The sequence below is a fragment of the Lycium barbarum genome, chromosome 10, assembly GCF_019175385.1.
Source record: "Lycium barbarum isolate Lr01 chromosome 10, ASM1917538v2, whole genome shotgun sequence".
Lineage (NCBI taxonomy): Eukaryota > Viridiplantae > Streptophyta > Magnoliopsida > Solanales > Solanaceae > Lycium > Lycium barbarum.
Window position 1 is genome coordinate 44,164,482 of NC_083346.1, and position 72,089 is coordinate 44,236,570.

Consider the following 72,089-nt stretch of genomic DNA (forward strand, 5'->3'; position numbering starts at 1 on the left):
GTGAAATTGAAGTAGAAACCCTAGAATGTCAATAAATCTTCTAAACTTGATGGGTTATGGTTATTATCGCTTAGTTATCATTTAAATGTGTTGGTTAGTTGCCATTTAAATGTGTTGGTTGTCATAAATTAAACATTTAGAATCATAAACTAAGTGATTGGAGACCTAGGGTTCTATAAAATTGTGTCTTTACCCTAAAAACTATTTGTAATGGGAATATTTGATAGAATGTTGTTATGAATTAATGATTAATGAGTACTAGGGGCCTTGATAGGTTGTGTATCACCTAGAAAATCATCCACCCCTTGGAATGGGGTAAGGGAAGGGTATTCTTGCTTTGGTACTTGTAAATTGAGCAATGTGACTCATTAAGCCTTCTATTTCTAGACCGTGAATGTACTGAGGCGCTAAGGAAAGAAAAGGCTGTAGCAGAGTGACTTACGTTGTCCCAGCTCTACATTGAGGTAGGTTACGTTCTACTTGAGTTAGACTTTGGTTAGTTTATTGCATGTTTTGTGATTTGCTTAGGAGAAAGCATGTCGAGTTTTCATGCATGATATTGTATGGCAAAACTCCTATGTGAATGTGATTGAGTGATTGTGTAAGCTTCATGCCATTATTCCTGTGTGATTGAATCTGCAGTGAATGTGTTGTGATGAGAAACTAATAATATCTTCTCGAGGGTATTGTGACATGAAATGATGAGTTGAGTATTGATATTGAGAAGGTAAGAAAGATTGTTCTGTAAGAGGTATGGGAAAGCACTCATATGACCCAGATTATGGGCTCGTAGTCCGAGGATAGTTTTAAAAATGAGAGGTACATTGATATGTCCCGTGTTCGAGGTTCGTTCCGGAGCGGAGGTTTGTGCTCGGTTCCGAGGAGTGAATCCAAAACGAGTGGTACATGGAGACCATGGGTCCCCTGCAGGTCATGACTACTGAGCTATGACATCAGATAGCATGTGTGTACAGCGAGTGAGGTTATTATGGTAAATATATTTTTGTTGTGGCTTACGTGATTGTGATGCTTGACATCTTGGTGATTGATTGTGATTGTCCTTGGTTGACTTACTATGATTTATTGATATTGATGTCTGTTGACTGGCTTGTTTTATTCTATTGATTTTGTGAAATATGCATGATACTAATCTTAGTCGGCCTATGATATCTACCGGTACATAGTGTTTGTACTGATACTACCTTGCTGCATTCTTTGAGTGCAGATTGTGATATAGAGATCGCTACTCGCCCTCACATCTAGCGTGGAGGACATTTGCTGACAGATTTTTGGGTGAGCTTCTTCCATGCCAGGCCGCCCGAAGAGCTTCCTGCTATGATGTCTTTTCGTACTCTGGACATTATGGTTATTTAATTGTTAGACTTCAGTTTCTTAGACAAGTTTTAGATTAGAGTCCTGTACGATGACTTTCGGATTTTGAGGTTGTAATAGTTAGACTTCCGCACTTATTTCAGTATTCTATGGCATGACTTGTTTTGTTCATTGAATGTTTAAATGAGTAATAACTGTTTAGCTTGGTTAATATAAAATCGGATTGAATGGATAGGTATCTGGCATGTCGGTTCGCCCACTAGGATTTAGATGGGTGCCAGTTATGGCATGTTGGATCGTGACACGAACCTAAACACACCTAACCATTCAAGCGACTATACCATCAGCTCAACCAGATAACAATACCGACAAATAACAAAACTCACCGAAGCCACACAACAATTACAGAGGCTCTCAGCCTCAATCCGATACTGGACATAACTCCTAACAGTTCATTGGTTACTTGAATCTCACTCTCGCAACAGTTATAAACACATTCTCATAAGCACGCCAGATACAAATTATGTCCTTCCTAGTGTCCAAGAATTTTCGATCCAAATCTTTTTTATCGTGACTCAATTCCATGTACACAACAAATACCAATACCAATCCTGTCATGACCCAACTGGAGGGCCGTGACGGGTACCCGGTGCTAACCCACCCGAGCACCGCTTATCGTACATTCATGTTAACATCTAGGTGAGCCACATAGCCTACTCCTGATTTCTACACATCAATAATAAAAATCGCATTGGGCAATGACACATTTATATCATCATCAAACACTATGCCCATATCCATATACACAAGCCAACGAGGCTAGCAAAATGATACACAAAATATAAGCCGACAAGGCTAAAAGACATCTACGATACATGACTGTCTAGGAGCCTCTAAGAAGAGTATGAACCATTATCATAAGGACGGGACAGGACCCCACCATGCCCATATATACACAAAAGAATAGTACCCAAGCTGCAGCTCCAGATCAAAGGGAGCTTCTCTAAGCAATCTCTGGAGTAGGCAGCCTAAGGATCAAGTCTATCTCCCTGTCCACCTGCGGGCATGACGCAATGTCCACAAACCGAAGGACGTCAGTACGAATAATGTACTGAGTATGTAAGCATAATCAACATCATAATAGAAACATAGGAATGACATAAGATAGAGAAGTCATGAGATAGTGAAGCCATCTATACCTCTAGCGTTGTTCATCGTATTTACTTACCCTCTTTCTAATGGGAACCTTCCATTTCATACATTTATACTTGTCGTAGTATCATACTCGGCCGTAGAGGTTCGGTGTCTTACATGCCCGACCATGATAAGGTTCGGTGTTATACGTACCTGGCCCTACCAAGGCTCAGTGTTATCCGTACCCAACTGCAGTGGTGTGCGCGTGATAGATATCGTACCCGGCCATATAAGCTCGGTGTTCTTAGTAGTCATACTTTAAGATATAAATATCTATATACATAGGAATACAAACATGTCCTCAACATCGTCATCATCACCATCATTTTCATTATATCCTTCCTTAGAGGATCAACTATCATAGGATGGGACCAATGGTATCGTGAGAATATCAAGATCATGAGCTTTAGTGATTCTAGGAATGAAATCGTCATGGAAGATACTATGGATTTCACATGAAGGTATACATCAATGAGATCATGCCTTAGAAAGAAAGGTTAGCCTTACATTCCTCGTTGTCTTCTTAACTATTCAACGTTCACCGTCGAAGCTTGGAAAATCTACATTTAAAAGGATTCATACCTTGGTTAAGCCTTAAAGATACTCTTAAATTCAAACTAGAACAATTCATGAGTTAATGAAAATTGGGCAGCATTTCCCCTATTTCATCGACTTCCACCATATTACAAAACAACCCCCAACAAAACCATAACGACATCTATAATATCATAATCAAGTGATCACATTCCATCGAGTCTTCCATATTCATTCTCACATTCAACTTACACTAACACCCTCACACCAACCCTTTGCACATTTTTCATAGAACGCTTCCTTATCATCATTATTACCTTCTATGACAAGATTATATCCATATCATACTAATAATCATGATTCAAGTTAGCTCACTACTCAGAAACATCATGAAAACTACATTTAGACATAATCTTCTACCTTCTCCTTCTACCAAAGTTGTTCAAAAACTAAAAGTTCTTGATAACATGAAATTGACATGAAAACTAACCTCTTTATCTCATCAGAATGAGCGTTGGAGCAATTATCAACTTATGTGAAAATTCTAGCTTCAATACTCAAGAATTCCTTATAGTTTACTAACCCTAACAAGACTTCTATCAAATGGATATCTTGATTCTTTCCTCTTGATCCTTGTTAACTCTTGGATTTGAGTGGAATATGTTTGGAGAAGGGTTTGGAGCTCTCAAGACTTGGATAGAAGGTGGGAAATGAAATAATGAACAAAGGGGCCATATATAACAAAAATGAAATTTTGGTCTGACCCAGATATACGACCCGTATAATTTATACGGTCTGTATAATTGGACCGTATAATCCCTCCAAGAAATCACCTCGCTCTGGAAGCTTTCTACAGACCATCATACAGGCCATATAACTTATACGGTCCGTACAATGGGCCGTACAAACGGGAAATTTCCGAACTTCACTCTTGACAATTCGTTCAAACTCTAATCCTTGTGGAACCTTCTTGGCATTTATATAACACTTCATTAACTATAAAATAGGCCCTATAGCCGCCCCTCAAGGCATCTCTAAATACATATAAAATCAAATATCGCGAAAACTCTTCCAAACATGACTTACATTCACTTCCTTTAACAAACTTAGTCTCACACATCCATATGACTTCGAAATCTCATGGTATGCACTTTAAGCTATCTAATACTCTCCTTTATCTCGTAAGTACTTCATGTTAAGCTTAATCTCACATTAATCTATTCAGAAGAGAACAAATTTAGAATTTTTGAGATATGATATTCTTCTCCCCTTAGGAACATTCGTCCTCGAATGTTAGGTTCTTGGGGATTCTATAAAAATTTCGTCAGAGTTTTCCATGTAATATGGCACTCCCAACCTGTCACAGCAACCCAAAATATATCGTCTCACAGGGCTACAACAACAACATCAATAACCATGGCCACACACGACTAGGAAAACATCAAGAAAAAGCATTACATACCTGAGGACGTTGGCGTCTCTGCCCGAGTCGCTTCTAGTGGTGGAAATAAATGTGGGTACCTGAACTTCATGTCTTTTTCTGCCTCCCAGGTCATTTCCTCTCTATTATTATTTTTCCATAAAACTTTAACTGAAGCTACATCTTTGGTTTTGAGTCTCCGTACTTGCCTATCTAGAATGGCAATAGGGACTTCCTCGTAAGATAATTATTTAGTGACTTGAACATCATCTACTGGTACAATCCTGAAAGGATCTCCAATGCACTTACAAAGCATCGATACATGGAAAACTGAGTGAACTGACTCCAAATCAGGGGGTAGATCTAATTCGTAAGCCACCTGGCCTATCTTGCGTACAATCTCATAAGGCCCAATATACCGGGGACTAAGCATCCCCCTTTTTCCAAATCTCATAACGCCCTTCATTGGCGACACCTTCAGAAATACCCAGTCTTTCAAATGAAAATCTAAATCTCGTCGACGATTATCTGCACAAGATTTCTGGCGACTCTGAGCTGTTAATAGTCGATCCTGTATGAGCTTGACCTTTTCTGGAGCTTGTTGGACCAAGTCTGTTCCTATCAATTTAGCCTCTCCTACTTCGAACCAACCAATTGGCGATCTGCACTTTCGCCCATATAAAGCCTCGTACGGGTCCATTTGGATACTAGAATGAAAACTGTTGTTATAAGAAAATTCAATAAGCGGTAAGTGATCATCCCAACTACCTCCGAAATCTAATACACATACCCGTAGCATATCCTCAAGAGTCTGGATGGTACGCTCAGCTTGCCCATCAGTCTGTGGATGAAAGGCCGTGCTAAGGCTCACCTGAGGCCCCAAACCTTCTTGAAAATATTTTCAAAAATTGGCTGTAAATTGAGTCCCTTTATCGGATATAATAGATACTGGAACACTATGGAGTCGTACTATTTCTCTGACATAAAACTTTGCATAATCTTCCGCCACATATGTAGTTCTGACTGGCAAGAAATGAGCTGACTTTGTGAGCCTATCCACAATCACCCATATAGAATCATATTTGTGCTTAGAACAAGGTAAGCCTGTAATGAAATCCATATTAATTACTTCGCATTTCCAGGTCGGAATTTCTATAGCTTGTAATAATCCGCCGAGCTTTTGGCGCTCAATTTTGACTTGCTGATAGCTAGGACATTGAGCTACGAATTCCACTATGTCCTTCTTCATTCCATTCCACCAATATATAGATTGAAGATCGTGATACATTTTCGTTGCTCCGAGGTGGACAGAATAACAGGAACAATAGGCTTCTCTCAATACTTGGTGGCGTAATCCTGTAACATCAGGGACACACAACCTGCCGCGGCATTGGAGAACTCCATCTCCAGAAATCTCAAAGGATGACTTCTTCTTCTGAGGGAGTGTATTTCTGTTACACCTCGGAAATTTCTCCGTGAATGTACAATGAATGGACCAACGAAGAGTATAAGTGTACGGTGATTTACTAAGAAAGGGATGACTACTTATGAGTTTTGAAAATGCGAAAGTTGCATATTTGCACTTCGGCCCAGTTGGTCGTAAAATAGAATACGGCCCGTAAAGTGGTTTACGGACCGTAAACTGCTATCGTCTTTCAACATTCAAAAACTTCAACTTTCTGCCAAATGTCTAAATGGTTAAATACGACTCAGAATACGGACTGTAAATCGAAATACGGCCCGTAAACTGTGACCGTAAACAACCATGAACTCCAGCAAACCTTTCTGGTTCTTTTATGCTTAAATACGGTCGTGAAAGACGGACCGTAAATCAGAATACGGCCCATAAACTGGGTTTACGGCCACTGTGCACTTCGACTACTGTTCATAAAAAAAATCAGATTTTAAGTTAAGTATAAGGGACCCTTTTTCATTCCATTCATTTCATTTTCACTCCACACTTCAAGAAACATCTAGAATACTCTCTTATATTCATCCACAAGAGAAGCAAAGGAAAATCAAGATCAACAACACTAAGTCCATGAAATCAAGAGTGTGAAACTCATCAAAGTTCATCTACACCAAGAAATTGCAAAGGAAGTGAAGTAGGGTTTTTGGTATAGAAGAGTATTGCTACTCAAGACTCGTTCCTACCATATCTAAGGTAAGTTTTATGACTTTCTCATGATGATTGAAGTATTTATACGTTGAAACACTTGGATTATAGAAGAGTGTAGTAAATGGGTCATAAAATGTGAATAGTGCCATAGTTGAATGATAGTTGGATTGAATTATGAATGTTGATGAGTTGGGAGTATAAATATGTTATAAATGACGTGTAGACCATAAAATAGGTGTGATGAATGAGAAAATGCGATGATGAGCTAAAACCCATAAATGTGGAGAAATTGGAGAAAAATGGGGGAATGTGGTAAATGTAGATAAATGACGATGGTTGATACGATATTGTGAGTGTGGTTGTGAATGTTTGGTAGTTGAAATGAAACATGGGAAACGTAGTAGAAACAAAGGAAATGCTGCCCAATTTTCCCTAGAAATAGTAGCGCGTTCTTCTCGTCGATTGACTAACGATGGTACGAATTCTCTCTTGAAGGTAGAGACGTGACATCAAAGGAAATCAAGCAAACGACAGCATAGTTAAACGACAAAGGTATGTGAGGCTTATCTTTTCTTTCAATAGTCATGAACCCTTCAAGTCTTATATAATACTTCTACAAAACGAAGCTTATGAGTCCTTCAATATATTGAATTACATATGAATATGATGGTGATGATAATGAGCTAGAGTATAGCGATTCAAGAAATTGTGGCATGATGTTCCTATAAGGTTAATGATGTTATCTTTGTTAACACTCGCCTTATGCTCTATTTCCTTTAAGGCGAGGCACGATACTCATAAACGTTCATACTATAATCGGGGGTTCACGACCTTACGTCACCCCGACATAGTGTGGTTGCCCTTAAAGCTTAACGTATGCTCTTAATGCTAATATATGATATGTCTATAAGATGATTAACAATGCTAGTTTGTAATACGATGATGATATGCATAAGATACCAAGAAATGATAAGATGATGCTATGTTATGAGATGTGTAATAGTGATGTGTTATGATTGATTTTGTGATGATAAGATTCCACCGTGCCTAATTGGTCGGACATGTCACTGCTAATGCGGGCTGCGTATGATTCCACCGCGCCTATATGGCCGGGCATGTCACCGCTAATGCGGGCTGCTATGTTTACACCGAGCCTAGAGGGCCGGGCATGATCACCACTAGTGGGCGGCATATGAGGATTACCCGGACGCGGGTAATGATGCGGAGTACGATGTGACGATGTAAGTGATGAAGTATGTGATGATGTATGTGATGATGAATGTGATGATATATGGGATACGACAAAACATATACTATGATGATGTAAAATATGTTATATAGAAAAGAGTATGTTGCTTATAACACGCAAGCAGGTTCTATCTTTTCTTATGATTCATGATGCTTCTATGACATTGTTCATTTCATTCCTGCCTTACATACTCAGTACAATGTTCGTACTGACGTCCGTTTTCTTTGGACGCTGTGTTCATGCCCACAGGTAGACAGGGAGGAGACTGTCACGACCCAACTCCGTAGGCCGCGACTAGTGTCCGTGCTGGACACTCAAACGTACCCAATAACCCAAATTAGCAAATGACAGAATATTTTTAAATATAGAAGTCGCTTAGCGTTAATAATAACCATAAATGAACCGACACCGTACATGGAAGCCGATGAGGCTGTCACAGATCATATCATCCCCAAACATATACAGAACCCACACAAGTATGTCTACAGACCTCTACAGATCATAACAAAATCTTAAGACGGGACAGGGCCCCGTCCCGTCATACCCCTGAATAGCATACATATATATAATAGCGACGGACTATACCAACATATAGGCTCTGGACAAAAGAGCGCTCCCATCATAGCAGAATAGATGTCCTAGGCAGGCGGTCAGCAAATCTGTCTTCTGTACCTGCGCGGCATGAAAACGCAGCCCCCGAAGAAAGGGGGTCAGTACGAAATATGTACTGAGTATGTAAAGCACAGAACGTAGTAAACAAAGTCATAATCAGAACAGAAGGTACAGAAAATGGACAGAATATCCAGATTAGCAAAATACTGATCATAAAGCATAAATAGCATTTGTTGAAAACCTATGTCGTACCTGGACCTATTGCGGAACAAGATTTTAACCGAAACAGAACTTACAGAGAAGTGAGTGTGACATCCGAAGTATCAAATGCATATTTTCAAAACATGAGGAGTGTGTACAGAAACATATATCACATCATATCCGGCCCCTGCCATGGGCTCAGCAAACAGAACGTGGCCACCCCGCGACGCTGGTGCCACCATACATAAGGAACAGAGTAGGGGATAACCCCGTCACACAACATATCATATCAGATGGCCATATCAGATCATATCATATCAGAATGTGTCTACATGGCACAGCATACTCCAAAACCCATGTACATATATACCTGCCCCCTCACATCGAGGCACGGCGAACAATGCAGTGGAATACGCTTGACAACATATCCTGGCCCGGGCTCAGTGTGGGAAACATTGAGGCATCCACGAATGGAGTAGTGAGAAACTAAGTGCAATAAAAATATCATCGATTTTCAGAGACTCAATGAGGCATATCGAATGACAAATCAAATCAATGAAGTCGGACGGAATCATAGTAAGTGTATGTCATATGTCATAATAAGTTGCGGAAGAATAATCCTCCTGAAATCATTTTCATATTCCAAAATAGCTTACCAAACTCGAGGGAATCACTAAAACAATTTTCTTTAGTAGTTGAAAGGATAGTTAAAACGTTTCATTTTATATTATTCGAAAATAAGGCAATAGTACAAATAGAAGCTAAGCGAGAATAGTGGGAGACTAAATGCAACCCAACATATCGTAATTTTACATAGACTCAATAAAGTATTTAAGATAAGTATCATTAGTAGTTGGAAAAGTAGTTAGGACGTTTCCTTGAAAATCGCTTGAAATCAGGTCACAAATTACCATAAGGGTAAAATCGAAAATAGTGGGCCCACCTCGGGACAAACAAAGCGGGGGGCTCAGATTACGTATCTTAAGCTTATGGGGTCACCTACAGAGGACTTAGGGGGATTCCATAGCTTTCTAGGCAGTTTGGAGAAGCTTGCATAATTTTTCAATAAAGCATGCTTAAGGGGTTCAATTCTATTGAACGAAAAAGGAGTATCTTCAAATGCGGATTCAGATGGGCAGAATGTCTTCCGAGGTGCAAATCAAACCCTAGTACACCTAGGACATGCCAAAAGAAGAATCGGGGTAGCTTTACATACCTTTTATGCACTTTACGCCTTTCCAAGTTCACTTCCCGTTTCGTCCAAAATCTGCAAATGGTCACATTTACCAATTGTGAGTTATAGATTCTACGAATTCAACCTAAGTTCATATTTGTCTACCGAAATTTCGGCAGCACCTCCCCTATACATATAGCACCCCCGAGAATTCAACTCGGCCAAAACCATCAACAACAACCCAACAACAACAACAATTACCATAAAACACAATATAACATAACTAGGCATCCTTCCAACATAATGTCATAACCTTCATTCCGACTTCGTATTTTCAATTCAACATTGACATTCTTGTATTAGTTACTAATCAAGATCATTACCACACAATTCGGGAGCATTTCATATCATTTCCATAAGATATTCATAAGATATACCAAATATACAAACTTTCTACCAAAGTCACATTTCATCCGAAGCTTCTAATCTTCAACACACATATTCCTAACATATTTCCATCTTTCACCTTCATCAACAACAATCATAATTCACATTTATAATCTTACTTTCATAATTATATATATATAAAAAAAAAATATATAAAAGTCACATAATTTCCCCCAACAACCTACAACCATTTTCATTACCAACTTGCTTCATTAAACCCTTATTTACCTCATAAACACCACAACAACACAACTAACAAGCTAAATGGAATTTAATTCACCTCCCCTTCATTACACTCTACCACACGGCTATGCACACACTTGCACACACACACGGCTCACACTATGCACATCACAATTCCATAATTCTCATTCAATTCTTATCATCATAACATATATAGTCATTCCATAACACAAAAGGATAGAAATCTTACCTTTTTCTTCAAACTTCCACTTGCCAACACAAGCACTTTCTTGCCTTAAAAATTATACCATGTTGAAGAGCATCCTTTAATTAGCAATATTGCTAGAAAAGTATGATTTTTGGATCAAAATCCATGGACTTGGAAAAATTTTCTTTTGTCTTGAAGGGGGCCGAACCCCCCTCTTACTCTTTCTTTCATTCTCTTGTTTTGCTTTGTTTCTTGAACATTCTAAGAGATGATGACTACTTATATTCATTTTTTTTGCACATGGAAAATATTCATTAAGTGGGTGGGCTTGGGCCAAGTGATGGCCGGCCACCCCTTACACAATTGGGCCTAAATTTTTTATTTATTTATTTGAGCCCAATGACTTATGGATCACATTTTGCAATTCCCGAAACTAATTTCCAAAAATCCAATTTTGCCCTTGGCCTTCCTCCGTGTTTCCACACCAATATTTTTCATGAACAACACACACATACAGTAATCCAAATCAACATATGGCCTTATTCCTTACAAATCATAATTATTCCGAATTTTCCCGAATACGCGAAAATACGGGATATAACATCGACCTTGCTCCGGACTCTTAGAAGTTGTTAGCTGACTGAAAGCACTCCTTTGTTCCGAAGGTTCTCATGATGAATCTTTTGTGTACAGTTGTATGTGTAATCCAATAGAGGCTCGTAGATACTCAATGTGGGTTATGTGGTTTCACGATGTGGATATTGTGTAAATATATTGGTATATGTTATTGTATAAAAGCATTATGTTTTGTAATGAAAAACAGTTTCTTTTGTAAAATGAGCATGAAATCGAAAAATAATTGTTGAATGAGGCTAAGAAGTAATAGCACGAGCGGTGCTTGGTGGTTACCCCCGGGCACCCGTCGCGACCCCTAGCTGGGTCGTGACAATTTCGTATTGAGCCAGCATGGGTTCCTCATACTGGCGCTCTTTCACTTCAACTACTAGTGACGAGACCGCTGAATTCTGAACGGTAGCTCCACACTGCCTGAGTCCACTACCCGAACTCCTAGGCTGGCTAACTGCTGGAGCTCGCGATTTAACTCTCTTTTCTCTGGCTGAACATCACATAAACTTTCCATAGATCTACGGCTGAGAGCATCAGCCACAACGTTCGCCTTCCCGGGATGGTATAGGATATTGACATCGTAATCCTTCAACAAGTCCAACCATTGCCGTTGTCGTAGATTCAACTCTCTCTGCTTGAAAATATATTGAAGGCACTTGTGATCCGTGTAGATATCCACATGGACACTATACAAATAATGTATCTACATTTTCAGTGCATAGATCACCGTAGCTAACTCGAGATCGTGAGTTGGGTAATTTTTCTCATGTTTTCGCAACTGTCTTGAAGCATAAGCAATCACCTTACCATGCTGCATCAACACACATCCTAGCCCAACGCCTGAAGCATTACAATAGACAATATATCCTCCCAATCCCTCTGGAAGTGTTAGGACCGGGGTTGAAGTTAATCTATTCTTTAACTCTTGAAAACTACATTCACAAGCATCCGTCCATTGAAATTTAGCTGATTTCTGAGTTAGCTTTGTCAATGATGCAGTGATAGAAGAAAAGCCTTCTACAAATCTTCTGTAGTAACTTGCCAAGCCTAGAAAACTACGAACCTCCGTAGGTGTCGTGGGCCTTGGCCAAGTCTTCACGGCCTTAATCTTCTGGGTATCTACCCGAATACCATCGGCTGAAGTAACATGCCCAAGAAAGGTCACTGAGTTCAACCAAAATTCACATTTTGAAAATTTTGCAAATAGCTCTCGAGTTGGAGAAGCTTAAGAACAGTACGTAAATGATCCGCATGCTTTGCCTCGGGCCAAGAAAATACCAGGATATCGTCAATAAACACGATCACAAATATATCTAGAAAAGGCCTAAACACATTGTTCATCAAATCCATGAATACTGCAGGTGCGTTAGTTAGCCCAAATGACATTACCCAGAATTTGAAATGGCCATATCTTGTTCTGAAGGCCGTTTTAGGAATATCTTTCTCCCTAACTCTCACCTGATGATACCCGTATCTCAAATCTATTCTTGAAAACCACTTGGCACCCTGCAATTGATCAAATAAATCATCAATCCTTGGGAGAGGATATTTATTCGTGATCGTCACCTTATTCAGTTGTCTGTAGTCGATACACATCCGTAAGGAGTCGTCTTTCTTCCTTACAAACAACACGGGTGCTCCTCATAGGGAGGAACTAGGCCTGATGAAGCCCTTCTCAAGCAAGTCCTTCATTTGCTCCTTCAACTTTCTCAACTCTGCGGGAGCCATTCTACAAGGAGGAATATATATGGGTTTTGTATCCGGTAGCACGTCAATAGCAAAATCAATCTCCCACTTTGGGGGAAGGCCTGGAAGCTCATTCGGAAATACATCCGGAAACTCATTCACTACCGAGACAGACTGAAGAGTTGGCGATTCGGCTTCAACATCTTGAACTCGGACTAAATGGTAAATACAACCTTTTGCAATCATTTTCCTTGCCTGGAGATAGAAAATAAACCTACCTCTCGGAGACGCTGTATTTTCTTTCCATTCCAAAATCGATTCTCCCGAAAACTGGAAACGAACCATTTTTGTTCTACATTCGACATTAGCATAGCAAGAAGCCAACCAATCCATGCCCATAATGACATCAAAGTCCACCATTTTTAGCTCATGTAAATCAGCCATAGTACGATGATTACAAATCACAACTACACAATTTCTATATACTAGGCTAGCTATTACCGGCTCACCAACGGGTGTAGATTCCTCAAAAGGTTTGATTGACTCCGGTTTCAACCCAAATCGACCAGCAATATAAGGAGTAACATATGACAATGTGGAGCCCGGATCTATCAAAGCATATACATCATGAGAAAATACCGATAGTATACCTGTGACGACATCAGGGGAAGACTCCAGATCTTATCGCCCAGCCAATGCATAAATACAGTGCCGAGGACCACTAGAACCGGGAGCTCCTCCTCTACCTCTACCGCGACTAACTGGAGTCTGAAAGCCTTGCCCCAGAGGGCGTATAGATGAAGAAGACCCGGCTGCCGACCCAGAAGATTGGATCCTACCCCTACCTCCACTCGAGGGGCAGTCACGCATGATATGGCCTGGCCGGCAGCACTCGTTGAAAACATCTGAGCCTAATTGACACTGAACCCAATGTAGCTTCTCGCACTGAGAACATCGTGGCATGGGTGGCCTTGCCTGACCCGAGTCGCCTCTGTAATGAGAACCTGAAGCTCTAAAACTCTGACTCGGCCCGGAGTGAGTAGATCTATCAAATATCTGGCTTGTAAACCGCGGAGGCGCACTAGTCATGGGATGGCCTGAATGCCTAGAGAACTGTTGTCTTTGCCCGCCTCTGTTATGCTCACTTCTTTGCTGTTGTTGGCTTTCCTCTAAATTCTGGGCATGAGCTTGAATGCGTGAAATAGGACACTACTGGACACGACTCATAGACATACCCTAGGACAGAACTGCTCTGATACAACTTTTGTCATGACCCAACCGAAGGGTCGTTACGGGTACCCGGTGATAACCCACCCGAGCACCTCTTATCGTATATTCACGTTAACATCTAGGTGAGCCACATGGCCTACTCATGATTTCTACACATCAATAATACAAATCTCATTGTGCAACGACACATTTATATCATCATCAACAACTATGCCCATATCTATATACATAAGCCGACGAGGCTAGCAAAATGATACACAAAATATAAGCTGACAAGGCTAAAAGACATCTACTATACATGACTATTTAGGAGCCTCTAAGAAAAGTATGAACCATTATCATAAGGATGGGATAGGACCCCGCCATGCCCATATATAAACAAAAGAATAGTACCCAAGCTACATCTTCGGATCAAATGGAGCTCCTCTAAGCAATCTCTAGAGTAGGCAGCCTAAGGATCAAGTCTATCTCCCTGTCCACCTGCAGGCATGACACAGCGTCCACAAACAAAAGAACGTCAATACGAATAATGTACTGAGTATGTAAGCATAATCAACATCATAATAGAAACATAGGAAATGACATAAGATAGAGTAGTCATGAGATAGTGAAGCCATCCATACCTCTAGCGTTGTTCATCTCATTTACTTACCCTCTTTCTAATGGAACCTTCCATTTCATACATTTATACATGTAGTAGTATCATACCCGACCGTAGAGGTTCGGTGTCTTATATACCCGACTATGATAAGGTTCGGTGTTATACATACCTGGCCCTACCAAGGCTCAGTGTTATTCGTACCCAACTGCAGTGGTGTGCGCGCGGTAGATATCGTACCCGGCCATATAAGCTCGGTGTTCTTAGTAGTCATACTTTAATTTATAAATATCTATATACATTGGAATACATATATGTCCTCAACATCGTCATCATCACCATCATTTTCATTATATCCTTCCTTAGAGGATAAACTATCATAGGATGGGACCAATGGTATCGTGAGAATATCAAGATCATGAGCTTTATGATTCTAGGAATGAAATCGTCATGGAAGATACTATGGATTTCACATGAAGGTATACATCAATGGGATCATGCCTTAAGAAAGAAGGGTTAGCCTTACATACCTCGTTGTCTTCTTAACTATTTAACGTTCACCGTCGAAGCTTGGAAAATCTGCATTTAAAAGGATTCATACCTTGGTTAAGCCTTAAAGATACTCTTAAATTCAAACTAGAACAATTCATGAGTTTATGAAAATTGGGCAACATTTCCCCTGTTTCATCGACTTCCACCATATTACAAAACAACCCCCAACAACCATAACGACATCTATAATATCATAATCAAGAGATCACATTCCATCGAGTCTTCCATATTCATTCTCACATTCAACTTACACTAACACCCTCACACCAACCCTTTGCACATTTTTCATAGAACGCTTCCTTATCATCACTATTACCTTCTATGACAAGATTATATCCATATCATACTAATAATCATGATTCAACTTAGCTCACTACTCAAAAACATCATGAAAACTACATTTAGACATAATCTTCTACCTTCTCCTTCTACCCAAGTTGTTCAACAACTAAACATTCTTGATAACATGAAATAGACATAAAAACTAACCTCTTTATCTCATAAGAATGAGCTTTGGAGCAACTATCAACTTATGTGAAAACCCTAGCTTCAATACTCAAGAATTTCTTGTAGTCTACTAACCCTAGCAAGACTTCTATCAAATGGATATCTTGATTCTTGCCTTTTGATCCTTGTTAACTCTTGGATTTGAGTGGAATATGTTTGTAGAAGGGTTTGGAGCTCTCAAGACTTGGAGAGAAGGTGGGAAATGAAATAATGAACAAGGGGACCATATATAACAAAAATGAAATTTTGGCCCGACCCGGATATACGACCAATTATACGGCCCGTATAATTTATACGGTCCATATAATTGTACCATGTAATCCCTTCAAGAAATCACCCCTCTCTAGAAGCTTTCTACGGACCATTATACGGGCCGTATAATTTATACGGTCCATACAATGGGCCGTACAAACTGGAAATTTTGGAACTTCACTCTCGACAGTTTGTTCAACCTCTAATACTTGTGGAACCTTCTTAGCACTTATATAAAACTTCATTAACCATACAATAGGCCCTATAGCAGCCCCTCAAGGCATCGCTAAATACATATCAAATCAACTATCACGAAAACTCTTCCAAACATGACTTACATTCACTTCCTTCAACAAACTTAGTCTCACATATCCATATGACTTCGAAATCTCATGGTACGCACTTTAAGCTATCTAATACTCTTCTTAATCTTGTAAGGACTTCATGTCCATCTTAAGCTCACATTAGTCTATTCACTAGACAACAAATCCAGAATTTCCGAGATGTAACAATCCCCTTAAGAATTTGGATTCTCTATGCTCTCTCACAATGTCATCATGTTAGTACTTCGTCTCAACTTCTCTTATCTACCACATGAAATCACCATACTCGTCGAATCTGGTAATCCCTAGTGAACTCACTCTCGTCCTCGCATATCAATACTGAAAACTTAACCATTGGGAAATCATTGTTTGCCCTAAGTTCACCTGTGCCATGTATACTATCACAAACCTTATTGAAGTTAAAACCTTTTTCCCAAGCTAGAACTGAACTAGGTCACACATTTAAACCGAGATGAAATCTCTCATACCATACCACCATATAATGTACAAGATTAAACGCATGAGAACGAGTGTTCGCCGTTTGAGGAAGGATGAAACCAGGATACACATATACCAATTGGAATTGCCTAGATACCAATTGGACCCACCGAGATACCAATTTGACCGAAGTAGCACGAATAGAAAGAAGGAAGGGAGTTTTTCCTAAGATGCCTCATAGCCTCTCGCAGATGGGTACGTACGTCTCCATACCATTCCGGAGACTCTACTACACATTCGCTCTTGTACCTAGTAGATCGGTAACCTAGGCTCTGATACCAACTTGTCACGGCCCAATTTGGGGTCGCGCGGGAACCTACCTTTCCCACCTCGTTGGGCGAAACCTCTATCGAATAACATACAATTGAACAATGATAATCATTCTCACTAAAAGATAATCGACAGTAGCAGCGGAACATCATAATAGATATTTAATAAACTGTCACAACCTAATTTGGGCTCGTGCGGGCACCTACCTTCCTACCTTGGTAGGCGAACCTTCTCATTTATATAACAACTCAATCACACAACATTCCATTTAAAGCATTTGGTAATTAAGAAATAAAGCAGAATTCCATTTATAAATATTCGATAAACACAAGGTTTAAATGTTTACAACAATACCAATTTACAGACTCGATCCGACTTCCCATGACCGGGTCTAGACTAGTACAAGAGCGACCATTGACTCAGATTACTACTACATTCTACGACTCAACCTCCATCCCAGAATGAAACGGGAGGAGGCCTTCCTGATAGGCATCACACGCTCCGCTTCATATCAATCAAATACCTAAAACAATCTACACCCCAAAAAGAGTGTAGCAAGTGCAATATCAGTACAATCCACGCGTACTGAGTAAGTATCATAGGCCGACAATGGTTAGTAACACGTATTGGTAAAAGAATTCACGAATAACGATGATAATCACTACATCAAATCACACATCCATAGAACGTACATCACAACATCAATATGCCTTAGGCCACAACTTCTCTCTAATGGATTATAAGTCAAACATCGCCAACTCAAATTTTCAATAGATAATTCCCAGGTCGTTCATTTTAATTTAGGGGTAAGCTCATCGTTATAACGCCTTTATCCTACCTCACTTAGAAACAATTCACAGCTAGTTTTAGGGTAATTCAACAAGCACAAGTCAACAATGTAAATCACATATAATCGAGTCCAATTACACGTCATCACTTAAGTAAAGCCTCTAATCCGCAACTTGCCAAGTTTGAATACATCCACTCCAATCCATTCAATCACGAATACAACACCAAGCATCTCAAGATCAAGACATAATACAATGAAATGCGATAATGGTATGAATGCAATGCAATGCTGTGTAAATGCGGTGTACACATGTACTCCGGACGGAAATATCGACGTCTCGGTAGCATAACCCAGCGTGACTCACGAAGTCTAAGTGCCACCCGTCCCGAATCTTTGACCAACAGACAGAAGGGACCCTGGGTAATTGCTCACATGGGGAGTCTCACCGGCACCACCTTGGGGGACCCGTGGAGTTCATGCACTAACAACGATTCCTGGATATCATCGGAGTCGGCCATGCAACAACGATGCCGGAATAGATCATCGGACATCGGCCATCTCACAATCATTCAAGTAAAAGAGTCTATCAAATATCAGTTTTTCACAATCAACGATTCCACAATTGAACCTCGGACATCGGCCTTTTCATAGTCACTCAAGTAAAAGAGTTTATCAAATATCATCGTTATACAGTCAATGATTCCGGAATGGATCTTGGCCTTTTCACAGTCACTCAAGTAAAATTTTTTATCAAATATCAATTTTATACAACCAACGATATCGGATCATCTCCGGGTATCGGTATGCATCATGAATGTGAAATAATGCGTGTAATGCATATGTCAATCATCAATAATCAAGTTCAATATCACAAGTACCAACAATGGGGTACGCCAACAATGTATCATATCACAATACCAATAATGTATCATATCACAATACCAACAATGGTATGCCAACAACATATCAATTTCACAAGTACCGACAACGGGTACGCCAACAATGTGTCATAGTTCAAATACCAACAACGGTATGTCAATTCTATCTCAAATCAAGACGATAACACAAATTCTAATTTACGCCAACTACTCACGACATCAAACCATCACAATGGAGCAATCAAAGTACACATAACGGGATGGCTAGTCCCAACACCCAGCAGATCAATCAATTGATATACAGTATTACCGTTTCCCTAAATTGGCCTATTAGTTTCGGACAAAAATCTCACCCTACACTCGAATCCTTCGTCACCATTTAACTAGACTCAATCACAACCATGGTACATTTTATTCTCTCATTTAGCAGCTAAATGTTACCACGAGTAATCCCATATTACAGGAAGTTTTCATCATTATGCCCAAAATAGATTTCATCTGTTACACCCAAGTCACATAAATCCACCGATAATCAAGAAAAACCACATCAACACCTAAGGAATCTACTCAATTAATTCTCAAAATCATCATTATTATGAAAACCTCCAAATTTGGGTCTAAGAATCCTAACTTTAATCCCGAAATTTTACCTCTAAAAATGGAAGAAACATGTTTATATAGTTTATAATCATCAAATTCATACTTAATGAAGCTAACCCAACCAATGATCCAAGATTTCAAAGTCAAGAGCCCATTAGGAAGAAAACCCATAAAACCTTTCTTTTAATCTTAAGCTTTTATGGAAAATTATGAATCTAACTAATCCATTCACAACGTTTTCAAGCATAGTCAACATTAATATTACTATTTATGAAGACTCTAGGAAGCCAAATTGATTTTAGAACTCAACTCAAGAAACCCATTTAAAGATCTATTAGATTCTAGGTGATTCTAAGGATTAAGAGAGGTTAAAGAACCAATAACAAGTTATAGGAGTTACCTTCATGAAGAATTCTCTTGGAAACCCTAAAATTTGCCTCTACAAAGCTCTCCAACGAAAATAGAATATTGAATAGGGTTTTTGGGTCTCAAACTTATAAAGTAGGGTCAGTCTCAGTCAACACCACTACAGTGGTCAAATGGCTGCCCCAGCGGTGCCGCCCCTGCAGTTGTGCAGACCGCTACGGCGGTCCTGGCTAAAATACACACTATCGCTGCATCGGCTATCCCACCGCTGCAACAGTGCTGGTGCCGCCCCAGCGGACTCCAGACACCAGAATCCCAAGAACCAAGTTTCATGATTTTGTTTCGAAATTTGACAATCATCCGAGGCCCCATAGAGATATCCAAGATAGGCAAATATACATAAAAACTTTCTATGAACACACTCATGGCCTCAGAATTTCCATCGGTGGATTCGTTAACCTTGTCAACCCCTGATGGCCTAATTATCAACTTTCCAACCCGAGTCCCAAAACGCAACCGGGTGTATTGGGAACCGAACCAAACCCCACCAATCAATCGCAAATGGTAATCCGGACCTCTCGAAATTGATGAATTTACGTAAAAAGTCTGTTCACCCAAAACTCAACTCTCGGTCAAATGGTTTTCGCTTAAATCCAAATTTTTCTAGAAAACATTTCAAAGCCCAAAACGATGCCTAGGAAATCATGACAACTATCTCCTCGGGTCAAAAAAGCTCTATCGAGACTTTGGAACCAGTCAACGAGGGAAAAAATGGAATATTCACTGTAACGACAATATGGGTCGTTACAATATGAGGATTCACTGAAAAGATTGGAAGTAAACTTGAAATAGAACATGCAGAAACAAGATGTTTTGCATATGGGCTGTTTTGAAAGAATCTATGAGATGGATTTTGATTTAACTTAGTATGGAAACTTGAATACGCATTATGGTTGATGTTGTATTATTGTATTGGATTGAGCTGAGTTGGATGGAAGTAAATGTTACCAGGGAGATGCTGTCTGAATTCACGTAGACAAGCTACTAGCTTAATATACGAGTTAAACTTAGCTTTGATTAGAAGCTTCTCTATGTTGTGTAGATTGGATTGAATGGTTTGATGGATTGCTCAAGAAGTATTATGGACACAGCAAGGTTAAGGTGTATTAAGGCTATACCTTTTCTTCTTTTTGGCATGACCCATATGATATGAACGAAACAAGCGAACGAACGATATCCATAATGACTCCATTCTTGGAAATGCTAGAGAACTTATGTTATTTATATCCTTATGATATTATTGATCTTTTCTTATGGTCATAGATCCTTCAAGTTAAGATATGTGCATGTTGTTAGCTCGGTAATGGTAATCAGAGGTATACCGACTTTACGTCACTCCGACAGAGTCTTAATGTTTCCTTGTATTCTCATTCATGCATTATATATATGCATCTATTTTATGACACCGACCGCGCTATAGTAGACCTTGTAGGCACCAATCGTGCAACCACTGATCAACTGGGTATTCATGCCGAGTCCCATTGTGGCCAGGTAGTTCCACACTGAGTCCCATTGTGGCCAGGTAGTTCCACACCGAGTCCTATTAAGGAAGGGTAGCCTATATTGACGACATATCCCCCTGAGTGGCTTATATAAATAGTATGTACAAATATGATTCTTATTTAAAGGAAGCATGCTTAGTTTACGCCCTCAGAGTCATTCAAACCTGCAGGTTAATTCTCTTATCTCATATTGTTTCTATGCTTCTTATATACTGTCTTCCATACCTCACATACTCGGTACAGTATTCGTACTAACTACCTCATTGCTTGGGGGGCTGCGTGCATGCCCACAAGTCTTGAGATACAAGTTAGTGACCCGTCCAGTAGGATATCAGCTCAGCAGCCAGTGTTATTGCACTCCACTTGTTCCGGAGTTGTCGTGAGTCAGCATGATTACATATATATACATATGCATGGTTATGGCGGGGCTCTGTCTTGACCACATTATGTCATGTATTCCAGTAGAGGCTTGTAGACAGTTATGTACAGTCAGACGTTGCATAGTCTTGTTGATTCACATGTTGTAGTATAGATGTATATGATAGCATGTTTACAAAGTCGTGTCTTTACATACTATTTTATTCAGTCATGGTCTTCTATGAGTCAGTGGGTCATCACACGACAGCACTATCGGCCTACCTATTTTTACGTTTATGTAACAGATATATGTCAGGTGGTACTTGGCTAGCATGGTCAGGTGCCCGTCATGGCCCTCCAGTTTGGGCCGCGACAAAAGTGGTATCAGAGCAGTTCTGTCCTAGGGTTGTCTACAAGCCGTGTCTAGTAGAGTTCTCTTTATGGGTGTGTTGCACGCCACACTTATAAACAGGAGGCTGCAGGACATTTTGGATGGTTACTTATTCTTATTATTCTAGATCGTGCTATAGAGCCGAGTCATAGAATATGAATTTCTTAACTCTAACCTTGATTGTTTTGTAATTGAAAGATGACTTCTATAGGAAAAAGATTAGTGGTACAAGGGCTTCGAGAATGAGTCATTCGTATGAGACAGATCCATCTGAGGACATGCCCTCTATTGAGACGGATCCATTGGATGAGGTGTCCTCTATAGAGACAGATTCGTCGAAGATTCAGGAAGAGTCAGTAGGGCAGATAGGGAGTAATCAGGTAATGGGAATTCATTCCTAGGTTCAGCAAATCAATAAGGCAGGGCCTTCGGTGAGGCCAAGGGGAAACCCAAATGACCTCAGTATGAGGGTATCTGCGGAGCAGGGATTAAATGAAAATGATTGGTCCACCAGAAGAATTAGCATAATTGGTACATTTGGAGAGTCTATGGGTGTCGTTGAGCAGCCCAGGGAGGGGCAACAGGCCAAAGAACCTCCCCAATTACCGTTTAGTCGATGGGTACCGGACCTCTAGAGTAGGATCAAGGTGAGGATTTTCTGTTTTTAATAATTGTACCATGAATGGTTTTCTAAGGTTTCTAAGTTAGTGTTAATGAAGAACTGTAAGAATCACTTGTTAATGATTGAAGAAAGGAATCAGAAAGTATATATGTGCATAATAATAGGATGTTCGGTAGAGTACTAAGGTTGGAAGAATGGGATAATAAGATATATATGATGTGAGTTCTGCTAGTTTGTGGTTTTTTTATTCTGATTGCCCTGTTTGGTGGAGTACTAAGGTTGGAAGAATGGCTGTGTGCAGGTTTAGAATAGTAAGAATTATAGAGGAAACTTTGCTAAAATTTCTCCAAACTTAGGGAGGACCATGGTTGTATTTACATATAAGAATGGATTGATATAAAGGACTTGGAAGCAGACAACAAGCGATGAAGTTGGCAGTGGATTGTGAATAGATTGTAGCAGACAACCTTGGGTCGAGAAGAGTGAACAGAGAGGTAGTGTGACCAGTTAATGAAAATAGGATATAAGGGTACGAAGAGAAATTAATATGTTTCTACTGAACAAGAAGTTTAGAAAGAATCGAATGCTTATATAATGAGGAAGCCAAAAGAGACAAGTCGTTACGACGAAAGTTTATACATTAAGAAAAAGCTGTCTAATCTTTATATATTTTCGTAGAACTCAGAGAGGAGGCGTATTCGGTGTGTGAATATATATATATATATATACATATATAAAATAGTGAGTCAGAGTTTGACCCCTGGGCTTTACGGGCCCTTAGAATCGCCACGAGGTAATAGACAGAGTAGGGAGTTTCATGAAATCTAGAATTTCCAATGATGGTTATGTGATAAGGGTTTGCTACTATTGATACGGGAGGAAATGATAAGCAAAGAAGAAGAGAGTAGAATGCTATGATAATTGGAAGCGAGATGAGAAAACAGTATGGATAAGCTAAAGGAAAGACGATTGGGGAATATTGAATATACGAAACATGTGCGGCTAAAGGAAGAGAATAACAAAACACCTACCTGTTATAACAATTTTGATAAGCAGAGCATGGATACTTCGATGTTATGTAAGGAGGTTATTGGGTATTGTAAAATGATTGAGAGTGTAACAGTACCTCAAGGATATGCGGTAAGTGCCTATCATAATTAAGGCAACAAGATCTTTTAATGAGTACCTCATTTCTCTAAGTATCAGTAAAGAATGACTACACCTATTCAAAGCTTCCTTAATAACTCCACTCAGCTTCTAAGAGGCCCTTAAGAGGACTACACTTCGGCACGTCGATGGCGCACAGAAGAAGTATACATCTTCGGTATTACGAGCTAATTGAGAGAGATGGAAAATAACCCAACCCAAGGTTTAAGGTAAGTCGTTGTCAAAAGTAGTAGATTTAAGGTAATCTCAATTAAGCCAAAAACTATTGTAACTAGTCTAGATATAGCAATGCCTCGAGAGCAAGCCGAGAAAGGGAAAAGAGAGTAGGAGCCGAATATGAGTAAGGAAGCTAAGGTGGAATAGTTAAAGGATGTGTTGGGAAGGAATCCTGGAATAACCATAGGCTTTTTCAAGTAAGATGACTTGCGTGTAGAGATTTGAAATTGTGGCAAGAAGTGTTATGATAAGAGGATTCTATTACGTGGTTTGATAACTGTTAGGATTCAGATAATGATGTCAAGCTATTAGAAGAGGGGACATAACTTCAGACTATGTTCAAACCAAGCTAATGTTCACAGCAAACGTACGGTTCTTTTAATCATTTCTTCACATGTATCCGTAACAGCATTCAAGCAATACCATTAGCAATTTCTAGAGAAATGTACGTCGCCAAAAGGGGATCAGTGTTGATAATGTATTTAAGAGTTATACCATGATGATGATAAGGATAAATAATGTTTCGTTGAGAAGTAAGTTTCCAACTATTATATCTTGTGGAAAAATGAGTACAGTAGACTCATCAGTACTTGAGTGTCTTTTTTAACTGCCTAGAGTGCCATGTCATTAAAATGCCTTCCTGCCTGTAACTTCTAAACTCTATCAAAACACACAACTTCTTCTCTAAAATTCCTAAATCCATTCGAACCAAACCCAAAGCCGAAGGACCTCCAATCTGGGGGAATATGTTGATGAACTGAAAAAGGTGAAAGCTGGTGAGGGAACTGGTTAGATGAAGAGAAAGTGGCACCAGTTAATTTGGTGGAAGTGGAAGACACTCCACTTAAGATGAAGACAACAGGGCTTTGCACAGGGACCTGGTGCTGATGGTACATTTTTTATTTTTTATTTTTTGAAAGGGCAAAAAAGTTAGGCCTGGAAAGACAACAATGGTTGCTGCACAAGAACCTGATGCAGAGAATGTAGAGTCAAAGGAGAAGAAAGCTAAGACTCTACATATTAACATTCAAAAGTGTGTAATGGGAGGTGAGGAACCTGGTGCCTTTAAGTCACTGAGCAGAGAATGAAAAACTGAAGGCACAAGTGGAGGAACTAAACAAGTACCTGGTCCATGACCAACGAATTGCAAATGAGAGAATGAACAAACTCCTCAAGCTGATCCATTGACAAGATCCTTCCTCCCAGTAGTTCATTTCCTTTCCTCCTATCTCCTATCTTATATAACCCCCTGTTCTAAACCCTTTATGGATGTTTTGACCCCTATTGACTATGGCGCTTATGGTAGTTTAATCATTACATTCTTTTTTTTTGGCACTGCTAAATGTTGTTCTGCTAAAATCACATTGGGCATTTTCTTTGATCTATGCAATATTATTTAACTTGTTTGTTATTGAGTGTTACCTATGTTGTGTTACCCCAGCGGCCATGAGTCAATGTTGCTGAACTTCTTTTTGCTTGTGCTACCGTATTTACTCTTTTCGATAATGCCAAAAGGGAGAAGTATTCCAGGTGGGGGATTGATAGTTAGTTGTTGCTGCTATTAACATGTTGCTATGAGATAGATCTGCGATTGATAGTTGGCTGATGCCATGATGATAGATCTGGTTCTCAAGGGAAACATCATCTACAAGTTTGTCATCATCAAAAAGGGGGAAATAAAGTGTATTCTATGTTTTGATGATTGTCAAAATGTGAAGAACCAGATAGAGACCCAGTCTTCAATTTGTTCTCTCCGTACATCTCACTCAAGGGACTAATTGTTATATGTAGGGGAGACATGTGTGAAAGACAGGGGGAAATGTCAAGGGGGGAAGAGGTCTGCAAGCTGGGTCAGTGAAGGACTGATCCGCAAGGGGACAAGTGGGAATCTGGTTCTCAGGGGAAACTTTGTCTATGAGTTTATCATTATCAAAAAGGTGGAAATTGATGTCATGACATATTTTGATGATTGGAAAAACCTTACTCAAAGAACCAGAATACTACTATGTATCTCGAGGTCTGAGTCTCATGGGGATCAAATGAGGTATCTGGTCAGGATTTGCTCATATATGAACTAAGGATGTAGCTTTATCATCATCAAAAAGGGAAAAATTGACAAGAACTAATATGTTTTGATGACATGACAAACCCTAAGGAATCCGATACAATTAGGTTCACCTGTCTGAACTTGGTTAACCTTATGATGTTTCATATGTTGCTTTTCTAACATGCTCCTTAAAGGATCAGATGCCCGCAGGATTTGCTCATATATGAAGACAAGCTATGTTGATTCAGAAGGACCAGATGGGATCAGGTCTCCAGCCTGCTCAACCAACAGTGCAGCTGTAGAGCTACTGACAGTGTATCTAGTACTTATAACTTGTTCGAAGAACAGATAAGGAACCAGGTTCCTCCAGATAAAGGTCTTGGTCACTGAAGCTGAAAGTCCAAATCCACAGCTGTAAAGCGTGCTGCTGAAAAGTACAATGCAGCTGTATAGCAATACCTCAGCAAGGCTGATTGATTAACGGTCCATATTTCATGAGTGGTCATATCTACTCTCTCTATCTCTCTCTCTCCGCGCATATAAAGACATCATCTTCCAAGAGAATACTTATTCTTGCACAATCTGAAAATTTCTCCATACAATGTGCAAGTCTCCACCTTTCAAGGTGTTCCTCAAGAATAGAGCCTCAGCAACGCGAAAGACCCGGTCCAGAACTGAAGATGTTTTAGGCCCTTAGGTTGTTCACTCTTTGTTCTTTTGTGCTTAAACGGTAAACCTACTCTTCTATAAAAAGAAGCCATCTGTAGGTGTTCTTAATTCTCAAGGTCGCTTCCACAAGCTCTTGAGTGGTACACTAGACTAGAGTTAGCTTAGTTGTATTAGTGTATGGCTAGAGTTAGTCACTGTGGTGAATTCTCAAAGGGTGCCCTTAAGTGTTATACTAGGCTGGGGTGAGTCCAGGTGTATTAGTGTGCTTGGCTAGGGGTAGTCAAATGTGAGGGTTTCAGAAGCGTTATTGTAAGGGTGAGGTGTTATGGGAGTTAATTCCTAGCTTACAATAGAGTTGTAACCAGAGTTGCTTACTTAGTGGAGTTGAAAGCCTACTGGGGTAGGTCGTTGTTTTTAATCTCTTGAGCAAGGAGTTTTTCATATAAAAATATTGTGTTGATTCTTGTAGTGCATTGCATAGGGGAACTGGTACACAACCAGGTCCCCCATACACTGTTTGGTGGATGCACAACCTCTAACACTTTGGATAATATTTTGAAGAAAATGCACTGCAATATGGCATCCAAATGTTGGTGTTGTTCCAGTCCAAAAGAAGAAACAATTCAACATTTGTTTGCCACATCTATGCAGCTAACATGACTTGGTCCTATTTTTCTTTAATTGCAGGTTTGGGCATGGATGGATTAACTTTACAACAAAGAATTGTAAAGTGGTGGACTGCACCAGTTAAACGGATAGTAAAGATGATTTACAAGGCTATTCTAGCTATCATTATTTGGGAATAATGGGTGAGAATGAATGCATTTAAGCATGGAGGGAAAATATCAGTTGGGAGAGTCATATACCTAGTTTTTGCAACTATACAATGACTGGTGATGGTTAGAAATCCCTCAATCACACAAGTGCCACACAAATGGGAAGATTTGATGCAAATGCTAAAAGAAGGAAGTAATAGGCTGAAAGTTACGCAGGTTATATGGAATTTTCCACCATCAGGATGGTTGTCGTGTAATACAGATGGAGCCTAAGAGAAATCCAGGTAGGACAACTTATGGGTTTTGTTTGAAGAATACATATCAGAATTTGGTTTATGCTCAAGCTGTAGATGCATGCATTACTACAAATATAGATGCTGAGGTGATGGCAATCTTGGAAGCTTTTAGATATTGTAAAACTATAGCAATGGATAACATCATTGTGCAAACTGACTCTGAAATGATTTATAAAATTCTAGAGGAAGGTTGGAAACCACCGAGGGGAATTGTTAGCTGGATTGAAGAGATTATGGAGTTAAGAAGTGCTATGACTGTCTCCTTTAGTCATATTTTGAGAGAAGGAAATAAACTAACTGATGCTTTGGCTAACCACGCTTTAGATGAAGTCTCTTTTTAGTGTCATAACTTGCAGGAGTTAACATCAATGTGTAGAAAAATTCTCAATAGTGATAAGACTCAGATTCCTTACTTGAGGATAAGGACTACAAAATAATGGAGAAAGTTGATGAAATGAAGGTGGATAGGTTGGAAAGATGGAGAAAGGACAAAGGGAGAAAGTCTATCATCAAGTTCAAAATCTATATGGCGGAGAACTTGGTGATATTTTTTACTAACTTTGTTTATTTTTTTGCAGGTTCTAAACTACAAAATCCAGAACATACAACAACAAGAAATTGTAAGCTCAGAGTGCTAACAACTAGAGTATTGAGGAGACAACAGCAACACAAAAACAACAATGAGCATGGAAAAGGATCATACATTCTTTCAAGCACAGGAATTGGCAACAAACATCAGGAATATCACAGAGGGAGCATTTATAATCAAATTATCAATAATACTTTAGACCAAATAGATTGCATAGATGTTTTATTTGTGGTATTAGCATCAACTAGTGTTCATTCAAATAGACAAATATCAAATCTATGCGAGTCCAAACTACAAAGAGAAGGCGACTTAAGTGATTAACAAGCACAACATATAAAAGGAGCCAGTTGCAGTAACGGAACACGAATTACGGAAGGAGTAGAACTTACAAACGAAGAAGAAGCTGCAAACGTCAGAATGAGCTCAAGCAAAGGTCCATTCAGCACAGATCGAGCTACAAATGTCACGAAGAGCTCAAGTAAGGATCGATTCAACATAGATCGAACACAAACTTGGTACATGCAGAACAAGAAAAAGGTTAAAAAGGTTCAATCGAGTCAGAAACAAGGAAAAATGAATAGATTTAAGAAGATTGAAGCTTTACCTGAAGATAGTGAGATGAGAAAGGAAGAAAAAATTCACACATAGAGGAGTGAATAAAAATTTAACCATCAAAGCAGCATCATGTGGTCTCTTCATCATTTTCACACCACCGGAGGTGAAGATCGAAGAAAATTACAGCTGAAGATAAAGAGAAGAACCCGAAGTTTTAGGGTATCATTTAGGAAAGTTGGGAAAATATTATTTGTTTTTGATGTTTTTCAATTTCTGTTTTTTATTTTATTTTTTTGGGCTTGACCCGATTTGGGTTGGCCTTTTTTGAACCTTTTGATTTTCTGCATAATTAATAAAATCCCGGATGCGTATAATTCATTTAAAAAAAAAGACGGCACCATGATAATTGTATAAGAGGCACGGTAGGATCATGATATTTGGTGATTTCCATTGTTAGTGAAGAGCTAAAATGATGTGTAGATCATATATGTTAGAGTAAACACTGGTATGTAATTGGAGTCGTGTAGCAGAAATTCATATTTTTTTGTTTGGTTCGGATAAGGGTAACCTACAAGATTGGCTAGTTAAAAATCTATTCCTCATGGTTGCCTGAGCGGTGGTCTTATAGGTGTGTAATTGTTACTTTGTGCTTGCTAGTTTAACGCAGCTATTTCACTAGTGGGATTCTTAAATTCTGTCAGTTAATTTGTTTACTGGCAGAAGTTTATCTTCTGTTCCTGTAAAACATCTTCTAGTTTAGCCAATTCAAATCTTGAAGATCAAAATCGAAGGGAAGGACATGCTATGATGAACGATCAAGAAACATTGAAAATTCAGGCGGACAATCAGGATAAGTCCACAATAGAGAATATATAGGACCTTGCATCAAATCCTCACTTGAATATTAGGGATGATGAAAATACACAACCTCTTGTGGATAAAGAATCTAATTCAAAATTACTCCAGCAGAAGAAGCCTCCTCGGAGTCAGATATAACAGAGGACTTTGCGGAAAGGATTTCTCAGAAGTTAGAAATAATTTTCCCACCTACACGAGGAACAATTTAGAAAGGTTACACATGACCTCCTTAACTTATTAGAACAGGTCTGAATAGAAAAGGAAAACCTTATGAATCTGTTCACCACTCTTCAAGTAAATCATGAAGACTGAAGATAAAAGAGGAGTATCTAAAAAATAGAATCAGAAGTCTCAGAACTAAGGTCTTGTCAACAGAAATGAGGGAAGAAAAAAAGAACAATGACGCTATATCACCGTTCTTGAAGGCAGACCCGGAGGATGAAGATGACCAAGATGAAGACATTAGTAGGAAGCTCCTCTAAGTAAGGGAGGAAATCCGCAGTTACTTCAAAAGGAAACTGGAATGTGTGATTCAAAACCATTCTAAATATATTGTAGATTGGGAACATAGAGTGGAACAGAATAATACAAGAATATAACACCCTAAGGAAGAATTTCTAGCCTGGAAGAAGAGAAAAATAACATGGACATCAGAAACGAGATCCTCAAGGAACAGATCCTCTTTCCGAGGCATGAAAAAAGTGAATATGAAAATTCAAAATAATCTAGACACTCCTCCTTAGGAAAAGATCAAAATTGAAGAGACATTGAAGAAATTGAAAAATTAACAAAAAGGATAAAGGTCGATTTACGCAGCAAGAACAGACCGACCGTCTACCGTAAAAGGCAAGAAATTGGAAAACCAAGAATAAACTCATGGCAAGAACAATGTATCTACTGTCACGACGCAGCTAGGGGCCGCGACGGGTACCCGGGGCTAGCCACCGAGCACCACTCATTCAACTACTCATCTAACTCATTTGATGCTCTTTTATCAATTTAGACTCAAGGCATAGGAAAATCATCTTTTCAATTGAGAACATAAAATACTTTTATATACACAAGCCTTTAGGCTTTCAAAATAATATATATATATATATATATATATATATATATATATATATATATATACAGTAGCAATCTCATGAGACCATCTAACCCACACTGCGCATCTACAAGCCTCTACTGGAGTGTTATACATAAGGACGGGACAAGACCCCGTCATGCCCCAAAATACATATACATGACTATATACGCAAAGGAATAATCAAGCACCTCCGGGACAAAGGAGTGCTTTCAATCAGCTGGCAGCTACTACGGATCTGGGTGGAGCTCTCCTCCCTGTCTACTTGTGGGCATGAACACAACGTCCAAAGAAAATGGACGTCAGTACGGACATTGTACTGAGTATGAGAGGCATAAACAAAGAAATAAGGCAATGATATAAAAGAAGTATCAATATGGAATAACTGTATCTGACTGTCAAGTGTAAAAGAAATAATGCATGCTGGCTTACTCATAATCATCATTATGTCATAGATGCATAATGTATAAATTGCCTGCCCATGTAGGTACGGTGTAGTAATATATAAGCTGCCCGTCCATATTGGATCGGTGTGATAATCATAACATTAGCCTGCGTCCAGGCCTCCCGCGTCCGGGGTACCATCTCATGCCGCCCACTAGTGGTGTCTGCCCATGCCATTTGGCCATGGTGTATTGTATAGCTGCCCGCCTTAGCGGTGACTGCCCGACCAAATAGGCGCGGTGCTATATCATCATCATACATGCTCATCATAATATGCTTATCATGACATACTTATCATAATACATGCATAAGGCTTAAGAACAACTTTACTTTATCGGGGTGATGTAAGGTCGTGATCCCCCGATTTCATTATGGAGCAATTATTGACATTCTGCCTCACATTGAAGGAACTAGCACATAAGGTGAGTGTAAGAAATAAATAACATCATTAACATTATAGAATCATCATATCATATCTCTTATCTTATATTGCCACTCACAGATATGGCTTTTAGCTTTCTGGAATATAGGAACTCATGAAGAGGAAGGAAGACCATGCTAGAAGATTCATGCTATTAGAAAGAAAGGACTAGCCTCACATACCTTTGATGTTTAACTATGCTATCGCTTGCTTGTTCTCCTTCGATGTCACGTTTCTACCTTCAAGAAAGAATTCGCACTAACGTTAGTTAATTCGACTATAAGAACGCGCTACTATTTCTAGGGAAAATTGGGCAGCACTTCCTTTATTTATACTACTTTTCCCATATTCTATATCAACTCGCAAACTCTCACAACAACATTCACAATATTGCAATCAACAATCATCATTTATATACATTGACCACGATCCACCATTTCTCTTCAATTTCTCCACATTTATGGTTAGAGCTTACTATCGCATTTTATCACATACAATACTTATTCCATGGTCTAAATGTCATTCCTAACATTTTTATAATCACAAATTATCAATGATCATGGCTCAATTCAAACCCTTACTCACCAATACTACTATTCACACTTTCATGACCCATTTCTTATGTCTTTTTACAATTCAAGTATCTTAACCTTCCAATACCTTAAACAACATGGTTTAGTCATGAAACTTACCTTAGATGATGGTTGAACAAGCCTTGAATGGAATTACTCCTCTAGCACCAAAACCATACTTCACTTCCTTTGGGTTTTCTTGAGAGAGATGAACTTTAGCTAGGTTTCATACACTTTGTTTCATGGATTTGGTGTTATTGATCATGGATTTCCTTTGATTTTCTTGAAAATGAAGAGTGGAGAGTATTCTAGAGGCTTCTAGAGAGAAATATCGTGGAATGAAATGAATTTAATGAGCTTGGGTCTCTTTTTAATGACTTAAAATCTGATCCGGAATAAACAGTAGTTGAAGTGCACAGTGGTCATAAACCCAGTTTACGGTCCGTATTCCAGTTTACGGGCCGTATTTAAGCATAACAAAACCAGAAAGGTATGCTGGGGATTATGGTGATTTACGATCGCGGTTTACGGGCCGTATTTCAATTTACGGTCCGTATTCCAAGTCGTATTTAATCATTTGATCATTTGGCAGAAAGTTGAAGTTTTGTAAGTTGGAATACGACATGGTGGTTTACGGGCCGTATACTACTTTACGGTCCGTATTTTATTTTACGACCGACTGGGCCAAACTGCAAATCTGCAACTTTCACGTCTTCAAAACCTATAATTAGTCATTGTGGAGCATAACCTTATCTCTTATTCCCATTGCCTTTGAAATCTTACTTAGGGTCATCAAACATCATTCCCTTCTGATTGAATCACCATATACTTGTATTCTTCGTTAGTATATTCATTGTATGTTCACGGGGAAATTTCCGAGGTGTAACAAGAACTATGGGAACTTGAAGGACTCCGGCTTATAAGAAAGATGGTTACAAACAAAGAAACATTGAAGGCCGACAGACAAAAGAAGAAGAAAAAAAATCTAAACTCCTGCATCAGAAACAGGGCCAAAAACATACTCATCAGAATGAACCCAATCTGAAGTGGGTTCCTAAGACCTATCTATAAGAACAACATGGAAGACTATGGTATGAAGATAATAGAAGGATGTGTGAAGGTCTCAACACATGTCAGAGCTTAAAGGAAATTTCTGTCCTAACATAAGCCTGCAAAAGGGAGGGTGGTACATATCAACATACAAAGATCTCACTCTCGAGATAGATGAAGAAAATATGGAATAAATCTATATGCGAGGAAGCTGAAAAGTGGGTTGGAATCCGTTGCACTATGCAGTCATGCTCAGTTTAATTAAACTGGTTTCTAAAATACTCGATAGGAACAGATCCCTCGGCTACTTACCAACAGGCAGCAGTGATGATCGGACGACTGTATTTCACATTGCAATAACAGAAGGCAATAAGAGCATAATGGAAGAGCTGTTAAGGCATAACCAAGATTGCTGGGAAATGCTTAATAGCAAGGGTCAGAATGCTCTCCGTGTTGTCATATTGAATAATCAAAACTTTATTGTCAAGTTCATACTGGAGTTTCCTAACTATAAAAACCTTATTAATGAGAAAGAAATGATGGAAACAATCCTCTCCATTTACTTTTTGCTTCCAGCTGTTATGTCTAGGAACTGATAGACCACCTTAGAGCAATAGAGATGGCTTTTAACAAAGAAAACCAAACTCCACAAGATGCAACATTGGATTACTCATGGTAACAAGATAGGGTAAGCATAAATAATATTTCCTAGTATCTTACTCCATCCGTCCTATTGTAAGTCAATTTTAAACATTACAAGGGTGACAAAGCGCTAGTTAAGCTTCATAATATTTCGACAAAACTATCATCCTCCATGAGAAACCTTTTTGAGGTAAACATTGACATAATAACAATTATAGGACATAATAGAATTCCACTTGCTTTGAATTGGTAGAATGGGAAGACGCAATTTCAGATAGGATTGCATGACAAGAGAATGATTGCAAAAGTTGTAAAGTTAGCTCAAACACATCTTATCGGGGCCACTCTTTTAGTTACAAAATATTTTGTAGCTAGTTTCACATTACCAGGAGGCTTTAAAAACAATCCTGGTTCAAATAAGGAAATGGCAATTCTAACAAGGAAAGTAGCTTTTAAAGCTATCATTACAGACACCATTGCCTTTGTATACTCTGCTGGTGCTGTATTCAAATGCTATTTTTTTCCCAGGAGTTGAGAGCTCTCTAATGACTTTATATGATTACAACTGTTTTATAGCTTTTGGCTTTGGCAGCAGTTGTCCTAGCATTTTTTTATGGAAATATATGCTACTTTTGACACATTCTATTAGGCTGGCGATATCTGTCTCTGCCATTGGTTGCATCTCTTTCCTTATCTATTTTTACATTCTTTCCATGATATTTGATAGAAATTCTTTGTAACTGTGGACTCTTCTATTAGATAAATGTAATGTTTCTCTGCTTGCTATAATATTGCCATTTTCTTGCTTTAAGGTATAAGGTGTTTAGTAAGGGCGATGCATCTTTGGAACTGATGTGGTCTCTAAGTAATGTCCTCCCATTACTAAGAGGGTCTAAGGGAGAAGAGAAATTCCACATTTGACACAGACATCACTTTTTAGTTCGTAACCTACATTAGATCTTATTTATCCTTATTTGGCCAAAGCTAACCCTCAACCTTCTTTCTCACTTTCTGAATCAATTTACCATTTTCCACCAACAGCCTTGAAAATTTACTTCATCAGTAGTACACAAGAAGAATAAAAACATAAAGTTCAAAGGTCATGTTCTAATTGTAACGACTCGCTTAGTCATTTTGAGCTTTTTTCCTTATTTTTCCCAAAATACCCTTCTCATTATTTATCGGTGTTTACGACTTACGGGAATGGGTGGTGTGGTTCCTGAGGCAATTAGGCGGGTTTTGGATTGGTCATAGTGGAATTAGAGTTTTCTAAGTTAAGGAAATGAAGATGTTTGACCAAAGTCAACATCAAGGGTAAATGCATCATTTTTGAAGTTTTGTCGATTCTATTAGGTTTGGAATGTGATTTTTGACTTAATCGAGCCTTTGATTTGGGTCCCGAGGCGTATGGGTGTGTTTTGGGTCTTCGATTGGAAATGTGAGATTTTGATGTTTTGGAGTCGCCAAGGTCAACACTGGGTCAAGATGGCCTCTTTTGGGATTTTTGAGTGTGCGAACACGTTTGTAGCATGTTTTATGACGAAAATGCATATTTCGTTCGTGTTCGGGGGAGTCCGGATGTGTTTTGGATATTGGACCGAAAATTGGTGAAACCAGATTTTTCTGGTTTCAGCTGTTGCTGGTTTCCTTGTACACGATCATGCTGAAGGCTTGCATTCACGAGGCTGGTGGTTTCAGGAGGGTCATGATCGTGATCACTCCTTTGTATTCGTGAAGAGGGAAAGGGGGCTGGGCAGGGTCAGCAGACCTATCGCGTTTGTGATAGACTTGTCACGATCGTGATGAGTTGGGGTGGGTAGGGTTGTGTTCGTACATGTGGGCCGCGTTCGGGAAGGGTATTTTAGACATGGACCGAATTAAATTTCATAAACCCATTTTAGAAGCCATAGAGCTCAGATTTGGGAGATTTTAAGTGCTATTTACAAGTTTTTTATTAGGGTAGGTTCTTAGCCTTAATCTAAGTGATTATTTATGATTCCTTCCATTAATTTATGATTCTTTCAATGGTTTATAAGTAGTAAAATAAGGGTTTCCATGGAAATGAGTTTTATTAAGACTTATGAAATTGAGAATTCATTTATGGTTTGAACTTCGTGATTTTTAGGATCTTGACTAATTAGACTATGGGTATGATGAATTTAAGCCTAAATTCCAATTTTTCTCTTGGGGGCTCGGGGTTACATTTTTGGGTTTGTTTTTGGGTTCCGGACTACAGTATAGCAATATGGGTGTCGTTGGATTTGTTTAACCTCGCAAAGTACTAATTTGATCATGTTAAACCCTCATTCATAATAAAATTACAGTTTGACCTACGGGGTATAGGACGGGGTTTTGGGTTGACTTTTTGGACCCAAACCCTTGTCTGACAATATAGGTATCGATGTAGATACAATATTTGAACAAATTGGGCTTGTTGGGGACCTCTAAAGAAGGGGAAGGCCGCAGAATGAAACTATTATACCCCGTATATTTATAAGTCAAATTATTCGCAAGCAAATCGACCCAAGTTAAAGACGGAAATATTTTCGGACACGAAATAGGAACCTTTAATTTCCAAGTTTAATTATCACATAAATTGTTTATAAATTTTATTTAGTGTAAATATATATATATATAACTGAGCAAGCTGAGAAGGCCGCTTTAATCGTACAAAACCAACGGCATCCAACAGACTTATACAAGCCGACAAGGCTATCACACTGACATACTATTTATAGGACTCGTCTACCCAGAGTTTCAGATTTAGAGTGGTTCGCTCGGGCCTAGTTTGGCTTCAGGTGCCGGTCACGTCACTCTGGAATTGGGGCGTGATATTAATGCCCTTGTCCTTGTTATGCATGTGCCAATTTGTAAACCTATCTGTGTTGAAATCACTGTTCGAGCTCATCTCATTGGTTGGACTTCCATAGCTTCTCGTAAGTTCTCCATCTTCCTTTTTGCTTGTGTCACTACTGCGATTTTCCTTTTTCCAATGGTGTTGTTGTTGATTCTGTTGTACATTTACCTCTCCTTCTCATTGTAACTTTGAATCACATAGATTAAATATTTGTCTACTTGAATGAGCACCGTATGATGTTAATACCACAAATAAAACATGTATCCAATCTATTTGTTCAAAGTTATAACTGAGAATTTGAGTATAAGTGTTATGTATGTGATTTCCTTGAGATTCTTTGAAGGTTATGCCCAAAGCATGAATGTATGTGTCTTCTACTTGTTTCTTGATGATTTTGTTTTGTATTTTGATCCTTGTATCCTCTGAGTTGTATAGATTAGATACTTGCAAAAAAATACACAAAGGTAGTAAAAAATACCACCATGTTCTCCTCCAAATGGATTTGAACATGATGATTGGTGTTATAGCCCGTATCTTGTACGCTTGGAAATTCCAAAGTCGTCGTGGAAAATTTAGGGCGAGACCATTTTCAAAAATTATTTTAATGTACGAGTTGTCACAAATATTATTTATGACTATTATTAGTATGGAAATATTGAGAGAGGTTAAGGGCAAAAAGAGAAATTCACAAAATGACCAATGGAAATAATGTGGAATGTTAGGGGAAAAATGGTAATATTGAGGAAAGTCGAGGGGTGAAACGGGAATTTCACCTAAGGTTCAAGAAAGTTCCAAAAGGGGACCATATTGGTCATGTGAAAAAAAAAAAAGTGATGACAAAATAAGTCATCTTTTATTTTTGAGAAAATTCAAGGAAATGGAAGAAAACTCTAGAAAAATGTATTATGGGAAGTTAGACATTTCATGAAGAATTTGGGGGCCAAAAGTGAAGTTTTGGAAGTCTTGTTTCATGAAAAAAAAATGGTCATGTGGCCTTGCATGTGACATGTGGGCCATAGGCCACATGTATTAATTATAAATGTATACATAAGATGACAACTTAGTCATCTTCATCAATTGATCTCCTAGAAATTTCAAGAAACTAGAAGAAAAAAAAAATGAAGAAGGAGAAAAACGGCGAAAAGGGCTGGCCAAACCAGCCCTATTATATTGATCATGAAAAAAATTGTTTCTTCAAGCTTTCATATCAATTGGAAGGTCCTCGTCAACGTGGGGTAGTTGTTAGAGCAAGAAAACCGCTCGTTGTTGCGTTTCATCAAGCTAGCCGAGAGGAAAGGTTGGAGAAGAAGGTGAGGTTTAACCTTCTCTTTTATGTGTTATGAATGGTTTATGTATGTTATTGAATGTAGAAATGATGGGAATTCATGAAATATTGCATGCTCAAGTTGAGCCGTGTGAAGTGTTGTTTGGCCGTGTGTTGTGTGTAATGTGTAGGAATGATGAACTAAGTGTATTTAGCATGATTATGTGTTGTTGTAATGTGCAGAAAATGAATGAAAATCACGGGATGTGTGTGTTGTGGTGTTGGCCGAGAATGGGCTGATTTGGTGTAGGCATGTGGGACTAATGTGATGTAGTATTTTGGTTGTCGTCGTTGCGAGTTCTATGATGTAAAATGAAGTTTTAATAATCCAAGTTAAGGTTATAATTTTGTGGGCTGAACTGGAAGGTAATGTAATCTCGATGTGGTTTCTTGAATTTATGAAAATGAAGTTGTAAACGTATGTATTGTTGACATAATGTACGAATGTGGAAGAAAGAATTGTGTTAGCAATGTTCTTGTTGAATTGGAGCAATTTTGGGTAAGTGTGTGTGTGTAATTTGGCTTGTTGATCATTGAGCGGATTGTTGGGAACGTTCTTGAATCTTAATGGAATGATCTTGGATTGGTATTTGAACTTGGGAGCATTGATATGAACTTGATCGTATGTAGTTTATTTGGATAATAAATGAAATGTTGTCGAATGGTGTAGAAAGGCATTATTAATGTTAGAATACGTTTTGAATCACTTATGGATATTGATAGTATTGTTGTTGGTTTGGCCGAGTTGAATTCTCGGGTTTGTTGTTGTTGATTTGGGGCCGATCCATATTCTCGGGGTTGGTATATTTACAGGGGAGGTGCTGCCGAAATTCCGGCAGAATATAAGTGAATGTGTTTGAAAGGTTAAGGCAAGTATATGATAATGAAACTAATGAATGGATGAACTCTTTTGAATGTAGACTAGCAAGTTTGGACGGATAAGCGTAGCTAGTAAGGCGCGGCACAGGTATGTGAGGCTTACCCTTTCTTTCTTTTGGCATGTCCTAGAGCCAAGTAAGGTATGATATGTATCTTGGGGTTATTCCATTCTGTGATTCCAAGTTTGTCTATGATCCTTATTCGCTCTCGATAAGTTTCCAAAAGAGTTCTGTAAGTATGATAGCATGTCTGAGGATTCCATCGAGTCTTTAATATACTTTGATACGTACAGATGATTTCAAAAGTTCTATTTGATCTGATCCATAAAGATATCCGAAAGGTACGTGACGTGATTATGGCTTTGATTTTCCAAAAATGACTTCTGAAACACTTGTAGAATGTTCTGTACTTCAAACGCTCCTAACTTTCTCATACTAAGTCGGATTGATCTGAAACTCATTTCTGGGCCTTCAGGGGTCGGTAAGTATACTTATTCATCGAATCTTGATTTATGTGCATTTAGTTTCTCATTTTCTGCTCATGCATAGAGTCTATTTCCTTCACCGAGTCCCGGGCCGGTTTGTATCGTGCGCACGGTTCCCGAGTTCCTCGCTTGAGGGCCTGGTGCCGTATATGAATTCCGAAGTATGATGTGTTTGGTTCGCTGAACCGCCTATATGCATATGTACATTCTGATATTATGATATGTGTCGGAGACAGGAGCAAATCTTCTGGAGTATGATGTGTGTGGCGCCTAAGGCCGGAAGGAGACCACGTTTCCCCCGGGTCCCGCAAGGGGCCGGATACCGTTCTTGCATGCATATTTGTCTTTGACATTCTTTACACCGTGCTTCTTTTCTGTACCTGCATTCTGTACTTTATTTTCTGTTTATGATTTTATCTATAGCATTCCATGCTTTACATACTCAGTACATATTCCGTACTGACCCCTCTTCTTTGGGGGCTGCGTTTCATGCCACGCAGGTACACACAGATGATCAGAAGATTCTGCTAGGAGGTGTTTCAGCGGGATTGGCGAGCTCCACCTTTCTCCGGGGTGTCGCCGAGTCTGAGTATTCATATGTTGTGCTTTCTGATTTGTGTTAGAGACTTTGCAGACAGAGTCGTGGGTACGAGAGTCAGTTCGTAAGCAGCCTCATATGTCTACAGATTCTATTTGGTCCGGTCTGAGATCTGTGTCCTAAGCGGCCCTGTTTGCTATGATGGCCTAAACGACCTATATGTTCGTATATGTGTATATGTTCAGGCGATGTACATTCCGCCTGCTTACTGGATTTGATACGATATGTCTGATATGTTTGATACACGTGGCCACTTAAGACAATGTATGTTCACAGTTTCTGTTATAAGTCCTATTGTATGTTTCGTGTGATCAGATTCTGGAAATTTGGAAAGATTATGCATGAAATCAGAGTCTGCGGGTTCGCTCGGCTCCGTATGCGGGGTCGGGTGCCCATCACACCCTAGTAAATTCGGGGTCTGACAATAGGTTTCCTTCCCTTGTCCTTTCTCCACATTTCCAACCTGTACCCCATCAATTCCTTCATTTCCTCCATTATATTGTAGTCCTTATTCTCATATAAGGATTCTGGGTCTTATCACTATTGAGAATCTTCCTACACATTGATGGCAATTCCTAAAAATTGTGACACTGCAAAGAGGCTTCATCAAAGGTCTGGTTAGCCAAGGCATCTACCAATTTATTCCCCTCTCTTAGGATATGCCTGAAAGAAACAATCATAGCATTTCTTATCTCCAAAATATCTTCAATCGTTTTACCCCCTCAATTCGTAATTTTGCATTAGTGCAATTTTTTGAGTTAATCATAATTAATCAAGTACTTAATTGTGGTTAATTTCAGAAATTGCTCACTAAATGGTTAATTGGGGCCACAATTGAAATAATCAATTGTTGGCCAATTTTGGCCTTAATTAAAATACCTAATTTCTGTGGCTTGAAGTTAATTAAGGGCATTATTGCAAAATAGCCTTTAATTATTTGGTTAAGTTTAAATCTGGCTTAATTGAAATAACCAAATTCATGGTGTAAGTCAATTGAGGTCATTATTGCAAAAACTAGTCTTCGATTGTTTAATTGGGCTAATTATAGCCATAATTGAAATGACTAATTTCATGGTTTAAAGTCAATTGAGCCTATATTTTTCACGACCCAACTAGGGGCCATGACGGGTACCCGAGGCTAGCCACCGAGCACCACTCGTTCTACTACTCACCTTACCCATTCAATACTCTTTGATCAATTCATGCTTAGGACATAAGAAAATTATCTTTTCATTTGAGAACATAAAAATGCTTTTATATACATAAGCCTCTCGACCATCAAAACAATATATACATATACGTAAAAGCCTCTCGTGAGACCATCTACCCACACTGCGCATCTACGAGCCTCTACTGACATACTATACATATAGGAGGAACAAGACTCCACCATGCCCAAAATATACATATACCAAGAGAATAATCATAAGCACCTCCGGACAATGGAGTGCTCGCAATCAACTGGCAGCTATTAAGAATCTGGATCGAGTTCACCTCCCTGTCTACCTGTGGGCATGAACACAGCGTCCAAAGAAAACGGAAGTCAGTACGAATATTGTATTGAGTATGAGAGGCATGAACAATAATAATACATCAAGGAAATAAGAGAGGCATCAAGTATGGAGCAACTGTACTTGACTGTGAATTACATGAAAAGTAATGCATGCTGACTCACTTTTAAGCTTATCATCATCTCATGTATATATATATATATATATATATATATACACACACACACACACACACATATAAACTGCCCGACCATATAGGTGCGGTGTGATAATCAGTAACATTAGCCCGCGTCCGGGCCTCCCGCGTCCGGGGTACCATCTCATGCCGCCCACTAGTGGTGTCTGCCCATGCCAACTGGCCATGGTGTATCATATAAGCTGCCCGCTTTCGCGGTGACTGCCCGGCCAACTAGGCCCTGTGTAATATGATCATAACATGCTCATCATAAAATACTTATAATAATATGCTTATCATAATATGCTTATCATCGTACATGCATAAGGCCTCTAGAGTAACTATATTTTATCGAGGTGACGTAAGGTCGTGAACCCTCGATTCCATTATGAACATTTATGAACATTCTGCATCACCTTGAAGGGATTTGTACATAAGGTGAGTGTATACAAGGAACGACAGCATTTACTTTATAAGAACGTCATATCATATCTTTTGACTCATGTAGCTATTCATGATCTTAGGCTCATGGCTTTCCGGAATATAGGAGGATCATGGAAAGGAAGAAAAATCGTATCATGGGAGTCATGCCACAGAAAGAAAGGACTAGCCTCACATACCTTTGGCGTTTAACTGAACTATCGCGCGCTTGTTCTCCTTCGATATCGCGTTTCTACCTTCAAAAGAGAATTCAAATTTACGTTATTAAGCGACTATAAGAACGCGCGCTACTATTTCTAGGGAAAATTTGGGCGGCACTTCCTTTCTTTCTACTACTTTTCCCACGTTCTATTTCAACTCCTAAACATTTACAACAACACTTCACAATATCGTATCAACAATCGTCATTCACCACCATTTTTCTCCATTTTCTCCACATTTATGGTTATAGTTTGTTATCGCGTTTTCTCATATAAAATGCTAATTCCCTGGTCTAAATATCATTTACAACATATTCATAATCATGGCACCTCAACGTTTATGGTTCCATTTGACTACTATTCAATTATGACACTATTCTTCCATTCAAGACCCATTTTCCATGTCTTTCTACAATTCAAGCATCTTAGCTTTCCAATACCTTAAACAACATGATAAATTCATGAAACTTACCTTAGATGGTGGTGGAACAAGCCTAGAGTGGAGTTCTTCCTTTAACACTAAAACCCTACTTCACCTCTTTTGGAATTTCTTAATTTGGATGAACTTCACTTGAGTTTCACACACTTTGTTTCACGGATTTGGTGTTGTTGATCATTGATTTCCTTGTTATTCTTATGGTTGAAGTGTTTGGAGAATTTTCTAGAGAGTTCTTGAGTAGTGTAGATGAGAAATGAAATAAAATGAGCTTAGGGTCCCTTTTTAATAACTCAAAATCTGATTTTTAATGAACTACAGTCGGGGTGTACAGTGGCCGTAAACCCCACTTTATAGGCCGTATACTGGTTTACGGTCCGTCCTCCACGATCGTGTTTAAGCATATCAAAACCAGAAAGGTAGGCTGAAGATCATGGCAGTTTACAACTCAGTTTACGGGCCGTATTTCAATTTACGGTCCGTATTCCAAGTCGTGTTTAACCATTTGATGCATTTGACAGAAAGTTGAAATTTTGGAATGTTGAAGGACGATGGCACTTTACGGTTCGTAAATCACTTTACGGGCCGTATTCCATTTTATGACCACTGGGCTGAAATGAAATTCTGCAACTTTCTTATTTCCAAAGTTCATAAATAGTCATCCCCTACTTAGTAAAACATCGCACACTCATGCCTTTCGTTGGTCTATTCATTGTTGGCTCACGAAAACTTTCTGAGCTGTAACACCCTTCCCCCCTTTTTGGAACATTCGTCCTCGAATGTTAAACACTCGAAATTCTACGAAAATTTTTCCAGAGTTTCCCCTGTAATTTGACACTACCAGACTGTCATAACAACCCATAATATCATCGCCTCACAGGGCTACATCACAATATCAACATATCCGTGGCCACACACGACCAAAAGCATAAAAATAAAGCGTACATACCTCATATCGTCGGCGTTTCGTCTTGGATCTCTCCCAGGGGTTGGAATAAGTCTGGGTACTTGGACCTCATGCTCTCTTCTGTTTCCCAAGTCATTTCTTCCCGATTGCTACTCCGCCATAAGACTTTAACTGAAGCTACCTCTTTATTTCGGAGACTCCGCACCTGCCTATCTAAAATAGCAATAGGCACCTCTTCGTAGGTAAGCCGTTCTATCACTTGCACATCATCTATCAGGACAATCTTGGTGGGGTATCATATACACTTGCGGAGCATCGAAACGTGGAAGACTGGATGGATTGATTCAAGCTCCGAAGGCAAATCCAATTCATAGGCTACCTGACCCACCTTGCGGATGATTTTGTAGGGTCCAATGTATCTGGGACTTAACTTCCCTTTCTTACCAAATCACATCACCCCTTTCATTGGCGACACTTTCAAGAACACCCAATCATCGGCTTGAAATTCCAAGTCTCGTCGGCGGTTGTCCGCATAGGACTTTTGGCGACTTTGGGCTGTCAACAACCGATCTTGGATCACCTTGACTTTTTCTATTGCCTATTGGAACAATTCAGGGCCCACTAGTTGTGCTTCTCCTATTTCGAACCATCCAATTGGAGATCTACATTTCTCCCATATAAAGCTTCATACGGAGCCATTTGAATACTGGAATGATAGCTGTTGTTATATGCAAATTCAATAAGGGGTAAATGATCGTCCCAACTTCCCCCAAAATCCAGTGCATATGCTCGTAACATATCTTCCAAGGTTTGAATGGTAAGCTCGGCTTGCCCATCCGTCTGCGGATGAAATACCGTGCTAAGCTTCACTTAAGTGCCTAGACTTTCTTGAAAATACTTCCAGAACTTAGCTGTAAACTGTGCTCCTCTATCTGTGATAATAGATAATGGGATTCCATGGAGTCACACAATTTCTTTGAGATACAACCTTGCATAGTCTTCCGCTGATTACGTAGTCTTGACTGGAAGAAAATGGGCCGCTTTCGTCAGCCTATCCACGATCACCCATATAGAGTCATACCTGCCACAGGAACGGGGTAATCCCATGACGAAATCCATGTTGATCACTTCCCATTTCCAGGTAGGGATTTCCATCGCTTGCAACAAGCCTCCCGGCTTCTGGTGTTCAGCTTTTACCTGTTGGAAATTTGGACATTGTGTCACGAATTCTGCTATGTCCCTTTTCATGCTACCCCACCAGTACATCATCTTGAGATCATGATACATTTTGGTTGCACCTGGGTGAATAGAATATCGAGAGCGATGTGCATCTTTTAGAATTCGTCGGCGCAAATCCGCCACATTCGGCACACATAACCTGCCTCGGTACCTATGAATTCCATCCATAGAAACTTCAAACAGAGACTTTTCTTTCCCATGAGATGTGTCTCTATAACGACATAACTGCGGATCTTCGCACTGCCGTTCTTTCACTTCCATATCCAGGGATGAAATTGTGGAATCATTTATACTAATCCCGACATCGCCCGAATCAATTATACGCACTCCCAAATTTTCTAATCGGTGAAGTTCTTGAACCATCTCTTTTCCTTCCGAAGGGATTCCACATAAGCTGCCCATTGATCGGCGGCTAAGTGCGTCGGCTACTACATTCGCCTTCCCGGAGTGATATAAAATGTTAACATCATAATCATTTAATAATTCTGACCACCGCCTCTGTCGCAGGTTCAACTCTTTTTGCTTAAAGATGTACTGAAGACTTTTTTATCTGTATAGATATCAACGTGCACACCGTACATATAATGTCTCCACATTTTTAAGGCATAAATGACCGCAGCTAGTTCAAGATCATGAGTGGGGTAATTCTTCTCATGTTTCTGCAATTGCCTCGAAGCATATGCAATAACTTTCCCGTGCTGCATCAATACATATCCTAGTCCCACACCGGAAGCATCAGAATACACAACATAGCCATCTGGCCCTTCTGGAAGTGTTAGCACTGGAGCTGAGGTTAACTTGTCTTTCAGCTCTTGGAAACTACGCTCGCATGCATCGTTCCATTGAAAGTTAGCGGACTTCTGAGTTAGCTTCGTCAATGAGGCTGAAATAGACGAAAATCCCTCTACGAACCTTCTATAATATCTTGCCAAACCCAGGAAACTGCGAACTTCTGTGGTCGTCGTAGGCCTTGACCAAGTTTTTACAGCTTCAATTTTCTGAGTGTCGACCCGTATCCCATCATCCGAAATAATATGGCCCAAGAATGTTACAGAATTCAGCCAGAACTCACACTTTGAAAATTTTGCATACAATTCTCAGGCTCGAAGAATGCCAAGAACAATTCTCAGATGGTCTGCATGTTCTGATTCTGTGCGAGAATACACGAGAATATCATCAATAAATACTATCACAAACAAATCCAAGAGCGGTCTGAATACATTATTCATCAGATTCATGAACACGGCCGGAGCGTTAGTTAGCCCAAACGACATTACTCGGAATTCATAATGGCCATATCTCGTTCTGAAAGCAGTTTTGGGAATATCTGCTTCTCTAACTCTCACTTGATGATAACCCGACCTCAAATCTATTTTAGAAAACCACTTAGCACCTCGCAGCTGATCAAATAAATCATCAATCCTTGGACGAGGATATTTGTTCTTTATCGTCACTTTGTTTAATTGCCTGTAGTCGATACACATTTGTAAGGATCCGTCCTTCTTTCTCACGAACAATCCTGGTGCTCCCCACGGTGATGAGCTGGGCCTTATAAACCCCTTTTCAAGTAAATCTTTCAACTGTGCTTTTAGCTCTTTCAATTCCGCCGGGGCCATTCGATAAGGAGGAATAGAAATGGGCTTGGTGTCCGGCAACATATCTATGGAGAAGTCAATCTCTCTTTTTGGTGGAAGACTTGGAAATTCATCTGGAAATACGTCTGGGAATTCATTCACCACCGGAACAGATTGAAGAGTTGGCGAATCTGCTTCTGTATCATGAACTCGAACTAGATGATAAATATAGCCCTTGGCTATCATCTTCCTTGCCTTGAGGTAGGAAATAAACCTACCCTTTGGGGATGCCGTATTCCCCTTCCATTCAAGTATGGGCTCTCCCGGAAATTGGAATCGAACCACTTTCGTCCGACAATCAACATTGGTATAGCACGAAGCCAGCCAATCCATGCCCATGATTACGTCGAAATCTACCATTTCAAGCTCAATCAAATCGGCTTTGGTTTGGGGATCAGATATCACAACGACACAACTCTTAGACACTTTCCTCGCTATCACGGAATCACCAACCGGAGTGAATACCTCGAAAGGTTTAATTGGCTCGGGTTTCACCCCAATACAATCAGCAACATATGGAGTAACATACGAGAAAGTAGAACCCAGATCGATCAAAGCATACACATCACGGGAAAATATAGTCAATGTACCTGTGACAACATTCGGGGAGGACTAAAGATCCTGTCGCCAGCCAAAGCATATACGCGGGGTTGAACAGCACCCGAAGTAGATGCCCCCCTTCTGCCTCTTCTCTACCTGCTGACGTCTGAGGAGTCTGTGTTGTAGGGCGTACTGAAGAAGATCCCGCTGCTGAACTTGTGGACTGGGCCCCAACCCTATCTCTCACCGACGGGAAATCCCTCATCATGTGCCCGGTCTGACCACAAGCATAGAAATCATCCGTACCCCGATAACATCGTCCGGAGTGTAATCTACCGCACTGGCTGCACTGCGGTACCGGAGGTCTCCTCTGACTAAAATCTCCCCTAAACTGAGAATCTGAGGCCCTCGAACTCTGGCCCTGTCCTGACCGGGAAGAACGATCAAACCCTTTGTCTGAAAATATGGGAGGCGCACTAGTCACTGACTGTCCCGAGTGCTTAGAATACATCTGTCTCGACCCCCCTCCATACTCGCTGCTTGCTCCCATAGACCTAGTCCTTTTACCTTGCCTTCGGTTAATATCACGATCACTCCTTGGTGGTTGTTGTCGTTCCTCAAGATTCTGAGCATGGGCTTGTATGCGGGAAATGTCCATCTCATCTTGCAATGAAGCTGTCAAGCAATCTTTGAATAGATGTGGTCCCAAACCACTCACAAACATGTGCACTCGATCCCCCATGTCGGCCACCATAGTCGGGGCATACCTGGCCAGAGAATTAAATTGCAAGCTATATTTTCGAGCACTCATACTTCCTTGCTTTAGATTCAAGAACCTGTCCGCTCTAGCTCGGCGGACCTCGGGTGCAAAATAATGGCGAATGAAAGCGTCAACAAACTCTTGCCAAACGGGAGGAGGTGCATTTTCTGTCCTCGATTCTATCCAATTGTTGTACCATAATACCGCCACATCGCGGAGTCTATAAGAGGCCAACTCCACGGACTCGGTCTCGGAGGCATGAATAATCTTTAAAGTCCTCAGCATTTCATCAATGAAGTTTTGCGGGTCTTCATCCGGCTTCGACTCGAAAAATTCCGGAGGATTTAGAGTCATAAAATCACGGGCTCTTGTACTAGCTAAATGATCACTCGGGCCCGCATTCTGTCGTTGCGCCTGTGCGGCTACCAGTGAATAGCTTCGGTCACTTGTTGACCCGAAGCTACTGGTGGAGGAATTAGAGCGGAAGCTCCTCCTTGCTCTTCTACGTTGGGTGAGGCCTCATTTAGTGATTCGCCCTCTACTACATTCATCAAAGGCTCCTTTCCTACCCGTCTTTTCGTCGTGGCTTTGCCCTTCTGGGCGGCTGTAACCTTTCCCTTTGGCGGCATTCTGAAATCATAATGCACTATTAGGGAGGATAAAAGCTTACACATGGCTCTATCGCACTATCTCATAAGAAGAAAGTCGGTCATTTTCCTAAATGCCCTGTAGCCTCCTGTTTATTGATGTGGCGCGCAACACACCATAAATAAGACTCCACTAGACACGGCTCGTAGACACTTCCTAGGATGAACTGCTAGATACCACTTTTGTCACGACCCAGCTAGAGGCCGTGACGGGTACCCGGGGCTAGCCACCGAGCACCACTCGTTCTACTACTCACCTTACCCATTCAATAATCTTTGATCAATTCATGCTTAGGACATAAGAAAATCATCTTTTCATTTGAGAACATAAAAATGCTTTTATATACGTAAGCCTCTCGGCCATCAAAACAATATATACATATACGTAAAAGCCTCTCGTGAGACCATCTAACCACACTGCGCATCTACGAGCCTCTATTGACATACTATACATATAGGTGGAACAAGCCTCCACCATGCCCAAAATATACATATACCAAGAGAATAATCATGAGCACCTCCAGACAATGGAGTGCTCGCAATCAGCTGGTAGCTACTAAGAATCTGGATTGAGCTCACTTCCCTGTCTACCTGTGGGCATGAACACAGCGTCCAAACAAAACGGACATCAGTACGAATATTGTACTGAGTATGAGAGGCATGAACAATAATAATAATTCAAGGAAATAAGAGAGGCATCAAGTATGGAGCAACTGTACCTGACTGGGAATTACATGAAAAGTAATGCATGCTGACTCACTTTTAAGCTTATCATCATCTCATGTATGCATATCATATATATATATATATATATATATATATATATATATATATATATATATATATATATATATATATATATATATATATATATATATATATATATATATATATATATATATATATATATATATATATATATATATATACATAAACTGCACGACCATATAGGTGCGGTGTGATAATCAGTAACATTAGCCCGCATCCGGGGTAGCATCTCATGCCGCCCACTAGTGGTGTCTGCCCATACCAAGTGGCCATGGTGTATCGTATAAGCTGCCCGCTTTCGCGGTGACTGCCCGGCCAACTAGGCCCGGTGTAATATGATCATAACATGCTCATCATAAAATACTTATAATAATATGCTTATCATCGTACATGCATAAGGCCTCTAGAGTAACTATATTTTATCGAGGTGACGTAAGGTCGTGAACCCTCGATTCCATTATGAACATTCCGCCTCACCTTGAAGGGATTTGTACATAAGGTGAGTGTATACAAGGAACGACATTGTTTACTTTATAAGAACGTCATATCATATCTTTTGACTCATGTAGCTATTCATGATCTTAGGCTCTTGGCTTTCCGGAATATAGGAGGATCATGGAAAGGAAGAAAAATCGTATCATGGGAGTCATGCCATAGAAAGAAAGGACTAGCCTCACATACCTTTGACGTTTAACTGAACTATCGCGCGCTTGTTCTCCTTCGATATCGCGTTTCTACCTTCAAAAGAGAATTCGCATTTACGTTAGTTAAGCGACTATAAGAACGCGCACTACTATTTCTAGGGAAAATTTGGGCGGCACTTCCTTTCTTTCTACTACTTTTCCCACGTTCTATTTCAACTCCTAAACATTTACAACAACACTTCACAATATTGTATCAACAATCATCATTCATATACGTTGAGCAAAATCCACCATTTTTCTCCATTTTCTCCACATTTATGGTTATAGTTCGTTATCGCGTTTTCTCATATAAAATGCTCATTCCCTGGTCTAAACATCATTTACAACATATTCATAATCATGGCACCTCAACGTTTATGGTTCCATTTGACTACTATTCAATTATGACACTATTCGTCCATTCAAGACCCATTTTCCATGTCTTTCTACAATTCAAGCATCTTAGCTTTCCAATACCTTAAACAACATGATAAATTCATGAAACTTAACTTAGATGGTGGTGGAACAAGCCTAGAGTGGAGTTCTTCCTTTAGCACTAAAACCCTACTTCACCTCTTTTGGAATGTCTTGGTTTGGATGAACTTCACTTGAGTTTCACACACTTTGTTTCATGGATTTGGTGTTGTTGATCATTGATTTCCTTGTTATTCTTATGGTTGAAGTGTTTGGAGAATTTTCTAGAGAGTTCTTGAGTGGTGTAGATAAGAAATGAAATAAAATGAGCTTAGGGTCCCTTTTTAATAACTCAAAATCTGATTTTTAATGAACAACAGTCGGGGTGTATAGGGTCGTAAACCCCACTTTACGGGCCGTATACTGGTTTACGGTCCGTCCTCCGCGATCGTGTTTAAGCATATCAAAACCAGAAAGGTAGGCTGAAGATCATGGCTGTTTACGACTCAGTTTACGGGTCGTATTTCAATTTATGGTCCGTATTCCAAATCGTATTTAACCATTTGATGCATTTGACAGAAAGTTGAAATTTTGGAATGTTGAAGGACGATGGCACTTTACGGTCCGTAAATCACTTTACGGGCGTATTCCATTTTACGACCACTGGGCTGAAATGAAATTCTGCAACTTTCTTATTTCCAAAGTTCATAAATAGTCATCCCCTACTTAGTAAAACATCGCACACTCATGCCCTTCGTTGGTCTATTCATTGTTGGCTCACGAAAAATTTCTGAGGTATAACAATATTTGCAGCTTAAGCCCATTAGCACATTAACCACGTTTATTAGTTTGGTTAATTAGTTAATTAAGTCATATCTAGCTATTAGTTAAAGAATTAATTAATTCATTATCTTAGTTCTAGCTATTAGTTAAAGAATTAATTCATTCATTATCTTAGTTATGACCATTTATTAAATTGAGTACTTTAAGTCTTCCTATATACATACATATACCCGAATATACATGTGTATACATGTATATCAGGTAATACACATGTATATTCGGGTATATACATGTATATAGTTGCCCCCTCCTTAATCCTTTTATTTCAGGACCGGGCCCAGTCCATTTAAAAGACTGGCCCGGCCCAACTGCTCACTAAAAGGGTAAACACCCCTTACTCCATTCATTTCAGTACTAAACGACCCCTTATAGAGAGAAAAGGGTACCCACCCTAAAAAAAACCCTAGCCGGCCCTTTCGTTTCACTCTCTCTTCTCTCTCTCATGACGTCAAAACGCCAGAAATGGCAAAAAGGAAGGGCCAGCATGGTTCTTTACCTGTGGTATAGCCGAGAATGGAAATATCATTAATTGCTCTGCCATTTCTCAACCATTTCCACCCAAGTCTAAAACAACCACGATATAATCCCTCCTTTTTCTTCACTTTTTCCGTGTTTACAACAGTCATTGACTGAATTTTCTTAATGTGTTTTGTTGTGTTGTGATTTTGAAACCACAATTTCTATTGGTTCATAGAGAAAAATGCGGATTAACCCCATTTGGATCAAATCTGACCTTTGCTTGCTTGTTTACCTTGTTTCTCAACCATTGGATGAGGATTTGAGAGAAGCAATTCTCAGAAATTGCAAAGTCCCACATCGATTGGGAATTAGGGTTTATGCTAATATCGGGTTCTATAGAATGAACCCCAACCTTTTACATTCGATATATGGGGCAAGCTTGATAAAAAAAAATTTGAGCTTAAAACATTCGATTCAACTAGGGTTAGCAATTATTGCTTAAAATCTTGACCTAATCGAATACTACTCTAAAATTTGTTCTATTTTGTGTTGGTGGTTGAGTTTTGGTGTGGAGGAGCAAGGAAATCTTCTCAAGTCCATTCTCAATTCAAGGATGCGCAAAAGAAAGGTAAACTCCTTCCTTTTAGTCTTTTTATTTGATTTTTTGTTGTTTCTTGTTGTTCTGTTGTGTATTAAATTTTATTGTTAGCTAATGTTAGTAGTAAGCATGATTAGGTATAAATTAGATTAGTATGCTTATGCTATTTTAGATAAAATTGTTGTTGAATGCTTAATGTTAGTAGTAAGCATGAATAGGGTGTAAATTAGATTAGTATGCTTATAGTAAATATTATTGTTGAATGACTATCTAGATAGTTTGTTTGTTGATAGTTGGTTTACATATGGATTATAGGCTTTAGTTGCCTTTGTCAGCTAGTTAACCTTTTGTTGATGGTTGTTTGAGCATGATTAAATGTGTTATATGTTGTTGCTAAATGAAATAATCAGAATACCAATAGCATAACATGACTGGTCTGTGTTCACTTTTTTTTTTTTTGCTAAAGCAGTGTGAATTATTGTAGTTTAAGGTCTGATTTGTTGGTCTGATTCATAATGCAAAGGTCAATCTAGTTTAATGACAACTCATGACTCATATTTTGACTAGGCTGTGTGTTGACACCTAATTTTTGACCTCCCATAATTTATTTTAATTAATCAGAGTCCTTAGATTATAAATAAGGCAAACCATGCATCGGTCTAAATGAGTGAATATTTTACTCCTTTAAATTAATAAAGAGATCTCCTATGGCATTATACATTATTTAGAAATTAATTGTTATTTTGTGACATTTATGGAATATTTTACTAGAATTGATCAAAAACAAAACAATTTTGAATAATTATTCACTTAATTGCTAAATTGTCAAAAGGACAAATTTACAAATTATTTATCCCCTTCAATCCAAGGAATCTGAGTAATTAAAGGAATTGACCTTTTTGCCCCTCAGTCTTTAATTCTGTGTGTTTATATAATTGTTTGAAATCAATAAATTCTTTTAGGGCTTAAATCAAGTTAATTAATCAACTAGAGGGTTGTTATTGCAAAATTAGTTTTAGTTACTAATTGTTTACATTATGGCCACAATTGAATTAACCAATTCATGGTTTAAGACAATTGGGTTCATTTTTGCAAAGTTAGCCTTTAAGTGGCCTTAATTGAAATGACCAAATCCATTGGCAATCAATTGAGGCCATTAGTGCAAATATAGCTTTAAATGGTTAATTAGAATAAATAAAGCCATAATTTAAATGATTGATTAGATTAAGGACATTATTGCAATTAGTAAACAAGAGGGTCATAATTGAAACACTCATTTTGAGTTAAAACCAATTAAGGCTATGCTTGCAAAATTGAACTTATTAGCCGTGTTTTAAAATTAATTACGTCCTAATTTGTTTGTAATCAAATACTATGGTCAATAATTGGTTGTTTAAAGTGCTCGTTTATTTTGTTAAATTACCCGTCCTACCCTTATACGCGTATATACACCTAGTATACATAAACATACACATTGATATACATGGAAAAAGGGGTCATGTCCATTTATTTTTAAAATTTGACCGAGTCCAACCCAACTGGGCATGATCCGGCCCAATCTCAGTCAGGTTGAGAAGGGAAAAAGGCCCTAGACCCTCACATTCACACACAGAAACACCAAACAGACCTTACGCATTTTTCTCTCATCTCTTTCTAGATAAACCCTAACGTCGCCTCACCTTTTTCTTTCTCTCTCTCTGCCAAAAATGGCAAAAACGCAGAGGTTACAGAGAGACTACAGCTTTTTCATGTCTATTATGGTGAAACAATTAATGTCTAAACCCAATTTCGCGAAAATAACTCCAAACGATGTATTAATCCTTTCCTTTTTACTTTTTCTTCAATTTTCAAGTCAAATAATATGATTTTCTATGTCTTTGTTATTGTATTGTGAATGTACGAACTCGATTTTCATTGGTTCATAAGGTTTGGCTAGGATCGACCTAGAACTGGTCAGATCCAGCCACATACGTTTGTTTTCTCTAGATCCTAGCCATTAATTTCATGGTATGGAATGTTTGCATCTGAAAATTACTTTGTACCACATCATTGGTTTTACCCCTTTATTTAATCTTTACTATTTAACAAGTTTGAACATCCATAGCTTGAACTTTGAGTGAACAAAAACTAGAAATTCTGAGATTTTAGTTAAAAAATTTAAAGACTTAACTGTTAAGTGGAGTCTTCTAGTCCAAATATTTATTTAATTTTTCTCTTCTGTGGTTGAACACGAGAACTGGAAGCACAAGGGCTCCAAATCCATTCTTGAACACGGCTGCGCACTAAAAAGGTAATTCCCTATCATTTTCTAGCTTTTTATTTAATTTCTGTCTAGCTTATGCTCAATTTTTAGTGTTAATTTGGTTACTGGTTTGGTGGTTGCTGATACGACTATTATATGTGTGTTAAAATGTTTGAAATAGTTTGATAATAGCCTAAATTAGTAGTATAATGATATAGAGATGTATTTAGTTGTTCATCAATACTTAAAATAAGGTGCAATGCGTCAAATATTTGAGATATGGTCCCAGACTCAATAGCATGAACCTAATCAGTGTGTAATGGGTGAACTTAGCTTTATCTGGATAATTTGTTGGCCTTTAGAATAGCATTAAGACTTAGTCAAAGACATGATACTAACATAAGTGAGTTTAGGGATGATTCTAGGCTAATTGTGAAACTGTCAAAATAAAGAGTGTGAATTAGGAGCAGGCTACTAATTATTAAATGATGAGTTAGATAGGCACATTATCTTATGGGATTAATCTGTTTCTACTGTGGAGTAAGACTGAAGGTGGGGAAAGTGAAGAAAGGAACCACTTAGGTTAACATGAACCTTGTATGCACTGGTTGATTGAAAGAGGGGGTGCCCTTAGAGGGGTAAAACTATTAATGATCTAGACTGGACCTAAAAGAGTTGAGCCCTTAGAATTTGAATCAAAACCTGAATGATTGACTTGGAACATATATGTGAGCATGAATATCCTGTTTTCCCTTTATATGTATGCTTGTGTACTGCATTTTTGAGCTCATCTAATGTTGGTATTCTGCTTCTAAGTATCTGACCATGCTAGACTGAAGTTTAAAGGGTCAATACTGCAAAATGAACTCATAATTAAGCATTTTTTACTGTTGTTTTTTGTGTGTCTCTCCCTCTTATTGAATGGCATTGGTTTCTTTCAGAATGCATGGTTGTTTCATCTTTTAAGAACTAAGACAAGGTGCCATAATCTGAATACTTATTGTAAATCACTTATAGTCTCTTCCAAACTAAGTTGGATCAGTAAAAACCTACTTGCAAATGACTATTGTTAAATTGCTTTAAGTTTATAGCTAAATTTTGATGATTGACCTATATGACCTAATGTTGTTACTTGATTGTTTAGTATCTTCCACCTCTGAGAATACCCTGCCTATATGTTTGATTATTATATCTTGACCACTCAAACTGCGTGTGTATCTGTTAGAAGGGACTTAAGCATAACTTGACTTGACTGAGTACCTATATATGTTTGCAATAACATGTGGAGCTGAAAATGACCTAAAGGACCATGTACAAATGCTCTGATCCATCATGTTGTCTCTGTGTGAACCTAACTTGTCACGACCCGACTAGGGCCGCGACGAGCACCCGGCGCTACCCCACCCAGGCACCCCTTTAACATACCTTCACATAACGTCTAGGTGAGCTATAAATCAAATCATGCATTCTATCCATCAATTATACTAGTCCCAATTGGACGATAACATTTCTTATATCATCATAGGCATCTATGCCACATCAATGTACATGGGCCGACGAGGCCAACAAAATGATATACAAAATATAGGCCGACAAGGCCACACACATCTAACCACATACCCATGTCCACGAGCCTCTAAGAAGAGTATAACATATCACATGAGCGGGACAGGACCCCGCTATTCCCATAATTATATACACAAAAGAATCTATACCAAAAGCTGCGGCTCCGGATGAGACGGAGCTCCGCAATGTAGTCCCTGAATAATGAAGCTATGGATCGAGTCTATCTCTCTGGCCACCTGCGGGCATGACGCAGCGTCCACAAACAAAAGGACGTCAGTACGAAGAATGTACTGAGTATGTAAAGCATGATCAATATCAATATGAAAGCTTAAAAGTCAACATATGAGATAGCATAACCTGGAAGATAATAATATCGTCGTCATAGCACTTACTTGCTTTCCACAAGGACATTCCATTTCTAGTACGTATCCGTATGCATACATCCATATTCGTATTTACTTACCTTCACGTTCATTTCTATAGCATATTCGTACTCACATTGATGTCATATACACACTCACACACACACACACACACACACACACACACACACACACATATATATATATATATATATATATATATATATATATATATATATATATATATATATATATATATATATATACATATATATATATATATACTTAAAGCCTTTATATAGCTTTTGTATAGCGTACCCGACCATAAAAGATCGGTGTTTCATACATACTTGGCCAACCAAGGCTCAAGGTCATACATACCTGGCCCTACCAAGGCTTCAGGGTTATTCGTACCTTCTGCAGAAGTGCGCGCGTGTTACGTAGTCATATACATACTCTATACATATTCATATACATACATTCTATACATACATTCTACCCGACATCATAAGCTCGGGGTTTTATCATAGCCCTTCATAGGCACACATACATACAATAGCCCATAGGCATCTTAATCATCACATTATCCTCATCATTATTACTATCATTATCACTATCTTCGTTGTTATCATTACCTCTATCTTATAGGCCTACTCGTCGTACGAGGAACTTAGTACTACCGTAGCACATCAAGCATCGTGAGCTTATTAGCTCGGAAGGTCAATCATTTGCAGAAATCATAGACTTATAGAAGATTTAGACGTTAGGCCAAAGAACCATGCCTTATGAAAGAAGGGTTAGCCTTACGTACCTTTTCATTCGACTATATAGCACTTGCACGTTCTCTTTCATCAACTTGGTCACTTATTTAATAACCCATCACTGATCTGTTGGGGTCCATCATACGGTCCATTATACGGTCCGTATAATTGACCGTAAAACGTGCCTTTCCTTCACCCTTCACTGTGACCATTATACGGGCCGTATAAATTTATACGGTCCGTATAACTGACCGTCAAATTCCACCAGTGAGCACCCCTTTCTGTGATGGTTCTACGGTCCATTATACGGACCGTATAATGTTTTACGGACCGTATAATGAGCCGTATAACCCACCAGTCCACTGAACTTGCTCTCGTCACTTCGTTTGGTCTCCAATCCTCATGGAACCTTCTTAACACTTGGTTAACACTTGATTAACAATCTAAGGGACGTTATAACTCTTTCCCAAAACGTGCTTAAGTCGCCATTAACTCGTTGCTCATATTTCTTCACTAGTTCATTCACTTGCGTGTTAGCGGAAGATTTTCCGAGGTGTAACATTCTTCCCCCTTAAGAACATTCGTCCTCGAATGTTAAGTACTCGGGGATTCTACAAAAATTTTGCCAGAGTTTCCTCTGTAAAATGGCACTACCATCCTGTCACAACAGCCCACAAAAACAATGCCTCACAGGGCAACAACATAATAGCAATAGAATTTGGCCACACACGACCCAAAAGCATAAAAGCAAAACATACATACCTTATGATCTCGACGTCTCGTCTTGGATCCCTTCCAAGGGCTGAAATAACTGCGAGTATCTGGATGGCATGCTTTCTTCCGCTTCCCATGTCATTTCCTCTCGTTTACTGCTTCCCCATAGAACCTTAACTGAGGCTACTTCTTTGTTTTTAAGCCTCCGTACTTGCCTATTTAATATGGCAATGGGTATTTCTTCATAAGTTAGCTTTTTGGTCACTTGAACATCATTAACTGGGACGATCCTCGTAGGATCTCCAACGCATTTATGAAGCATCAAGACATGGAAAACTGGATGAACTGACTCCAAATCTGGAGGTAAATCTAACTCATAGGCCACCTTGCCTATCTTGCGCACAATCTCATATGGCCCTATATATCAGGGACTAAGCTTCCCCTTTTTGCCAAATCTCATCACGCCCTTCATTGGCGACACTTTCAAGAATACCCAATCCTTAACTTGGAACTCTAAGTCTCTTCGACGATTATCTGTATAGGACTTCTGACGACTTTGAGCCGCTAACAACCGATATTGTATGAGCTTGACTTTCTCTATGGCTTGCTGGACCAAGTCTGGCCCTATCAACTGAGCCTCTCCTATTTCAAACCACCCAATTGGGGACCTACATTTTCGCCCATATAAATCCTCGTACGGTGCCATTTGAATGCTAGAATAATAACTATTATTGTAAGCAAATTCAATGAGTGGAAAATGATCATCCCAACTACCTCCAAAATCTATCATACATGCCCGTAACATATCTTCAAGAGTCTGAATAGTACGCTCGGCTTGTCCATCGGTCTGTGGATGGAATGCCGTGCTAAGGCTCACTTGGGTCCCTAAACCCGCTTGGAAAGACTCTCAAAATTTGGCTGTAAATTGAGTTCCTCTGTCTGAGATAATCGATATTGGAACACCATGGAGTCTTACTATCTCTTTAACATACAGTTTTGCATAATCTTCAGCCGCATACGTCGTTCTGACCGGTAAGAAATGAGCTGACTTTGTGAACCTATTAATAATCACCCATATGGAATCATACTTACGTCGAGAACGGGGTAAGCCTGTAATGAAATCCATGTTAATCACTTCCCACTTCCAAGTTGGGATTTCTATAGCTTGCAACAATCCGCCCGGCTTTTGGTGCTCGATTTTCACTTGTTAGCAATTAGGACATTGAGCCACAAATTCCGCGACATCTCTCTTCATCCCATTCCACCAATATACAGACTTGAGATCATGATACATTTTCGTCGCTCCGGGGTGGACAGAATAACGGGAACAATGAGCTTCTCTCAATATTTGGTGGCGTAGCCCCGCCACATCGGGAACACATAATCTGCCTCGACATCGAAGGACTCCGTCTCCTGAAACATCAAATGATGATTCCTCTTTCTGAGGGAGTGTATCTCTGTACTGCATTAGCATGGGATCCTCATATTGTCACTCCTTCACCTCTGCTACTAACGACGAGACTGCAGAATTCTGAATAGTAGCTCCATTGCTACCTGAGTCCACTACTCGGACTCCTAGGCTAGCTAACTGTTGGAGCTCACGGGCCATTTCTCTCTTCTCTGGTCGTACATCACTTAGACTTCTCATCGATCTACGGCTAAGAGCATCAGCCACAACATTTGCCTTTCCGGGGTGATACAGAATATCGACATCATAGTCTTTTAGCAATTCTAACCATCGTCGTTGCCACAGATTCAACTCCTTCTGCTTGAAGATATACTGAAGGCTCTTATGATCGGTATAAATATCCACATGGACACCATATAAATAATGTCTCCATATCTTTAAAGCATGAACCACTGCGGCCAATTCTAGATCGTGGGTTGGATAATTCTTCTCATGGTTCCGCAGTTGCCTTGAAGCATATGCGACCACTTTACCGTGCTGCATCAATACACAGCCTAGCCCGACACCTGAAGCATCACAATAAAAAACATATCCTTCCAATCCCTCTGGAAGTGTCAAGACTGGTGCAGAAGTCAATCTATCTTTCAACTCTTGGAAGCTACATTCACAAACATCTGTCCATTGAAACTTAGCTGACTTCTGGGTCAACTTTGTGAGTGGTGCTGAAATCGAAGAGAAACCTTCAACAAATCTCCTGTAATAACATGCTAAGCCCAGAAAGCTACGAACCTCGGTAAGAGTTGTGGGCCTTAGCCAAGTTTTCACTACCTCAATCTTTTGACTATCCACTCGAATCCCATCAGCTGCAATAATATGCCCCAGAAATGTCACTGAGTTCAACCAAAACTCACATTTGGAAAACTTTGCAAACAATTCTCGAGTTCGAAGAACTCCAAGGACAACTCGCAAATAATTCGCATGCTCTGTCTCGGATCTAGAATACACCAAGATATCGTCGATGAATACAATCACGAACAAATCCAGAAAAAGCCTGAATACATTGTTCATCAAATCCATAAATACGGTCGGTGCATTCGTTAGCCCAAACGACATTACCCGGAACTAAAAATGACCATATCTTGTTCTGAAGGCTGTCTTAGGGATATCTTTCTCCCTAACTCTCACTTGATGATACCCGGACCTCAAATCAATCTTTGAAAACCATTTGGCACCTTGTAATTAATCAAATAAGTCATCAATCCTCGGAAGAGGATATTTGTTCTTGATCATCACTTTATTCAATTGCCGATAATCAATGCACATTCTCAAAGAGCCATCTTTCTTTCGGACAAATAATACGGGTGCTCCCCACGGGGATAAACTAGGCCTAATGAAGCCTTTATCAAGCAAATCTTTCAATTGCTCCTTCAACTCTTTCAATTCTGCGGGTACCATTCTATAGGGAGGAATAGATATGGGCTTAGTGTCTGGCAACACATCAATTGCAAAATCAATCTCCCGCTCGGGAGGAAGGCCTGGAAGCTCCTCCGGGAACACATCCGGGAATTCATTCACCACTGGAACTGACTGTAGAGTCGGCGACTCGGCTTCTACATCTCGAACTCGTACTAGATGATAAATACACCCTTTTGTGATCATTTTCCTTGCCTTTATTAAGGAAATAAACCTACCTTTTGGGGATGCCGTATTTCCTTTCCATTTTAAAACCGGTTCTCCCGGAAACTGGAAACGAACCATCTTCATCCGGCAATCAACATTGGCATAACAAGAAGCGAACCAATGCATACCCATAATGACATCAAAATCTACCATCTTTAGTTCATGCAAGTCAACTATAGTATGGCGGTCACATATCACAACTACACAATCTCTATATACTCGGCTAGCTATTATCGACTCCCCCACGGTTGTAGACACCTCAAAAGGTTCGATCGACTCCGGCTCAATTTTAAAACGACACGCTATATAGGGAGTAACATATGACAATGTGGAGCTCGGATCAATCAAAGAATATACATCATGAGAGAATACCGATAATATACCTGTGACCACATCAGGAGAAGACTCAAGATCTTGGCGTCCAGCCAAAGCATAAATACGGTGCTGAGGACCACTAGAAGTGGGAGCTCTCCCTCTACCTCTACCATGGCCGACTGGCGCATGTGAACCTGGCCCCGTAGGGCGTGTCACGACCCGACTAGGGGCCGTGACGAGTACCCGATACTTGTACCGAGCACCCCTTATCGTAATCTATCATTTTACATATACCTCTTAGCACGCCGCATGAACGGAACCATATTTTTTTTTTTTGAAACATTAACATTAGCAGCGTCATTATGAACGTAGACTAGTAAACTTCGTTATCACTTTATACAACAACATTAAGGTGCCAAAACACTATATATCTAACTGTACTTGACTGACTGTACATATCTGTCTACGAGCCTCTAGACATAGTACACTTATACATAGAAGGGGGGGGGGGGGGGGCGAGTACTATCGTGACCGAAATTATATATACACAAAATAGTACTGCTGAAGTGAGGCTCCGGAACAACTGGAGCGCTGTCAAGTGCTGCTGGTAGAGCTCCTAAGAACCAAACTCGCCTGTCTGCAGACCTGCGCGGCATGAAACGCAACGTCCACAAGAAGGGATGTCAGTACGAATAGTGTACCGAGTATGTAAGGCATGGAAGATAATACAAATAGAAACATAGAGCATGATTAACAATATCATAAGGTCGTAGGACATATGATGAGGCTAGAAAGTAGCCAGTGCGTAGGAACGCCCCTGTCAGGCCGGATACCGTGCATGCTTGTCTTTTCCTTTTTAAAACGTTTCTTATTCATAGGCATAGAAAATAGGATTTATATCATGTCATGTTTTATCATATTATACACTGTCATATCATAGCGTGTCGTATCATATCATGTCATAGCATATCATGTCATGGTATATTATGTCATAGCGTATCATAGCGTATCATGTCATAACATAGCACGTCATAGCGTATCATGTCATAGCATAGCATGTCATAGCGTATCCTGTCATAGCATTGCATGTCATGGCGTATCATATCATAGCATATCTGGTCATGACATGGTAGGTCATATCATAGCATAGCGCCGAACGGTGCCGGCTCACCCACATAGCGCTGATATACACCGGCTCACCCATATATCCCGTGTCCGGGCACCCCGCGTCCGGGACGATAAACCAGCTGATCAGGTGGCAATGAAACATGTTTCCCTTCCCATTCCCCCATATATCCCTTCCCCCCATCCCAGGGTCATATACATATCTTACATACATATACATGTCTTTATATTCATATACATAGCTTGTATACATATACATGTCTTATATACATTTACATATCTTATATACATATACATGTTTTATAGACATATACATATCTTATACGCATATACATGTTTTATATACATATTCATATATTATATACATATACATGGTTTATATACATATATCATATAAGCATGCAAGGGAGCCCAAAGAAAAATCATGTAGCCATTGGAGTGACGTAAGGTCGGTGACCTCCGATTACACTATGGAATACTCGTGATCGCCTCGTCTCACCTTGAAGGGACGAGTATTTTAAGGTGAGACTATCAATGGAGAATAATATTAAAGTAAACGAAAAATGAAATCGGGGCATCATAGATGTCAGTTCATAGGCTTTGAAATCCTTAGAAAATAATGTCATAGCTAAGGAATATAAATAAGATTCGAAAATTAGTCTATTACTTTCATATTCACATAGAATACTTAGCTTAGGAATCTTAGTCATAGAATCGTTCCGGTAGTACTTATCGTAGGCATATCCTCTCGTCTAGCATCATTGTCATCATTATCATCATGGAAGTCTCCTCGTTAGAGTAGTTATAGTACTTATCATTTGGTAACGAAATCGGGATCAAAGGATTCCCTTGGATTCAACTTCTAGTAAGTCCAACAAGACCATAAGGGAAATCCGAGAGTAATGGGCCCACCTCGGGCCGGATGAGGTAGCGTATACTATTTGCATATGTTACATGTCATAGCGTTACTTGTGAGGGTTCTAGGGTAATCGGGTCCCATTTGTGCAAGTTCTAGGGGTTTAGGAGGTCTTTCCATCATTTTGCACTTTCTAGTTCAATTCTATTGAACAAAAAGGAGAAAACTTTAGGTGCGGATTCCGGGGAACGGAGTTGTCCCCGAGGCTCGTACCCAACTTATTACAGCTAAGACATGCCATAGAAGGAAGGGTGAAGCCTTACATACCTCTTTCCGCTCCTTTTGCTATTCCAAATTCACGTTGCAATTTCGTCAAAATCTGCAAATTGGTCATATTTACCAAAACTCTTATTAGGATACTTAGAGTTGAAATCTTAAAGTAATACTTGGCTACCGAAATTTTGGCAGCACTTCCTCTGTAATTATACCATCCTCGACATTCAACTTAGTCAAATTCTCATCAAACACAATCCGGGAATTCAAACCCGGCCAAACCATCAATATAAATTCAACAATCACACTAGAAATTCACATATTCAATTCAAGATACGTCCCAACACTCCAATTAGCATTCTACTTCCTTCAAGACCTTCCAAATTCCAATAGAACAACAACAACCTTATAATACATATTCCAACAACGTCATTCTAATATCATTACCTTTCATACACATAAGAACATAATATTCAATTTGCATAATCTTCCAAGACAAGCTTTCAATTAGTGATACCTCACTAAGCTCCTTAGGCTTTCGTTTGTAATATAAACTCCACAACACAACGACCAACATACTAAACAAACTTACTCACTATCCATTCACCATACCACACACACATATACGGCCACATACACACTACACTCTACACGGCCAACTTCACCAACATCACTCAACTTCCAACTTTAACATAGCATTCACAACAATAATAACCAAACACTAAATAAAACAATTGAAACATGATTCCTACACATACATGTACATGCTACACCTCACGACCACATACAACATTAATATTCTCCATGAATTTCATCCACTTTCACATACTATATCATATACAAACATCAAAAACATATAAAGAAGGGATTAAACCTCACCTCTTTCCTTGTTTCTTCACTTGACTAAATCCTCCAACTTGCAAGATTATGTGTTCTTTTTGCTTCAACAACCACTCCACTTTGTCAAGCACCCTCTACTTGGTAGAAAATGATTTTTGAAAGAATTTTTGCCAATTTTTCTTGGAAATTCCTCTATGGCCGAAGGCCTCCAAGGTTTTGCTCTCAATTTTTTTTTTCTTCTTTCTTGAAAGTTCTTGAATGAGCTTAAGGGATAAGCCTCTTCTTAATATATTAGCACATGATTTTTGGCTTAATGGGTTTGGGCCCTTTTTAATTCCCCATGGCCGGTTGGGCCTCAAATTTTCCCAAAAAAAACTTTCAAGCCCATTTTGTATTTTTGGCTAGTTCTTGTAATTTATGAAACACTTTTCCAACTTCCAAATTTGCCCTTCATCTTTCTCCCATATTCCCACGAGTCATATTGCGAATTTCCCTTTATGCCCTTGACCTTCCTCATTAATTCCACTTCTAAATTTTTCATAAGAAACTCACATGTCAAACAAAATAAAAGATGGCCTTGCTTGTTGTCTTCCCGCGATTGTCTTGAATTATACGATTATTCGAAATGCGGGATATAACATCCTCCCCCCCTTTGGAACATTCGTCCTCGAATGTTAAACTGGCCTCGTAGCGTAGTATAATACTTCGGGGAGGTCTACTTTGTGGATACCTCATGTCGCTTAGCATATCCATCTTAGGAGCTTAGGTTGCCTTAGCAAGTGTGGATTCAATATCGGTCTCAACCTGTGACATCTGTACTTTTCTCCTTCATCCTCAAAACTTTCTGTTGTCATGCCTTCCCCTTTTTTGGTAGTCTAGTCCGTCTTCACTTACCCGACTTCTATAGGGTTTTTAACCACGTCATACGCTCTAATTTACTTTAGAATACCGAATTTCACATTCGTCTCTTGTTTCCGCATTTATGAAATTTTCGGCATATTTCCCAGGGGGTCACCCATCATGAAATTGCTCCCCCCCTGAGCACGCTTAACCTTGAAACTTTAATGTATCTTTGTGTCTCAGTGTTAGTATTTTTACCTCCGCTTCCACGTACTGCCTATATCACATAATATGGGGCAAATTGGGGTCTTAACAATGTCCAAAACGCCCTCGTAACGCATCTCTCTCTTTTAATGACTATTTTAGCCTTCGGGATCACTAATATTCACTTTTTACTCGTGTGTATGGTTGCTCTTGTCCTGAATTTTCCTGAATTCTTTATATGTTCCGTAATACAAGGGACGGTGCAAGATAAAGAAAAATCCAATTCAATTTAACTCCCATATATTATAGAAAAGATGCCGGAAGTGTACCTGCGGCCGCGTCGGTGGAAGGTCCAGGATCCTGCCGTCCCGTCAATGCATATATACGATGTGGAGGGCCGACTGAACTGGGTGTCCGTCCTGCTGGAGCCTGGGAGGCCTGTCCTGGAGGGCGCACAGACGGTGATGAACTCACTGCTGACCCGGCGGGCTGAGCTCTGCTTCTCACATTCCTTAGCGGACAATCTCGCATCAAATGGTCGGTCCGTCCGAAGCATAACACGCACCTGTATCCCGGTAACACTGTCCCGAGTGTGGCCTGCCACACCGGGTACACCGTGGTGGGGGTGGCATCATCCTGCTGGATTCAGCTCTATACTGGGACCCCGAAGCTCTAGTGCCCTGACCTGCTCCCGAATAAGTAGAACGGTCAAACCCCCTATCCGCAAATCGAGGAGGTGCACTGGCCGCCAATTGGTCTGAATGCCTAAATTGCACCTGTGCCTGTCCCCCTCTGTACTCGCTTCTAGCCCTGGAAAATCTGCCCCTTTTTCTGGAACCCCTATCTGGATAACGCTCCTCTCTCCGTGACTGGTACTGCTCTTCCAGATTTTTGGCGTGGGCTTGGATGCGGGTAATAGTCATCCCATCCTGGAGTGAAGCCGTCAGGCACTCCTTAACTAAATGTGGCCCTAGCCCACTCACGAATCGGTGCACATGATCTCCCCTATCAGCTATCAAGGCTGGGGCATACCTGGCTAGTGAGTTGAAACGAAGGCTGTATTCCCGAACACTCATATTTCCCTGTCTAAGGTTCAAGAACATATCGGCTCGAGCTCGTCGAACCTCTGGCGGTAAGAAATGCCGTAGAAATGATTCAGTAAACTCCTGCCAAACCGGGGGAGGGGCATTTGGTCCCCTCGAAGATATCCAGCCACTATACCACAGAACTGCTACATCTCGCAACCGGTATGAAGCCAATTCCACTGACTCTGTATCTGAAGCATGTATGATCCCCAGAGTCCTCAGCATCTCATCTATAAAACTCTGCGGGTCCTCCTCTGGTTTTGATCCATAAAACTCTGGAGGCTTCAGGGTAATAAAGTCACGAGCCCTTGCGCTTACCGCCCTGCCTCCCAGGTCTACATCTTGCCGCTGAGCCTGTGCGGCAACTAACTGGGTCAATAACTGGATGGCCTCTGCCATCTGCTGGCCCGGAGCTACCGGCGGTGGGACTGGAGGTACGGGGGCTGGAGCTGGGACTCTTTCCTGCTCTGCCGGTGCAGGGGGATCAGGAAAAGTCTGAGGGGGAGCTTCATTATGAGATTCTCCTTCTTCTAGCTCCCGTTCGACTCTCCTTCCAGCCACTGTCTCGCCCTTCTGGGCTGCCCTAGGTTTCTTCTTCGGCGGCATTACTGAAACCATAACATAGGATTAGGAAAGGAATATGGAAACCTGGTAGCATAGCTCTATCGCACGATCTTAGAATACAAAAAAGGTCATATTTCCTAAATGCCCTGTAGCCTCCTGTTTATAAGTGTGGCGCGCTACACACCCGTAAACAAGACTCTACTGGACACGGCTCGTAGACAAACCCCTAGGACCGAACTGCTCTGATACCACTTCTGTCACGACCCGACTAGGGGCCGTGACGAGTACCCGATACTTGTACCGAGCACCCCTTACCGTAATCTATCATTTTACATATACCTCTTAGCACGCCGCATGAATGGAACCATATTTTTTTTTTTTGAAACATTAACATTAGCAGCGTCATTATGAACGTAGACTAGTAAACTTCGTTATCATTTTATACAACAACATTAAGGTGCAAAAACACTATATATCTAACTGTACTTGACTGACTGTACATATCTGTCTACGAGCCTCTAGACATAGTACACTTATACATAGAAGGGGGGGGGGGGGGGGCTAGTACTATCGTGCCCGAAATTATATATACACAAAATAGTACCGCTGAAGTGAGGCTCCGGAACAACTGGAGCGCTGTCAAGTGCTGCTGGTAGAGCTCCTAAGAACCAAACCCGCCTGTCTGCTGACCTGCGCGGCATGAAACGCAGCGTCCACAAGAAGGGACGTCAGTACGAATAGTGTACCGAGTATGTAAGGCGTGGAAGATAATACAAATAGAAACATAGAGCATGATTAACAATATCATAAGGTCGTAGGACATATGATGAGGCTAGAAAGTAGCCAGTGCGTAGGAACGCCCCTGTCAGGCCGGATACCGTGCATGCTTGTCTTTTCCTTTTTAAAACGTTTCTTATTCATAGGCATAGAATATAGGATTTATATCATGTCATGTTTTATCATATTATACACTGTCATATCATAGTGTGTCGGATCATATCATGTCGTAGCATATCATGTCATGGTATATTATGTCATAGCGTATCATAGCGTATCATGTCATAACATAGCACGTCATAGCGTATCATGTCATAGCATAGCATGTCATAGTGTATCCTGTCATAGCATTGCATGTCATGGCGTATCATATCATAGCATATCTGGTCATGACATGGTAGGTCATATCATAGCATAGCGCCGAATGATGCCGGCTCACCCACATAGCGCCGATATACACCGGCTCACCCATATATCCCGCGTCCGGGCACCCCGCGTCCGGGATGATAAACCAGCTGATCAAGTGGCAATGAAACATGTTTCCCTTCCCATTCCCCCATATATCCCTTCCCCCCCATCCCAGGGTCATATACATATCTTACATACATATACATGTCTTTATATTCATATACATAGCTTGTATACATATACATGTCTTATATACATTTACATATCTTATATACATATACTTGTTTTATAGACATATACATATCTTATACACATATACATGTTTTATATACATATTCATATCTTATATACATATACATGGTTTATATACATATATCATATAAGAATACATGGGAGCCCAAAGAAAAATCATGTAGCCATCGGAGTGACGTATGGTCGGTGACCTCCGATTACACTATGGAATACTCGGGATCGCCTCGTCTCACCTTGAAGGGACGAGTATTTTAAGGTGAGACTATCAACGGAGAATAATATTAAAGTAAACGAAAAATGAAATCGGGGCATCATAGATGTCAGTTCATAGGCTTTGAAATCCTTAGAAAATAATGTCATAGCTAAGGAATATAAATAAGATTCGAAAATTAGTCTATTACTTTCATATTCACATAGAATACTTAGCTTAGGAATCTTAGTCATAGAATCGTTCCGGTAGTACTTATCGTAGGCATATCCTCTCGTCTAGCATCATTGTCATCATTATCATCATGGAAGTCTCCTCGTTAGAGTAGTTATAGTACTTATCATTTGGTAAAGAAATCGGGATCAAAGGATTCCCTTGGATTCAACTTCTAGTAAGTCCAACAAGACCATAAGGAAAATCCGAGAGTAATGGGCCCACCTCGGGCCGAATGAGGTAGCGTATACTATTTGCATATGTTACATGTCATAGCGTTACTTGTGAGGGTTCTAGGGTTATCGGGTCCCATTTGTGCAAGTTCTAGGGGTTTAGGAGGTCTTTCCATCATTTTGCACTTTCTAGTTCAATTCTATTGAACAAAAAGGAGAAAACTTTAGGTGCGGATTCCGGGGAACGGAGTTGTCCCCGAGGCTCGTACCCAACTTATTACAGCTAAGACATGCCATAGAAGGAAGGGTGAAGCCTTACATACCTCTTTCCGCTCCTTTTGCTATTCCAAATTCACGTTGCAATTTCGTCAAAATCTGCAAATTGGTCATATTTACCAAAACTCTTATTAGGATACTTAGAGTTGAAATCTTAAAGTAATACTTGGCTACCGAAATTTCGGCAGCACTTCCTCTGTAATTATACCATCCTCGACATTCAACTTAGTCAAATTCTCATCAAACACAATCCGGGAATTCAAACCCGGCCAAACCATCAATATAAATTCAACAATCACACTAGCAATTCACATATTCAATTCAAGATACGTCCCAACACTCCAATTAGCATTCTACTTCCTTCAAGACCTTCCAAATTCCAATAGAACAACAACAACCTTATAATACATATTCCAACAACGTCATTCTAGTATCATTACCTTTCATACACATAAGAACATAATATTCAATTTGCATAATCTTCCAAGACAAGCTTTCAATTAGTGATACCTCACTAAGCTCCTTAGGCTTTCGTTTGTAATATAAACTCCACAACACAACGAACAACATACTAAACAAACTTACTCACTATCCATTCACCATACCACACACACATATACGACCACATACACACTACACTCTACACGGCCAACTTCACCAACATCACTCAACTTCCAACTTTAACATAGCATTCACAACAATAATAACCAAACACTAAATAAAACAATTGAAACATGATTCCTACACATACATGTACATGCTACACCTCACGACCACATACAACATTAACATTCTCCATGAATTTCATCCACTTTCACATACTATATCATATACAAACATCAAAAACATATAAAGAAGGGATTAAACCTCACCTCTTTCCTTGTTTCTTCACTTGACTAAATCCTCCAACTTGCAAGTTTATGTGTTCTTCTTGCTTCAACAACCACTCCACTTTGTCAAGCACCCTCTACTTGGTAGAAAATGATTTTTGAAAGAATTTTTGCCAATTTTTCTTGGAAATTCCTCTATGGCCGAAGGCCTCCAAGGTTTTGCTCTCAATTTTTTTTTTCTTCTTTCTTGAAAGTTCTTGAATGAGCTTAAGGGATAAGCCTCTTCTTAATATATTAGCACATGATTTTTGGCTTAATGGGTTTGGGCCCTTTTTAATTCCCCATGGCCGGTTGGGCCTCAAATTTTCCCCAAAAAAAACTTTCAAGCCCATTTTGTATTTTTGGCTAGTTCTTGTAATTTATGAAACACTTTTCCAACTTCCAAATTTGCCCTTCGTCTTTCTCCCATATTCCCACGAGTCATTTTGCGAATTTCCCTTTATGCCCTTGACCTTCCTCATTAATTCCACTTCTAAATTTTTCATAAGCAACTCACATGTCAAACAAAATAAAATATGGCCTTGCTTGTTGTCTTCCCGCGATTATCTTGAATTATACGATTATTCGAAATGCGGGATATAACAGGGCGTAGAGATGCTGTTGATCCGGCTGCTGACCTTGATGGCTGGGTCCTACCTCTACCATGTACTGAGGGGCAATCACGCATGATATGGCCTGGTTGACCACACGAATAGAAACCATCTGAGCCCAATCGGCATCGACCCCAATGAAACTTCCCACACTGGGAACATCGTGGTACAGGTGGCCTTGACTGGCCTGAATCATCTCTGAACTGAGGTCCTGAATAACTGGGACTCGGCCCTGGTCATAGAATAGCCTGAATGTCTAGGGAACTGCTTCCTATGTCCGCCTCTGGACTCACTCATTGGGCCTGAAGATCTGGCCCTCTTGCTATGACCCCTATCCTGCTTGCGTTCACTTCTCCGCTGCTATAGGCTTTCTTCTAAGTTCTGAGCATGTGCCTGAATGCGTGCAATATCCATACCGTCCTGAAGGGACACAGTCAAGCATTTATCCATCAAGTGTGGTCCTAGGCCCTTCACAAATCGGTGTACGCGGTCACCTATATCCGCTACCACGGCTGAAGCATACCTGGCCAAGGAATTGAAGCGGAGACTGTACTCTAGAGCACTCATGCTACCCTGCCTCAAATTTAAGAATTTATCGGCCCTAGCTCGCCGAACTTCTGGAGGCATATAATGATGGAGAAAGGCATCAACAAACTCTTTCCATACCGGGGGAGGTGCATTGGCTCCCCGTGAAGCCATCCAGACTGTATACCACTGGACCGAGACATCTCTCAATCTATATGACGCTAACTCCACCGACTCGGTGTCTGGAGAATATATCAATCGAAGCGTCCTCAACATACCATCAATAAAGTCCTGGGGGTCCTCCTCCGGCTTTGACCCAAAGAATTCCGGAGGGTTTAAAGAAATGAAGTCACGGGCCCTTGCACTAACAGTTCTGT